General features: G+C 37.2%; 2 protein-coding genes and 1 pseudogene across 2 annotated transcripts; all 3 read left to right on the top strand.

The window, feature by feature from the left end:
• The first annotated feature begins 38,032 nt into the window (after nt 1-38,032).
• Nucleotides 38,033-46,215, top strand: REV3 (recovery protein 3). Its single transcript, XM_079069839.1, has 21 exons — nt 38,033-38,343; nt 38,776-38,858; nt 39,048-39,105; nt 39,216-39,265; nt 39,346-39,458; nt 39,698-39,740; nt 40,081-40,149; nt 40,254-40,406; nt 40,504-40,660; nt 40,744-40,835; nt 40,938-41,850; nt 41,939-42,163; nt 42,255-42,523; nt 42,595-42,737; nt 42,936-43,509; nt 43,587-43,733; nt 43,815-44,090; nt 44,184-44,291; nt 44,385-44,590; nt 44,668-45,604; nt 45,918-46,215. Exons 1-21 carry the CDS (start codon nt 38,232-38,234, stop codon nt 46,089-46,091), a joined length of 4,902 nt encoding a protein of 1,633 aa, XP_078925965.1. The 5' UTR covers nt 38,033-38,231; the 3' UTR covers nt 46,092-46,215.
• A 272-nt stretch (nt 46,216-46,487) lies between these two features.
• Nucleotides 46,488-47,624, top strand: LOC145135589 (CST complex subunit STN1-like; annotated as a pseudogene).
• An 8,382-nt stretch (nt 47,625-56,006) lies between these two features.
• On the top strand, nt 56,007-57,082 carry LOC145140381 (uncharacterized). Its single transcript, XM_079073891.1, has 3 exons — nt 56,007-56,250; nt 56,556-56,800; nt 56,867-57,082. The coding sequence occupies exons 1-3, from the start codon at nt 56,007-56,009 to the stop codon at nt 57,080-57,082; spliced, it is 705 nt and encodes a 234-aa protein (XP_078930017.1).
• The last annotated feature ends 15,007 nt before the right edge of the window (nt 57,083-72,089 follow it).

Here is a 72,089-nt window from a genome sequence, read left to right as displayed (position 1 = left end):
ACTCGTCGAGTACGATGATCTTCATGTCCATAATGGACTCAGGCTGGCTGAGTCCTTTGCCAATTCAACTCATACCCTTAACAGAAGGGTTTTGGGGCACTAAAACGGTCTGACTCGCCGAGTACCTCTATGTCCCAATCTCTTCAGACGATTTCTGAGGGTCTCAAAGCATCCAGGACCCAGATCTAACCTTCTAGGGTCGAAATAATACGTAAAGCCTCTGCCTTTGCGTCCATGTATGGCCCTTTTTGCTCAAAAGGCCATAACAACCTCTTAAACCTTGCATGGGGAGTTCTAATGGCATAAATCTTGCACTTTTATGCCTTAACCACTCTTAGGGACCCCAGATCTGAAAGGATATTTGCTTGGGACATCCTTGTCCCATAGATCAAGCTCCATGGACCAAAACTCTCATAAAGTGGACATAAATAGATCTAAGAAACTATAAGTCAATATGAAGACTTGATTACCAAAAAATGATGGAAATGAGATGGTGTTGCTGGATCTACAAGTTCCTCCCTGAACATTCAACCTCCTTTTTCTTCTTCTAGCCTCCAAGAACACCAAAATACTCAAGAATGGCTCACACTCACCAAATGATCTAGGGTTTCGTGGGTTAAGTTCTGGAAAATGGGGGCTGGGAATGGAACCAAGAGGAGGAGAATAAGATGCTTAAATTGGGCACCAAGTCCCGAAATTAGGGTTTCCCAACCCAGGCCAGACTCGTCGAGTCAGTCCCCCGACTCGCCAAATCGGCCACTTAATCCGCGACACGGAACTCGCTCCTACTCGTCGAGTTCCTCCCTGGACTCGACGAGTAGACCTCTTGACTTGGGGTTTAGCCTTCCTTTCTTGACCTTCTAAACTCGGAGTGTTACATATGGTCTTCCCAAATCTTTTGGAACAAGCTTTCCACATGAAGATGATGTTCCACAATATCATGCTTCACTTCCTCCACCTCCTCCAATTATTCTCCCTAACCCACAAGTTCGAAGACTTGAAAAGTTCAAGATCACTCAAGCCCTATTGGACAGCAAACACAAGGATGGAAAGTCTGTGTGTGCACATGTCTTGGATATGATGTCACACATTGACAGGCTAAGAATGTGGTGTGTCGAGTTCCCAAGGAAGTTGGCTATTGACTGGGTTCTTCAGTCACTTCCCGAGTCATATAGTGAGCTTGTTAAAGACTACTATGTGACAGATTTACGACATTACCCTTATTGATCTAACTTATTCGCTGATTGTTGCTGAATCAGCAATGATTTGGCGCAATGGTCAAGCAAATTTGACTGGAAGATCTACCTCTCAAGCTGACATGGGCAATGACATGGATATCCCAGAAATGATTCCTTCTCCTAAAGGAAAGGAATTGGCCATGATCAAAAGTTTTGATAATAAGGGAAAGGCCAAATCTGAGATTGTTCCATATGTCATTCCCAATGAACCTGGTTTTTTCTATTGCCAAGGAAAGGGACATTGGAATCGAAGCTGCCCTGACTACCTGAGAACTTTAGTCAAATTGTATGGTTCTGCTTCAGGTAAGTCCACTATCTAACTCTATTAAGCTCATAATTGTTGATTCTTAATACATGATGTGACAAGGTTGCATTTTAATGTTTTGTAGGATTATGCAAAAGGAAGGAAGCTTCAAAGAAGAGTATGTTGAATCTGGTCGCGAAGATGGATTTCAATCGCATGGTTCGATGATCGGTTTTTTGAGCTGCTGCTTCAGAGTTATGATAGATTGCTTAGAAATTTGTAATAACATAGTTTTCATTTGTAGTTACATTGTAAGAAAAAGTTTTTCTGGATTTTATAAATAAATAAACTTTTGGTTTTTATTTTATTATATATCCTTACAATGGCATTTGTGAAAATTGATGTTTGTATGTTTCTATGGTTAGCAATATGGATTTGATTCTATCGTTTGTGGTAGTGTCAAAATTTACCAAATAAGGAAATATTCTCATCACCCAAATTTTAGTTGGATAGAAACGTGGAATCATGCAACTTGCATTGTGTGATGAATGAGAACCTTCATCTTTGGGAAATTAAGACTAATTCCTTGTTCACATGTATATGCGAGTCAAGTGAAGGATTAGGAGATTGAGTACACTGGGTGTGCGCTGGTCAGGTCCACCACAAAGAACGATAAGATTATTCGTTATGATTTACTAAAGTTTAGTAAATATGGTTATACTTACAAGATTAATTATAATTCTGAATCGTTGAAAAGATTTCAATGTGTAGCAGAACGAATAAGAAAAATCAAATTAGGCAGAAAGATAAAAGTTTCTCCAATATGAAAAGATGGGAGAGTACTTTAGTATCGTGTTTTATGATCATCTTAATGATTATGAAAAATCAAACAATTGATCCTCTAAGGACACCTTAGTGCACTTGTATGGCTAAGAAGAGGAATCGTGAATTGTTGAAATGGTTAAATCAAAAGGTGAATCATACTTCGTTCCAAGAACAAGTCTTAGAGTCATACTCCAAGATTATTCCTTAAGTGACATTAAATTCAGAAAGGTTTATAACACTTATCAAATGTAGAGTAAAATGTTTTCTACTCTTGTACATTTGAAATTGGTAAGTTGTGATGTTTTGGATAAAACAAAGACCAACTAAGGCCAATTATGTAAAGTGTTAGTCTTGATTAGAATCCGCACTAACTCTTGAATATTTGTTTGTCAAGGAATGGTTCTTGACAAGAGAGTCTTATATGTCAAGAGGTCAGTGGGAGTCTTAAAGATCTTGAATGTTTCAAGAACTAATCAAGAGTAAACCTATTGTAAACACCAACACACGACTTGAGGTTTGTAACCTATCGTGTTGACATATTCTTGTTTCGGTGCCCATTCCAGTTAAAGTTGACTATGTATGTGAGTTCTATGAGTTCTCAATTGTTTGCATAACAACTTGGAAGCAATGGTAAGCCCTTGTGTTGCCAGGTGGCAAGAAATTAAGATTGAACAAGTTCAGTACATATGAGTTTGGATTTGTTAATACCCTTGTCTTATGATTATGGTTTGACAAATTCACATAAATAGGAACACATACACCATAAAATCTAAGTGTCATAAGATTTCTCTCCAATTCATTAAAATGATTGTGAGGAAATGCTTTCACTAAGTAGATTTTAAGGAGATAGCAATTGTGATATTTGCATTCTCAAATTTGATTATGATTACGGCATCCCTCTTCATTCGAATTGTGAGAAATGGCAAAGGTCTAAACATTTGAGACTTATTGCTATAAGTTCTAAAATTGCTAAGACACACATGTGAGTGATCTAAGGAAAGGTGTATGATTTTGAGAAGCCTAGATAAAGTCTTATCGAAGCATCTCGTATCAGAAAGCTGAACTTTGGTAATAAGTACTGATTTCTAGAAGTCCAGCTGATTTCTGGGTACATGTCAAGGCTAGTGGGAGAATAAGTGTTATGCTAGTAAGATAATAATTGTTATGCTAGTGGGAGCATAATTATTATGGTAAGTGTTGCAAGTTAGCAATGTTAATTATAGAAAACAAAAGTTTCAATTCGCAAAGTTGTGGGTTTGAAAAGTTATTTTGCTATAATTAAGGGAGAGGAAATTATACTTCATTTCAAAATCTAAAAGCTTAGATTGAGTTTTTAATCAAATTTAGTCAAATATATATGAATGTTATGTTTGAATGGTTCAACATAAGGAAATTCTATATATGGAAATGTTAATTGCGTTCTCAAAATTCAATTATGATTACGGCATCCCTCTTCTGTTTAAATGGTTCAACATAAGGAAATTCTATATATGGAAATGTTAATTGCGTTCTCAAAATTCAATTATGATTACGGCATCCCTCTTCATAATCAAAATTATGAGAACATGTCAAATTGAAATATATAGCAAAAGGATGATCAAGTATCATGTCTTTATGTTAGACATTATGAATCGCATCCCATTTGCTTCAGGTATAGGATCGATTGCATATGCTATAATATTCTCGTGTTCTAATTTTTCCAAATGCCTAGGGCATTAAGAGGGAAAAAGGAATAGAAGCGGGTGTGACTAAAGTGGTTAAACAACTGTTAAGGACAATCCAAGGTTCGCCAAAGATTGGTTGCTTATGGACAGTTGGAAGTATATTTTGAATTTTGGAAGGACCATATTGGCATAGTCTGAGAAGAGGTAACTCTTGTTCAGAATTGATAGTCAAAATGGGAATATGGAAATGTTTCCATAAGTGGAAGTTATTCTTTAAATCTGTGTCAGGTTAGAAACTTTTATGCAAAAAGGATGTTCAAAGGAATGTATTTTGAATCTGAGACTTCATTTCCATGGAATTGTCTTGTAACAATCTCCAAAGGAATATTTTGTAATATCGTTGGTCAAGTCTCTGTGACTTTTGGTACCTAGACATTACAGAAGAATCATTGCATGATAGTTTAGAATCTAACACTTCCTAGCAGTGACAAGAATTTGAAATTCTTACACTTGAAATAAAGATTTGGAATTGTGAATTGAAATTTTTTTCCAATTGATCTATTTCACAAAGTCAGGACCATAGACAAACATAATGTGCATGCTTGGAGCATGGCATAGCTATTGTTTTAATTCAAGTATTAAGTTAATAAATCGAAACATTATACAATGAATAATGAGTAATCAATATGGTACTCAAAAGTTTTGGGGCCATATAGGATTAGTATTATTCTTTTGTTTCACTTTGCATGTTTTGACTTCCCGAATAACTAGGTTATTAAAACTATCATCAGACGATCATACTTTGGAGGTAGGTATTGAGGCAAGACTGTCATGAATGGGTCTGTAGTTTGTCTAGGTGTTTTAGACATAGCTGCAGTGTTCATGAGTACTCCTGGAATAAGATTTGAGTATTGGATTCAACCCACGCTCATCTGAATCACTTCATGGGTTTTATCACAAGTGATTGTGAGATGATAATATCTTATATTCTTAAAAACCAAGACGTGTGAGTTGTAGTTGCAAGTCGGTTACACATTGACATATGCAAATGCACCAATAACTTAGTGTTATAAAACATATTGTTGTGTGTAATTTGATGAGTAAGTATAAGCAAGCATTTGAGTTGAAGTTTATCTGTTCCTTTTACCCCATGTGGATAAAAGCGATATATGTGGGCCCCTCGATGATTCAGTGATGACAAACCTAAGTGCTTGGCCAAGCCTGGACTGATTTGATTTGTTCAGTTAGTCAGTCGTCATAAATCGGAAATTGGGAAAACAACAAATGGACAAAGAGAATGATTATAATCCATGTCTCAGTCCATTAGATATCTAGAATGGAGGAATATATGATCCCTTATCTAATGGACGCGTCATTGACTAGGTCAGAGTTTGACAACGGCTTTTAAGAGCTACGATTGCTAGTCGGGTTGTGGAGTCATACTTTTAATAATAGTTATTAGACTTATCCAAGTGGGAGACTGTTGGATTAGGTGTCTAAGCCCATAACTATAATTGGTATATACTTGACCCGAGAGTAGCATGATCCATTTGGATTGCATATCACCAGGACAATTTGATAGGATGGACTTTTGAGATGAGGTTATTTATGATTTGTAATATATTATAAGTTCTAATATATTAATATGAAATCATATGATTTAATTAGTATTGATCAAGAATTAATTTGGAATTTATTTTTGTGATCAAAAGAGACTAATTAAATATATGGGGATTGATTTGGTAAATCATTCATTCTTATGGTGTGGGCTAATGATCCATGATTCTTTAGGTTGGGCTAAACCAATGTTACAACCCATTGATGATCCATGGGGGTTTAAACCCATGGAGCCTAAGGAATATGGAAGGTCATGCACATTAGGGTTTACATGGTGTAACCCTAATCTTGCCATACTATATAAGAAGCCCCTTAGCATCCAAAATGACACTAGTGATCCTTGGAGTTCCATGAGCCGATTTTGGTGCAAGAAATACTCTATCAAAACTCTCCTTTGTTCTAGGTGTGTTGTGATTCCATTTGAGGTGCAGCACTTGGGGCACTAAGTTCTTAAAGGCCAAACTCAAGAAGTTCTACAAGCTACAACAAAGAGGTAACTCTATAACTCCTTTTTATGTTGATTATATCATTTTGTGTGCTAGTTGTAGACTTAATGCTTTGGAAACAATATTGCATGTATAATTAGAGAAAACATAGATCCAAATAATTTAGGGTTGTATGTGCACCATAGGATGTTGTAGTATACTAAAACCCATCAATACATACCCATCTGATGCAAATCAATTAATAAAACAAATGAATCAACACCAAAAACTGATCTATTCAGAAAATCATCTACAATTCGAAGAAAGTGTCGGTGGTCCTTTCAAAGCGTTCAATACGGTGATCGAATAGCAGGGGTTTCCAATAAATGAAATTTTTTATGCATAGATTAGAAAAAATAGCGAAAAAACATAACGAAAGAGTTCAATCCAGAACTCTAATAATCGGAATTTCGAATAGTCTTTTGTCGATCCATATCGGCGATCAGGGTTTCCTAAAAAAAGCTAAATGGAGAGCGCGGAGCAACGAAGATCAGAGCATTGGCGTAACCACCATTCTCGGTCGTCGAAACCACCAATGTTGATGTTGTAACCACCAAACGTTGATTTCAGTAATCAATATCATCTCATATCTCTTTCATATATTTCCAAATCTTGTCGATCTGCAAGTGATGGAAGGAGATTGTTAGTTTCATAGGCAATGATAGTGATGCTTCAGTGAGGCGGTGGTGGCGGCTTCAGGGCACTGGTGGTGGTGGCTTCAAGGCGGCGACAATGACGGTTGTTCTTATTGTACAAAGATAGATATGGAGTTGAATTTACTTTTTCTGTGTTTCGTCTTTAAGGGTGGTGATTATGAACACTGGAAAGGGTAATGAAGCAGGAGAGGAGATGAGGGGGTGGTTGTCGGATTAAACAACTTAAAGTCACTGAAGCTTTCATTGGGGGATGGCGGCAATGAGGTTTGTATGTTGTACATACTGGCTGGTACGCCCAGCGTACTCCCCTGTTAAGCCCATTCTCCCATTAAGTTCTTAATACTTTAAGATAACACCCCAAAACGGAGATCTGACCTTATTGAGCTGAGAAAACACTCAAAGTTGCTAACTTTACATTCATGCAAGGCTAAACAAGGCTCTTTAGCTCAAAAAGGGAATAATACACGACTTAATGATTACCTGAGACTCTTAACTTCAGAAAGATGGCACCTTTAAGCATGAGGGGGCCATGGCAAGCCTAGATCTGAAAGGATAAGTCTTTATGGACGTCCTAGTCCACTCATCCACCCAACCATAGCTTAAAACATAAAAAAATTGACCCCGAAAGAGATCTAAGCAACTAGTATTCAAGATAAGAACTTGATACCTCAAAATCTTTGCAAAACAGGAAGAGGTTCTGGATCTCCACTATTCCACCAAGCTATGAACTTCACTTCCTTGTAGGGTTCTGCAAAGATGGGTCAAAACACACCAAATTTTACTTCAAAAGCTCAAGATTCAAGATAGGAGCCTAAAAGGGACGTTTAGGGTTTTCTGGTGGGTGAGGGGCATGAAATGAGGCCAAGTCTAAAAGTTAAGGATGAATTTATAGGGTGCAAAAACCAACATTAGGGTTTTGTAAATCCACATGTATGCCTAGCATACCATAGTGTACGCCCAGCGTACGCTTCTGAAGTCACTATCCGTTCTCTAGATAGTACGCTAAGCGAACCATATGGGTTTGCCCCACGTACTGGCTGCAAGAGTCAAAATGCACAATTCCAAAGGTTTGAGGGGGGAAAAGGGAAACTTACCAAAATCAGGGTGTTATAGTTTACATTAAATGGTGGTGCAGTAACTTAGAAGAGTTCCAAACTGGATACGGCGGTTGATTCGACATGCGAATTAGAGTACATAGCTGCAAGTGAAACATCTAAGGAAGTGGCTTGGTTGAAGAACTTCATCGGAGATGTTGGAGTTGTCTCAACCATTCAGGTGTCACACCCCCGTCTGAGGCAACGTAACATGTCGGGCTATGCGACTAAGTTCATGCATCACAGATAAACTGAATATATAGCGCAAGTACAACAATAAACAAAATAGCATTTATATTCCATCCTGATGTTTGAATACATGGTTCTTACAGATAATAATATAACATATGAATTGCCTTAAACTGGTAGGTAGACATAATAAAAAGTAGTAAACTAAATTGCCTGAGATCCCTGATTATTCGTCGTCTGAATTTGCTTGATTACTGATTTCCTTGAAATACATGTATTTTGAAAGTCAACACAAGGTTGGTGAGAGTCATAGGTTTTCTGCTTAACCGCAGTATAATACTTTTAAAAAGTTCAAAAAGTATTTTGTTTTTGTAAGTATAACCATACTCAAAAATAGTTTGAAAATAACCAAGTCCATGATTTGTGAAAAGTGAGAGTTCTTAGTTAATGTTTTTAGTGAGTCCTATAACCGAGCTACTTGACTGGATTTACCCCCTACAACGCTTCATTGGATGTTGCATTAATGATTGATAAACATTTATCACCTGCTTCGATTGATCATTCGAGACTGTAGCTAGCAGCCGCGGGTGGGGATGTCAACCCCATATAAATCTATACATGTGTATATCGCTCCGAAGATTAACGATTATAGTAGTGTGGGTATGCTAAGTGATTAAACTTAGCTAACGAACAATGTCTCACTAAAAAGTTCTTAACTATGATAGTTGAAAAATCTCTCAACCTAAGACTATTTAGGCAATATGAATTTGTATAGAAGTTAAGCATATACAACATAATGCACTTAACTAAGTATATTCCTTGAATAAATTTCAAAATAGAAGGCATATGTTATTTCAATGGTTGTATTCTCATAACATACTTGACGTCTACGAGCAATATTGTTTTACTTGTATTATATAAATGTTAAACAATACTTTTCAACTACTATATACAGACAGGGGCCAAACATGAAACACCGGAGGGCATGACCATTTTGGCATTTAAGCACTTCTAAAATCCAACAACCCTATGCGGCCCTTCAAACCAGATTCCCCGTACCGCAAGCAGTTAAAAGGTATTATAATAACATTTTGGTATAATTTATAATACTTAGTACATGTATTCTCCCCCAAAATAAGTAAATACAAAAGAGAGGTCGTAACACTCACCTTATCGAGTGGTTAACGAGTAATTCTGAAAACCGGGAAGTATTGGCATGAGGTCGTGATCTTCGGGATTAATCCGATTTCCTAGAAATATTATATATATATATATATATATATATATATATATATATATATATATATATATATATATAGGCGTGGTTTTGGACATTTTGACTAATTATAATGATTTATAAATTTTCCCAAGTTTTTATTATTTCAAATTTTATTTAAATAACCAATTTAAATAAATTTTATTTTAAAAATTAAAACTTAATTTATTAATTTCCCTAAATACTTTAAATAAAAAAGTTATTGATATTTAATTAATAACTTCAAGAAGAATTTATTTATTCTAAATCTTATTTAATAAATCAATATTTATAAAATGATTTATTTAATTTTGCATTAAAATTGGATTTGTTCTGAAAGTATTTTCCCAGCTTAGGGAAAAGGGAAACTTACCAAAATCGGGGTGTTACAGTTTACATTAAATGGTGGAGCAGTAACTTGGAAGAGTTCCAAACCGGATACGGTGGTTGATTCAACATGCGAATCAGAGTACATAGCTGCAAGTGAAGTATCTTCATCAGAGATGTTGGAGTTGTCTCAACCATTCAGGTGTAATACCCCCGGCCGAGGCGGCGGAACATGTCGGGCTGTGCGACTAAGTATATGGATCACATATAAAATGAATATATAGCACAAGTACAACAATAAACAAAATAGCATTTATATTCCATCCTGATGTTTGAATACATGGTTCTAACAGATAATAATATAATATATGAATTGCCTTAAACAGGCAGGCAAACATAATAAAAAGTAGTAAACTAAATTGCCTGAGATCCCTGATTATCCGTCGTCTGAATTTCCTTGATTATTGATTTCCTAAGAATACATGTATTTTGAAAGTCAACACAAGGTTGGTGAGAATCATAGGTTTTCTACTTAACCGCAATATATAACTTTTAAAAAGTTCAAAAAGTATTTTGTTTTTGTAAGTATAACCATACTCAAAAATAGTTTGAAAATAACCAAGTCCATGATTTGTGAAAAGTGAGAGTTTTTTAGTTAATGTTTTTAGTGAGTCCTATAACCGAGCTACTTGACTGAATTTACCCCCCTACAACGCTTCATTGGACGTTGCACTAGTGAGTGATAGACACTTATCACCTGCTTCGATTGATCAGTCGAGACTGTATCTAGCAGCCGCAGATAGGGATGTCAACCCCGTATAAATATATACATATGTATCTCGCTCCGAAGATTAACGATTATAGTAGTGTGGGTATGCAAAGTGATTAAACTTAGCTAATGAACAATGTCTCACTAAAAAGCTCTTAACTAAGATAGTTGAAAAGGCTCTCTTTGACAACCGGCTATTCTAGGTCAACAAAAGTCAAACAAGTCAACAAGAGTCAAACGAGTCAATAGAAATCAAATAGTTAGGACATAAAGCATGAATTATGCCTTGCTTTTAGGGTTTTCGGTTTTGGGACCCAAAAACCTTGAGATTTCGGTTGTGATACCGAAACCACATGCCTAGACCAAAATCACATCTAGGCCGAAATCAATCAAGACCAAATTCATTCCTGGACTGAAATTACATGTGATTTCGGTGGTCTAAAGGTGATTTCGGTGGTGCTTAGGCCGAAATCACCAATCTGATTCGGTGGTGCTTTTCCCAATCTGATGTATTACACATACCAATGCAAAACATCACATCACCCTTACCCCCTTTCTAATTATTAGGCCGAAAACTCCTCATAATTTTCATTTCCATCTTCGAAATTCTTACATTTTCTCTCAAATAAATGAGTTCAACTTAGTACATCTTCAAATCTTCATACACTTTTCCCAGAAACATCTTCAAATATTCCCAGGAAACCATTTCCTCAAGTTTGATTCTTAGGAATTGTTGTAAGTTTCCTTGTTAAAACTAGTGTTTATACAACACTTTCATGTTAGTTCATCTAATTTATACACACTATTATGTGTTAAAAAGCTTTTAGGATACGACTACCTTCAAAGTATTCTAACTTAAAGATCATCATCTTCACCCCGTATCCAGTCAAGAACACACTCAAGGTGAGTTCATACCCCTACATTTTCCGAGATTTTCTATGTTTTAGAGGGAATACAAGTAAAACACAAGAAAATTTGTGTTAAAAATATGAAATGGTTAAATACATTTTCCTACCGTTTATACAAAGGTGTTAAACTCATAAATAGTTTTGCGTCAAAACTCGTGAACTTTTCATACAACGTTTTTCTAAAAACACAAAGCCACGAAAAACGATCACAAATACGCTAGTTTATTCATATATATATATATATATATATATATATATATATATATATATATATATATATATATATATAATGGTACATACAAAGGATTCATCATTTCAGTGAAATAATTTTTATAAACTATAATAGGTATAGTTTATGGGGCATTCACACTATTTTACCCTTTCGGGACAAAGAAGTAATTATTTAGAAGTATAATTATTTTTACGCTATGTAAACACTATGGAAGGGGAATACATACGTTTACAAGAAAAAGGGTTTTCGTTACACTAGTCGTAAACCAGTTAATACAATTTTGTAAGACATTTGGCTTCACCGTACCTACCAGAGTACACACTAAAATCCTGTATTATAACCAGAGTCTCTTGTAGGGAGAGCATGGCAGTTGTGTATAGATCTATACGATACTGACAATCCCGCACCTAAACTGCTAGCTACAGTTAGACCGGCAGGTCTGGGGTGACAAAGGTCGTACCATTCCGACGCCTGAAGAACGCCGTAGCAGGCCAACTAGTCGCTAGCATGGTTATAATAACTAACATGGGGTATTAACTAATACATTTGGTTTACGAAGCTAACTTAAATTCAACCCGTTTTATTTAATAATAAAACTACATTACACTATTTTACAATACGACTGGTAGTTCCAGAAACATACATTCAAAGGGTTTTACACAGATACAACTACAATACACTATTTTCCAATATAGTACAACTTACATTTATGGAAACATACATTCAAATGGTTTTATAAATATTCAAACTACATTATACTACTTCCGAGTACAACAATACTTGTACATTTTCGGTCTTAGGGTTTGTAAGACTGCAATACACTTTACAATAAAATATTGGATTTTCTGGAATCACACTCTTTCGTCTTAGAAGGAAAAATAGTAGATTTTTCTCATACAAACGCTTATGAACTCACCAACTTAATTGTTGACACTTTTTCAAAACTACTTGTATTATCAGGAAATCAGTAAATAGGTACTCATAAGGATTTTGCAGATGGGGCATGACAGCGTCACATCACATATTTTTGTCACATGTATTTGGAAATCAAACAAACAACGATTCGAATACAATGTAAAAACTTATAATTTATCAATATGATGGTTGTAGTGCTTTGATCTCTATTATTCAATTGTTATGATACTGTACATGAAGTCAACCACCCCCAGACGTTTCCGTCGTTATCGGTTTGGGGGTGTGACAGATTGGTATCAGAGCATTGTTTATAGTGAACTAAGTATATCAAACCACGTAAGATATACATCTATAAATACAATGGCCTAAAATACTCTGACTAAGAAACATACTTTTAAAAATATAATAATATTTTTACAAAAGTATACATACATGCATACATACTAGAACAGTGTCATACCAAGAGCAATATAAAGGTAAAAATATAAGTTGAACACTCCAATTAAGCCTAGATAGTTATGTAATCATATCTAGGGTAAATATAGACTGATCAACTATATTTATGCGATATATGACTAACATGTGTTTGGGATTGGTCGTGGTGAACAATGAGTCTAAAACTTACCAACACCCTATACAAGGAAACTCTAGAACCGAACATAAAGTTTAAAATACGATAGAAGTATTTTATGATACTATAGAACCATACAACTAGACTCTTCACGTGTCTTTATACCGCTATTCTTGCGCAGTTGACATAACCAAACATATAGTTAAGACACTCTGCTTCGATAATACTCGATTCATGACCATTATCAAAGACTTATCATCATTCCACTTTTAAACTTTATGGCAGGAGTATGCCACCACACAAATCTATCAGGCGTATCAATAACACACCACCAACTCCACCACCACCGCCACCACCTCCACAGATGGACACTGCCATTTTCCAAGCTGTTGTAACAGCCGCCATGGCACAAATCAGCACAAATGGTACCAGTGGGACTGGAGGCGATACCAATAATACTAACCAGGGACACCCAAGGGAATGCTCCTATAAAGACTTCAGAAATGGCAAACCTAAATGCTTCAATGGAAGCAGATGTGTCATTACTCGGACACGATGGTTCGAAAAGACAGAATCAATGTTCGAGATTTGTGCATGCCCAGAGGGAAGCAAAGTCAAATTTGCAGCCTGCACTCTCGCTAACAGGGCCCTTTCCTGGTGGAATGACCATGTCAAATCAGTAACCCTACCGGTAGCTAACTTGATGAGTTTGGAGGACTTGAAGATCATGATGCTGGAGGAAAATTGCCCGAGGGGCGAAGTACAAAAGCTGGAACAGGAGCTTTGGAACCTCACCATGACAGGCTCTGACATTGCAGCTTATACTGCCAAATTTAGCGATCTAGCAGTACTATGCCCTGGGATGGTCACCCCATAAAGTAAAAAGGTGGAACGATACATCTGGGGACTATTCTCTCAAATTTAAGGAAATATGGTATCAGCAAACCCATCCACCTTTGACAGCGCCAAACGCCTGACACAAACGCTTGTGGATCATGGAGTTCGCCAAGGCTTTATGATGGCCACCCCCGATCAAGAAAAAGGGGGAGACAACAAAAAGAAATTTTGGAACAAGAGGAAGGACCATCCAACACAAAAGCCCACAAAGAAACAACTAACTGTGGCAGTTCAGGCTGCTACTGTTCCTGCCGCTCCAGCACCCGCCAAACAATATGTTAGAACTCTCTCAAAATGCAACAAGTGCAACTTTCATCATCATGGAGCATGCCGATAGATGCACTGCTATAATTGCAACAAGAAGTGGCATATCGCCCGTTTCTGTAAGGCACCGGCACAACAAACCACCCAAGCCGTTAATGTCGGAGTGAGCCAGGCTTGCTTCGGATGTGATGAAACGGGGCATTTCAAGAGGGAGTGTCCAAAAGCCAGGAATGACGGAAGTGTGGAAAGGGTTTTAGCAATGGGGCATGAGGAGGCCATGAATGATCCTACCGTGGTTACCGGTACGTTCCTCCTCAATTATTCATATGCATGCATACTTTTCGATAGTGGTGCGGAGAAAAGTTTCATGAGCCACAAGTTTAAAAACTTACTTAAACAAAATCCCCAATTACTAAATGACACATTCACCGTAGAAATGGAAAATGGAAAGGCAGAGAGCACTAACGATATATACATAGGATGTACCCTCACTCTAAACAACTATTCTTTCCAAATCAACCTAATGTCGGTCATAATAAAAAGTTTTGATGTTAGAATTTTCATGGATTGGTTAAGTCCTCACCATGCCGATATCTTGTGTTACGAAAAGGCCGTTCGCCTTAATCTCCCAAGTAGCGAAACCCTCCTCATTTATGGTGACAAACCTGGCACAAACCTTTGAATCATCTCTTGTATCAAGGCTCAAAAGTACCTACGCAAGGAATACCACACCTTCTTAGCCCACGTGGTGGATGAGAAACAAGAAGTGAAAGATATCAAGGATATTCCCGAAGTCTGTAACTTCCCAGACATATTTCCTGAAGACCTCCCATGAGTACCACCCGAACACCAAGTCGAGTTCAGAATCGACTTGATTACTGGAGCCACCCCCGTAGCCAAATCCCCATACCGTTTAGCACCGGCAGAAATGCAGGAATTTTCCAGTCAACTGAACGAACTGCTAAGCAAAGGATTCATCAGACAAATTATCTCACTTTGGGGAGCACCGGTCTTGTTCGTGAAGAAGAAGGATGTATCATTCATGCATGTGCATAGACTACCGGGAACTAAATAAACTCACCATCAAAAACGATATCCTTTACCTCGAATCGACGACCTCTTCGACCAACTACAAGGATCAAGTTACGTCTCAAAGATCGATCTAAGATCCTGGTACCATCAATTGCGAGTCCAGGAGGAAGGTGTTCCCAAGACCGCATTCAGAACTCACTACGAATTCGTAGCAATGCCTTTCAGATTAACAAATGAACCCGCGGTGTTCATGGACCTGATGAACCGTGTATGCCAACCTTACTTAGACAAATTTGTGATAGTATTCATCAATGACATACTAGTCTACTCACGAAGTAAGGAAGAACACAGTCAGCACCTATGACAAGTCTTGGAAACATTAAGGGCAGAGAAGTTGTATGTGAAGTTCTCGAAATGAGAATTTTGGATTTGAAAGGTGGATTTCCTAAGTCATGTGGTCAACGAGGAAGGGATACACATGGATTCCTCCAAAATCAAGGCAATCAAAAACTGGGCGACACCAAGAACACCAACTGAAATTCGTCAATTTTTAGGCCTCGCTGGCTACTACAGAAGGTTCATACAAAACTTCTCCAAGATCGCAAAGCCACTCACCACCTTGAATCAGAAGGGTGTAACCTTCAACTGGGAGGAGAAATAAGAAACTGCATTCCAAACACTAAAGCAAGCCCTATGCAATGCCCCGATCTTGTCCCTTCAAGAAGGGACAGAAGATTTTGTGGTTTACTGCGATGCATCCAAGGAAGGGCTAGGTTGTGTACTTATGCAACGAGGAAAGGTCGTTGCCTATTCCTCGAGACAGCTTAAGACTCACGAGGTCAACTACACCACACATGACCTCGAACTGGGAGCAGTAGTATTTGCTCTGAAGATCTGGAGGCACTACCTTTATGGTACAAAGTTCACAATCTTTACGGAACATAAGAGTCTCCAGCAAATCATCGACCAAAAGGAACTCAACATGAGGCAACGACGATGGGTAGAACTACTAAATGACTACGAATGCGAGATTCACTATCATCCAGGCAAGGCCAATGTAGTAGCAGATGCCCTAAGTCGAAAAGAGTACTCAGGCCACCTAGTAAAATCATTGACCATGACCATCCATTCACACCTGTCCACGCAGATCAAAGAGGCTCAACTGGAAGACTTGAAACCCGAGAATGTAGTAGGTGAAGCCTTAATAGGAATGGATAAAAACCTGGAAGTCAAGGGTGATGGAGTTCATTATCTCATGAATCGGATCTGGACACCAAAGTTTGTTGGGTACAGAGACATTGTCATGAACGAGGTGTTGGGTTTTGAGCATTCTAGCACTCCTATGGTGTACATGCAAACCTAGAAACCTTGGATCTATGTTTTCTCTATTATACATGCAAATATTGATTTTTCCAAGGTTTCATCCTATCTAGCATATCATGAAGTATATGTAATATAAAAAACTAGTAGAATGACATACCTTTTTGTTGCTTTATTCCTTAAGACCTTGTGAGCCTAGCACCCCAAGTTTGATGCCTCAAATATTTCACACAACACCAAAAACTCTTGGAATAACTTGAGAATAGAACACTTGTATGCAATTTTCGGCTAGCCCTCTCTCCTTTTGTCTAAGTGCCAATTTTGCTCCATATGAGGCTCCTTATATAGTGTCATGCAATTAGGGTTACACCATACAAACCCTAATGTGCATGACCTTTCACTTACTCCATGATCCATGGGTTTTAACCTCCATGGAGCATCCATGGAGCACCCTATGGGTTGTAGCCCAATCTTATGGACCATGGATCAAAAGCCCATTATATAAGAATGAATGATTTACACAATCAATCCTCATACATTTAAATAGTCTCCTTTTGATCACAAAATTAATTCCAAATTAATTCTTGATCAATACTAATTAAATAATATGATTTCATATATTAGAACTTATAATATATATTAATAAATCATAAGTGTCCTTTTTTCTCATTTTGTCTATCCAGTTATGATGCCATACAACCCAAATGGACCATGCCAAGTCGGGTCAAGTACTTACCAAATATAGTTATGGACTTAGACACTATATCCAACACGAGGTTCACAAGACCAGATACTCCGTTCATCCCGGTTCAGACAATATGTACCTAGACCTCAAGAAACTTTATTGGTGGCCAAATATGAAGGCATAAATCACTACCTATGTGGGCAAGTGCCTGACTTGCGCCAAGGTCAAGGTAGAATACCAGAAGCCCTCGGGTTTACTACAACAACAAGATATACCCTAGTCGAAGTGTGAGCGGATAACCATGGATTTCATAACCAAGTTGCCCAAGACGACGGGTGGTCTTGACACCATTTGGGTGATCGTTGATAGGGAACCAAACTCGACATGAGTACAACCTACCATCCTCAAACAGAGGGGCAAAGCTAGAGAACCATTCAGACGTTGGATGACATGTTGAGAGCTTGTGTGATAGACTTTGGTAAAGCTTGGGATGCCCATTTACCACTCATCGAATTCTCATACAATAACAGTTATCACACTAGCATCAATGTTGCCCCATTCGAAGCCTTCTACGGACGCAAGTGCATATCACCTCTGTGTTGGGCTGAAATGGGTGACACACAGCTAGCAAGGGGGAAAGTTCCTAACAACACTCTCACCGGCCCTGAGATCATAAGGGAGACAACATAGAAGATCGTCCAAATTTAGGAACGACTGAAAGCATCTAGGGACCGACAAAAGAGTTATGCGGATAAACGACGAAAGCCCTTCGAATTCCAGGTTGGTGACCGCGTACTGTTAAAGGTCTCACCCTGGAAGGGAATGATACGTTTTAGAAAACGTGGAAAACTAAATCCAAGGTATATCGGGCCATTCGAGATCCATGCTAGAATCGGCTCGGTGGCTTACAAACTTCAACTACCGCAGGAACTCAGTAACGTACATCCCACCTTCCATGTGTCCAGTCTGAAGAAGTGTCTGTCCGACGAGACTCTTGTAATCCCACTCGATGAAATCAAGGTAAACGAGATTCTACACTTCGTAGAGGAACCTTTGGAAATCATGGATAGGGAGATCCAGAGAATGAAACAAAGCCGCATACCTATAGTGAAGGTCCGCTGGAACGCAAAGCGAGGGCCTGAATTCACCTGGGAACAAGAAGACCAGATGAAACAAAAGTACCAACATCTCTTCCCTAGCTCATGAGTGCCCACTCTAGAACTAATTTCGGGATGAAATTCCCTATAACGGGGGGATAATGTGATAACCATCTATTCTGGGTCAAAAAGAGTCAAACGAGTCAACAGAAGTCAAATAGTTAGGACATAAAGCATGAATTATGCCTTGCTTTTAGGGTTTTCGGTTTTGGGACCCAAAAACCTTGAGATTTCGGTTGTGATACCGAAACCACATGCCAAGACCGAAATCACATTTAGGCCGAAATCAATCACGACCGAAATCACATCTAGGCCAAAATCAATCAAGACCAAATTCATTCCTAGACTGAAATTACATGTGATTTCGGTGGTCTAAAGGTGATTTCGGTGGTGCTTAGGCCGAAATCACCAATTTGATTCGGTGGTGCTTTTCCCAATGTGATATATTACACATACCAATGCAAAACATCACATCATCCTTACCCCCTTTCTAATTATTAGGTCGAAAACTCCTTACAATCTTCACTTCCATCTTCGAAATTCTTACGTTTTCTCTCAAAGAAACGAGTTCAACTTAGTACATCTTCAAATCTTCATACACTTTTCCCATAAACATCTTCAAACATTCCCAGGAAACCATTTCCTCAAGGTTGATTCTTAGGAATTGTTGTAAGTTTCCTTGTTAAAACTAGTGTTTATACAACACTTTCATGTTAGTTCATCTAATTTATACACACTATTATGTGTTAAAAATCTTTTAGGATACGACTACCTTCAAAGTATTCTAACTTAAAGATCATCATCTTCACCCCGTATCCAGTCAAGAACACACTCAAGGTGAGTTCATACCCCTACATTTTCCGAGATTTTCTATGTTTTAGGGGGAATACAAGTAAAACACAAGAAAATTTGTGTTAAAAATATGAAATGGTTAAATACATTTTCCCACCATTTATACAAAGGTGTTAAATTCATAAATAGTTTTGCGTCAAAACTCGTGAACTTTTCATACAACGTTTTGCTAAAAACACAAAGCCACGAAAAACGATCACAAATACGCTAGTTTATTCTTACAAATATATATATATATATATATATATATATATATATATATATATATATGTATATATATATATATAATGGTACATACAAAGGATTCATCATTTCAGTGAAACAATTTTTATAAACTATAATAGGTATAGTTTATGGGGCATTCACACTATTTTACCCTTTCGGGACAAAGAAGTAATTATTTAGAAGTATAATTATTTTTAGCTATGTAACACTATGGAAGGGCAATACATACATTTACAAGAAAAAGGGTTTTCATTACACTAGTCGTAAACCAGTTAATACAATTTTGTGAGACATTTGGCTTCACCGTACCTACGAGAGTACACACTAAAGTCCTGTATTATAACCAGACTCTCTTGTAGGGATAACGTGACATTTGTGTACAGATCTATACGGGACTGACAATCCCGCACCTAAACTGTTAGCTACAGTTAGACCGACATGTCTGGGGTGACAAAGGTCGTACCATTCCGACGCCTGAAGAACGTAGTAGCAGGCCAACTAGTCGCTAGCATGGTTATAATAACTAACATGGGGTATTAACTAATGTTGGTTTACGGGGCTAACTTATACATTTTCGGTCTTAGGGTTTGTAAGACTGCAATACACTTTACAATAAAATATTGGATTTTCTGGAATCACACTCTTTCGTCTTACAAGGAAAAATAGTAGATTTTTCTCATACAAACGCTTATGAACTCACCAACTTAATTGTTGACACTTTTTCAAAACTACTTGTATTCTCAGGAAATCAGTAAATAGGTACTCATAAGGATTTTGCAGATGGGGCGTGGCAGCGTCACATCACATATTTTTGTCACATGTATTTGGAAATCAAACAAACAATGATTCGAATACAGTGTAAAAACTTATAATTTATCAATATGATGGTTGTAATGCTTTGATCTCTATTATTCAATTGTTATGATACTGTACATGAAGTCATCCACCCTCAGACGTTTCCGTCGTTCTCGGTTTGGAGGTGTGACACTCTCAACCTAAGACTATTTAGGAAATATGAATTTGTATAGAAGTTAAACATGTACAACATAAGGCACTTAACTAAGTATATTCATTGAATAAATTTCAAAATAGAAGACATATGTTATTTCAATGGTTGTATTCTCATAACATATTTGAAGTCTACGAGCAATATTGTTTTACTTGTATTATATAAATGTTAAACAATACTTTTCAACTACTGTGTACAGACAATGGCCAAACATGAAACACCGGAGGATAGGACCATTTTGGCATTTAAGCACTTTTGAAATCCAACAACCCTATGCGACCCTTCAAACCAGATTCCCTGTATCGTAAGCAGTTAAAAGGTATTATAATAACATTTTTGTATAATTTATAATACTTAGTACATGTATTCTCTCTAAAATAAGTAAATACAAAAGAGGAGGCCGTAATACTCACCTTATCGAGTGGTTAACGAGTAGTTCTGAAAACCGAAAAGTATTGGCGTGAGGTCGTGATCTCTGAGATTAATCCGATTTCCTAGAAATTTTGATATATATATATATATATATAAATCTTATTTAATAAATCAATATTTATAAAATGATTTATTTAATTTTGCATTAAAATTGGATTTGTTTTGAAAGTATTTTCCCAGCTTAAGGTAATTTTTTCCATTTTTCATTGAAGTTTAAATGGTTTAGGACCATTTTTGTGAACATTTTAAAAGTCGAGTATATTGTGTTTAATTTGAATGAAAGTTTGAATAGTATGGTTCATCTTTCACGTACACAGGAGGGTATCCTCCTGTGTCTTCTTCTTCGCAAACGACAAAAAAAAATGCTGATCCTGTGATTCTTGGCCAGCATGATCGAGGATAGAAATAAAGAATGAAAGGGGATGGCAGTGGCGACTAACAGTGGCGGAGCAGCATCAGTAGAAAAAACGGTGATGGAGGTGGCTGGGAGCTACGACGGGAGGTTGACGGAGGTGGCAGTTCGATGTTGCTGCCTTCGTTTCTTCCTTCTTTCAAATGGATTTCGATGCAGGGGTGTGAAGAATCTTTTGGGGATCGAAATCAATAGCAAACCAAGCTTGGGGATGAAGTATTATGGTGGTGGAAGTAGGTGTTTGAAAGTGCCAGTGGGTGGCAGGGTGATGGTTCTTCTGGCTTATCTCAACAGAAACAGTGAGGGGAGGAGAGGGAATGTGAGGGAGGGTATTGCTTGATCAAGAAGGGGTTATAAGGGAGGTGTTTGGATGGTTAAGTGGTGGTTTAGGGTGGTGGTGTAAGGTGGTGTTGTGGTGGTCCTATGGTGGTGATTTTGTAACTGTGAGAGGGGGATTTGAGAGAGAACTGGAGTTGTGTGAAAATGGAGGTGGTGTGAGCCTTCTTTTATAATTGAAGTTCCCACACACAACACAAGTGAGCAATATCTTCCGACTCAACTTGTACTATCTTGGTGATACTTGCACACAAAGGAGAAGAGGGAAGGAAGAAATCACACGTGCATGCAAAAAGAAATCTGATCCTTGAAGTCCATCATCTCATGTGGGCCCCACATGGGGTTAAACCTCCATTATGTAACAACGTAAATTTCCAAAACAATTTTTCATTTTTAAAACATAATTTCATTCATAAGATATCATAAAAATCCATTGTACCACATGTCATCATAATAAAACAAATCCCAAGATCTCTAATACATAAATCCCATCAGTGTGTACAGATCATGCTGGCGCCTTCCCGCGATCCTCACTGGTACCTGAAACACATCACACAAACACTGTAAGCATAAATGCTTAGTGAGTTCCCCAAAATACCACATACAACACATACGCCACTCAAGGCCATAGCTCTATGGGACCTTCCGATCCATGTGTCTCAGGGGACTTTCGTCCCAATCCTGGTAGACCTTCCGGCTCTACCTGTAATGACCTTCCGGTCCTTATCATATTGACCTTCCGGTCCATACACTGTTGACCTTCCGGTCCATACCATACTACTCATAACATAACATAGCACATACATATCACATAACAACATACATCACATATTCTGCATAGCATATGAGTGTTGGATTAATGTCTAAGTCCATAACTATAATTGGTAAGACTTGACCCGACCCGGCATGGTCCATTTGGGTTGCATGTCATCATGCATTTGGATAGACTATAATGAGAGAAATAACACTTAAGGTTGGTTAATATATTATAAGTTCTAATATATTAATAAGGTTATTTAATTAGTATTGATCAAGAATTAATTTGGAATTAATTAAGTGATCAAAAGGAGACTAATTAAATATATGAGTTGATTGTGTAAATCATTCATTCTTATATATATGGGCTTGTGATCCAAGATTCCTTATGTTGGACTAAGTCCATGGGGTGACCCATGGATACTCCATGGAGGTTAAAATCCATGGAGCATAAGGAATGGGTAAAGTTATGAGTTACATGGTGTAACCCTAATAGCCACATATAAAAGAATCCCATGGCTCAAGAAATCGTGCACTAATGTGTGAGTGTGAGGGCTAGACGATTTCAAGGAGTGTTCAAGTTTCTCTCAAGTTATTCTAAGTGTATTTGGTGTTGTGTGAACCATTTGAGGTGTCACACTTGGGGCACTAGGCACTCAAGCTTCATGAAGACATTCTACATCAAAGAGGTATGTATTCTATCTTGTTATATTTATTATTTTGTATGCTAGATTAGGATAATACCTTGGATGTTCATAATTGTATGTATAATAGAGAAAACATAGATCCAAGGTATTTAGGGTTGCATGTACACTTAGGAGTGTTAGAATGCTCATAACCCAACAGTGGTATCAGAGCCTAGGCTTGTTTTCTTGTTATACTTGCAAAAGTAGCTGAAAAATCGAGTTGGATGCATATATTCGATTGTTTTGGCTGGAATTGGACTAGGAACATTACCCTAAGATGTTTTTGGACTTATAAACTTGTTTTTGATGTGGTAATGTTCATGCTAATCCAATTTCTAAGATAATTGTCATAATTTCAAGATTTGTATTAGTTTGTATGTTCATGCTAATTTCTTGAAGATTGATGATTTGAATTATCTTGTTCTTATGAGGTTCTTAGATTAATAGAAAAGTTGTGTGAAATAGTTGTTTTCAATCCATTTTAATCTAAGAGTTGATTCCAAAGTGTGTTTTTGTAACTTGTCCTCAAGTTATATGAAAAGTCACATTTAAGAATCATAAAACTCATAAAAGTTGGCAAAGGTTACAAAATGAAGAGTCTAGTTCTAATTAAATGGTTTTATGACTCCATAACTTGTCCTCAAGTTATGGAGGTTCAAGAGTCTCTTCATTAAATTAAAAAAAAAGTGTAACCTTAATTAGTTCCATAAGTTACAATAAAAAAAAAGTTATTTTTTTTATTAATTAGTTTAAAGTCTTCCATAACTTGTCCTCAAGTTATGGAACTTGAAGAGTTTTTTTTTTAATTAAAACTACTTTAAACTCATAAGTTATGGAATTAATTAGTTTTGAATAGTTTCAAAACTTGCCCTCAAGTTTTGGAATTTGAAAAGTTTTCACTTATGAATACTTTAATTCCAAGTTAGCCCTTAGAATTTTAAAAGTTAAAATTCAACCCTTATACTTTATAATATTATAAGTTAATAATATTTATATATATATGTATAAGAGTAAAGTAAGTCTTACCGTTAGTAGGCCTCATTCACGAAGCCGGTCTATTAGGGGGGTATAAGGTTACTGCCTATAAAATGGCAGTTTAATGGGTGTCCACTCTCACCCACCGCTTCCTTGACTGGTGGAGGGTCGTTAGCCGAACGGGTAGGACAAGGACTATAATTCTCCTTTCATTAAAAGTATTAATGATAAATGCTAAGTAACTAAACTCTTATTAATACCCAATCTTAGTTACTTAGGAAAATGTGAATTTGGTGCTAACCCATGAAATTACACTTTTCACTTTGCTTAAGTCGTTAGTGGAGCGTGTGTGGTTAACCGGCACACTAACCTGGACTTAACAAGGTAGGCAAAGGGTAACTTAATATTTATCATAGTATCGGTGGAGCGTGTGTGGTTAACCGGCACACTGATTAAGGGGTAAATATTAAGGGTACCAAGTATATTTGCATGGTTATTCACACCTTGTTTTGTGATCCTCGGCATCCCAGTCACAAAACCTGAAAGGCACACTCGAGATTGAAACATGCCTTTGAACAGTTCAATGAATCTCAAAGATCTAGGACTTTCAAATCCAATTAAAACCTAATAAATTATTTCATTTTTCATGGTGGAAATTGGTGAATCGTCATTCACCTACCTTCAAATATTTTATAGCTTGGATTACGGCATCCCTCTTCTAAGTTATAAAATAGTTTGTTGGGTCCTAGCCTTAATATTTCATATTGGGTGTCATATTAAGGACTTTAAATCAACTATCTTGAATATCTCCCAAAAAGATGTTTGGTCTAGACATTTATGATCTTCCCAAATCTCTTGAAACAAGCTTTCCTAAATGAAGATGATGTCCCATGGATATCATACTTCTTTCACCTCCTCCAATTATTCTCCCTAACCCACAAGTTCCTAAAAAGTTTAAGGTCACTCAAGCCCTATTGGCAAGGCAAGGTCTAGGTGTGATCACATCTTGGAGATGTAGTCACATATTGACAAGCCGGGAGAGTTGGGTGTCAAAGTCTTGAGAAAGTTGGTGGCTCAACTACTTTCTAAGTCACATAGTGAGTTCTTTTGGGAATCCTATGAAACAGACTAAGACAAGACCCTTAATGATCTTATCTATTTGCTAAGATCAACTTCCTAAAACGCTATGGACATTGACAATGATGACATTGGATATCCAGTAAAGCTCTCTCTTCCCAATGGAAAGGGATCGGCCATAGTCAACTCGATTGACCCAATGGTAAAGAGAGAGGCGAAGTCTGAGATAGTCCAATTATCAAGGGTCCATAGGTAACTATTGCCAAAGGAAGGGGCATTGGTTACGAAGCTGCCAAATTTACCTAAGGATGTTAAAGTCAATAAGTTTGGCTCTACTTCAGGTAAAGTCCATTGTCTAACTCTATTAAGTACATGCTGATTCTGATCGCGAAGATGGATTTCAATCGCATGGTTCGGTGATCAGAATTTTGGGCTATTACTTAAGAGTTATGATATTTATATTGCTTAGGAATAGATAACAACAAGGTTTTCATATGGATTGTAAGGATAAGTTTTTCCGCAAAGTTTTAAAATAAAAGAAAAAGGTTTTGATTTTATTTATCCTTATAATGGCATTTGTGAAAATTTGTTGCTTATAAGATTCCATTGATAGCAATATTGGAAAAATGGATTTGATTCTTTCGGTTGTGGTAGTGTCTAATATTACCAAATAAGGAAAGATTCTCATCACCCAAGGTTCAATTGGACCGAAACTTGGAATCATGCAAGTTGTATAGTATGATGAATGAGAACTTTCAGCTTGGAAAATTAAGACTAATTCCTTATGTGAATAAGGAAAGGACTAAGAGATCGAGTACACATTCTTGTGCACTGGTCAAGTCCACCACAAAAGATCAAGAAGACTATTCGTCATGATTTACTTAAGTTCAGTAAATATGGTTATACTTATAAGTTTAAGTATAAGTCTTTAGCATTGGAGAAGTTTCAATGTGAGACAGAACAAATAAGAATCAAAGTATAGCAGAAAGATAAAAGTTTCTCAAATCTGAAAAGATGGGAGAGTACTTTAGTATCATGTTTATGATCATCTTAATGATTAAGATACCATATCACAATTGGTCCTCTAAAGTCATCTTAGTGCATTCTTATGACTAAGAAGAGGAGTCATGAATTGTTGAAATGGTTAAATCAAAAAGATGAGTCATACTTCGTTCCAAAACAATTCTTAGAGTCATACTCCAAGATTGTAACTTGAGTGACATATCTTAAAGAGGGTTTGTTAACACTAGTCAAATGTAAGAGTAAAAGGTTATCTACTCTTGTACATTTGAAATTGGTAAGTTGTGATGTTTTGGATAAAACAGAGACCAACTTAGTCCAATTGTGTAAAGTGTTAGTCTTGATAAAGAATCCGCACTATCTCTTGAATATTTGACAAGGGAGTCTTATATGTCAAGAGGACAGTGGGAGTCTTAAAGCTCTTGAAAGTTTCAAGACTTAATCAAGAATAAAACCTAAAGTCCTTCACTAGCACACGACTTGAGGTTTATAACCTATCGTGTTGAAATTTTTGTGCCTATTCAAGTTGGCTTTGCATAGGAGTTCTGAGAGTTCTCAATTGGTTGCACAACTACTTGGAAGCAATGGCAGGCACCTGAGCTGCCAAATGGCAAGAATTTAAGATTGCACAAGTTTAATCAATATGAGTTTGGATTTGTCACTAACCTTGTCTTGTGATTATGGTTTTGACAAAATCACATGGATAAGAACATATACACTATTAAATCTAAGTGTCATAAGGTTTCTCTCCGATTCATGAAAATGATGGTGAGGAAACACTTTCACTAAGTAGATTTTAGCTAGATAGCAATTGTGATATTTGCATTCTCAAAGTCGTTAGTGGAGCGTGTGTGGTTTACCGGCACACTAACATGGACTTGTGAGAAGTGGCAAAGGTCTAAACAATTGAGACTATGATTACGACATCCCTTTTCATAGTTCTAAAATTGTTTAGACACACATGTGAGCTATCTAAGAGAGGTGTATGATTTTGATAAAGTTTTATCAAAACAATCTAGTATCAGAAATCTGAACTTTGGTAAGAAAGTCAGCTGATTTCTGAGTACATGTCAAAGCTAGTGGGAGCATAAGTGTTATGCTAATAATCATCATGTTAGTGGGAGCATGATAATTATGACAAAGGTTGCAAGTTAGCAATGTTAATTATAGAAAACAAAAGTTTCAATTCGTGAGGTTGCAGGGGTTGAAAAAGTTGTTTTGCTATAATTAAGGGAGAGGAAATTATACTTCATTTCAATTCTAAAAGCTTAGATTGAGATTTTAATCGTATTTAATCAAGGATATATATATGAATTTCATGTTGGAATGGCTCAACATAAGGAAATTCTATATATGGGTCCATTATTTGCGTTCTAAAATTCGATTATGATTACGCATCCCTTTTCATAATCTGAATTTTGAGAACTTGGCAAATTGAAATGGAAATATTATAGCAAAAGACTGGTTTAGTCTTTATGTGAGACATCATGAATCGTGTCCCATATGCTTCGGATATAGGATCGATTACATGTGCTATATTCATCCTTTCTAAAATTTTCCAAATGCCTGGGGCATTATGAAGGGAAAAGGTCTAGAATTGGATATGACTAAAATGATTAAGCAATTGTCGAGGACAATCTAAGGTTTACCAAAGATTGGTTGCTCAAGGACAGTTGGAAGTATAATGTTAATTCTGGAAGGACCATATTGACATAATCTGTAAGGAGGCAACTCTTGTTCAGAAGTGATAGTCAAAATGGAATATGGAAATGTTTCAAAGTTAGAAATTATTCAATATGTGTAAGATTAGGAAACTTAATGAAAGAAGGATGTTTCCAAGGAGCTGATCTCCTTTGGAATGCTCTGTAATGATTGTTGTCAAGTCTTTCTGACTTCGTGCATAATCATTAAGAGGATCAATGCATATAAGTTTAGAATCTAACAAATTTCAGTAAATGGCATGAATTTGGAATTCTTTCATTTGCAGTAAGGATTTGGGACTGTGAAAAGAGGATCATTGGAGTGATGTTCAATTGATCTATTTTACAAAGTAAAGATCATAGACAAACATAGTATGCATACTTGGTGTATGACATGACTAGTGTTTAGAAAACATAGTGTACATGCTTGGAGCATGGGACAACTATTGTTTTAAATTCAAGTATAAAGTTGATAAAACCGAAACAATGAATAATGAGTAATCAGTATGGTGATAAATAAAAGTGTTTATTTATATTCATAGGGTTTGATACCATATTTGATTCATTTATTCTTGTGTTTCACTTTGCATGTTTTGACTTCCAGAATAACTAAGTCGCTCTTCCTGAATGATTAAGTTATTCAAACCATCCACAGTCGGTCATATGTTGGAAGTAGATATGAATCAAGACTGTCATGGGTTGGTTTGTAGAGGTCCAAGTTGGTGGACAAAGTGGTGCTACAACACTCATGAGTGCTCATAAGTTCTGAGTATTGGATTCAACCCGCGCTCATTTGAATCACTTCATGGATTTTATCACGAGTGATCATGAGACAATAATATCTTATATTCTTCAAACCTAGAGATATGAGTTGTTACTATGAGTTGGTTATACATTGATTGCACGAAAACGCATTGGTAACTCGATGTTATAAAACGTGCCTTTGTGTATGATTCAACAAGTAGTAGAACAAGCCATATGAGTCAAACTTTATCCATTCCTTTTACCTTCGGGATAAAAGCGATACCTGTGGGCCCCTAGATGATTGAAAGATGATACATGTGAGTGCTTGGCCAAGCCAGGACTGATTTGATTTGTTCAATCAGTCAGTCATCATGAATCAGAAATCGGGAAACAACAAATGGACAGAGAGAATGATTGATAATCCATGTCTCAGTCCATATGATATCTAGAATGGAAAAATATATGATCCCTTATCTAATGGACAAGTCATTGACAAAGGTCAGAGTTCATCGACAAGGTCAGAGTTCGACAGAAGCTTTTGAGAGCTACGATTGCTGATCGGTTCCTGAAGTCATACGCAATAATAGTTTTAGACTTATCCAAGTGGGAGACTGTTGGATTAATGTCTAAGTCCATAACTATAATTGGTAAGACTTGACCCGACCCGGCATGGTCCATTTGGGTTGCATGGCATCATGCATTTGGATAGACTATAATGAGAGAAATAACACTTAAGGTTGGTTAATATATTATAAGTTCTAATATATTAATAAGGTTATTTAATTAGTATTGATCAAGAATTAATTTGGAATTAATTAAGTGATCAAAAGGAGACTAATTAAATATATGGGTTGATTGTGTAAATCATTCATTCTTATATATGTGGGCTTGTGATCCAAGATTCCTTATGTTGGACTAAGTCCATGGGGTGACCCATGGATACTCCATGGAGGTTAAAATCCATGGAGCATAAGGAATGGGTAAAGTTATGAGTTACATGGTGTAACCCTAATAGCCACCATATAAAAGAATCCCATGGCTCAAGAAATCGTGCACTAATGTGTGAGTGTGAGGGCTAGACGATTTCAAGGAGTGTTCAAGTTTCTCTCAAGTTATTCTAAGTGTATTTGGTGTTGTGTGAACCATTTGAGGTGTCACACTTGGGGCACTAGGCACTCAAGCTTCATGAAGACATTCTACATCAAAGAGGTGTGTATTCTATCTTGTTATATTTATTATTTTGTATGCTAGATTAGGATAATACCTTGGATGTTCATAATTGTATGTATAATAGAGAAAACATAGATCCAAGGTATTTAGGGTTGCATGTACACTTAGGAGTGTTAGAATGCTCATAACCCAACAATGAGATCTTCCGGTCACATATAATTACCACTACAGGTAAAGTATAGTGAGAAGACTCACCTCGTACGATGTCGGATAACCTCTCGTGCTCGATAACCCGACCTAGCCTCCTCCTATTAACATAATAACATCTCTAATCAATACTTTCTCTTGTCCTCATTTCTAAGGAGTGGGTAAAAGACCATTCTAACCCTCCCAGATCTCTCTCTAGAACCAGCTTGACCAAAACCCTAAGGTCAACTGAAGTCAACTCAAGTCAACGGTCAAACTTTGACCAGACTCGTCGAGTGCACTCGTGTGACTCGATGAATCCAGGCGTCTTCCGAATCCTCATAGATCTACACTCGACTCGTCGAGTTAACCTTTCACTCGACGGTTACCACTGGTCATGAATCGCGGGGCAACCCCGACTCGACTCGTCGAGTGCACTAATGGACTCGGCGAGTTCCTTCCATGGCAACACTCAAATGACATTCTGAGGTCAGATCTGTTTCTCTAACCTATAGATCTGACCTTACCATACCCATAAATCACGTAAAGGTCCGACCTTTACACTCATGCAACGTCCATAAAGCTTCTTTTGGTGAAATAGCCTCTAAAATGGCAACCTAGGTTCATATCTCTAATGGAATAGCATAAAGCAAGATAGATATGACTCTCTGGACCTCTTAAGGTCTAGATCTAAGAAGAACTCCACCTTGGGACCTCACATACTTCGAATCCAAGCTAAAGAGGGCGTAAGAAAACCCTAGCTTCAAGTAGATCACCAAATACACGAGATTGAGCACAGATTAATACCTCTAGCAGCCTCTTCTGATCAAATGGTGGTAGATCTGAGCTCCTCAATCTTCCTTCCTTGCCCTCCTTCCTTCTTTCTTGCAAAATCACACTTAGAATGATGAAAAAGGATTCTTCTCTCTCTCACAACGCTCTCAGGTGCTCTGGTGCTCACAAGGGTGAAGGTGGCCGCAAATGAGGGCCATAAGGTCCCTTAAATAGGGCACAAGCCCGAGGATTTAGGGTTTCCACCCACAGCGCCTACTCGGCGAGTATACTCTTGGACTCGTCGAGTAGTTCATTAAACTTACATGGCCACCCCGCTTCTACTCGACGAGTTATAGCACCAACTCGTCGAGTAGATCAATGATTCACAAAAATAAATAATCAAAATAATATACCTGGAAATCCGGGTGTTACACATTATATGCCCAAAACACACAAAACTGGGTGCCTCGGGATCCATGCATCGATAGTTTTTTTCAAAAGTACCGTTAGATAAAGTTTAATTCAAAGATTCTGGAACATCAAATAGATTAATTTTTTAAGGTACGGATCTCCGGGAAATTACGTTTGAAGTTTCGCGTCTTAATGGCTCGCGGTGTCCGTTTTCGCGACTTTTGTAAATATTTTCGTAAAAATTATTCCGAGTGTGAAATTAAATAATATTATATCCTGAGTCTAAAAACGCTCTCAGAAATCCCGTCGGCAAAGCGTAAATACCTCAACGGGTCCATTCGGTTTACGTGATTAAAGAAAACAGTGTTTTACTATCTCTTTTCTTAAAACTATCGTATCTTTTGCATACGAACTCTGTTTTTGGACATTCTTTATATTTTCAGAAACAGGGGAACATGTACTATAATATTTAATGTTTTCATTGCTCAAAGCTTCTTAATGCAAAATTTTAGTTTTTCACACGCATTAATCAGCGATGCAGTTGAGCAGTTTGATTTGGTTGTCAGTTTACACGTTTGGGTGTAAAAATATCATCTGATATTATATAATAATTGAATTGAATTCGTTTATATTTCATTAGACGCACTAAAACTGAAAAATTCCAGGATTCCCTCATCGTGAAGAGGGTCACCTCATCGTGAAGAGGGTATCATCGGAAGAGAATCCTGCAGATCCTTTGACGAAGGCTCTGAGTAGGGTCAAAAATAGTCTGCATGCTAGGAGCATTGGCCTGAGAGATAATATTAGTTTTAGTAGTTATATAGTTATTTTGAAACTTGTAACAAAATAAATGTAATTGATATTTGGTGATTAAATAATGGAGAATTATTTATAAGTTTGTTTACTACCTCTTGTCAATTGTTTATTCTTGTGTTTCGTTTTGCATATTTTACTTCCCGAATAATATGATTATTCAAATTCCACAGTTGATCTTACTTTTGGAAGCAAGTAGTGAATTAAGACCGTCATGAATTGGATTGTAGATTGTCAAATGGAGTTAGACATAACAATAATATTTATGCAATATTCATGAGCACTTAGAAATGAAGATTTAAGTATTGGATAAACCCACGCTCAGAGAATTACTTCATGGATTATATCACGATTAATTATGAAACGATAATATCTTATGATCTTGAAACTAAGATATATGAGTTGTAATTTGCAAGTCGGTTGTATGTACGTTGGTAACGCGTGAAAGCATCAGTAACTTGATGTTATAAAATGTATTGTCATGCATGATTTGATGAGTAAAGGATGCAAGAATATGAGTCAAAGTTTATTCGTTCATTTTTCCCTAACGAGAAAAGGGATATCTTTGGGCCCTCGATGATTTGGTGTTGACTTATAGTGTTGGGCCCAGCCAGGACTAAATCGATGTGTTCAATCAGAAGTCCTATGTCATCACAAATCAGAAATTGGGAAACAAAGTCTTGGAAAATGAGATTGATTCTATTCCATGTCTCATGTTTGAATGACATCTTGAAGAATTGAGGATTATATGATCACTTATCTTAGGACGCGTAGCTGACTGGGTCGGAGTTCGACAACGGCTTTTGGAAGCTAAAATTTGATGATCAATTCATAAGTTGTATTGGCAGTTATAGTTACATACTTATCCAAGTGGGAGACTGTTGGATTAAGTGTCTAAGTCCATAACTATAATTGGTATATACCTGAATTGATAGTAGCACAGTCCTTTTGGGTTGCCCTAAAACCTAACAATTGGACATGATGACTTTTAGAAAGAGAGGTTAATTTGTTACTTGATTAATAAATTGAAATAAGAAGTTTTTTAATATATTATGAAAATAATATGTTAATTAGAAAAGTTATTATTTAATTAATAATTAATCAGAGATTAATTGGAATTGATTTCGGGATTAAAAGAATTAACTAAAAGTGCATGGTCTAAAGTGCAATTGTTCAGTAGTTGAACAAAAGGCTCCAGAACCTTCCACATGGGTGGTGGACAGTTTTAAGGGGATATTCTAGGCTTTCTAAAATATCCCATGTGGATAATAAGGAAGTAGATAAATACTAAATTTGGATTATTAATTAAACATTCAAATTAGGGTTATCTAGGGTTTCCTATTCCCACTATAAAAGGACCCCCAGGCCTTTGATTTTTGGCCACTCCATTCCTTAGAGAGATAGTCTAAAATCCTACCTCCCATCCCCTCTCTATATATTCTTCCTTCTTGTGAGCTTGGGTGTGATTCCATTGGAGGCACAACATTTGTGGTGCTAACTTTCAAGAGATCTACAAGTGAAGAATCATTGTTATTTACTACAATAACAATTAAGGTATGTAATCCTAAACCCTAATTTGTGTTTTTCGAAAATTATTCTAGGGTTCTTAGGGTTTATTCTTTGATGTTCTTAGTTATAGGTTCAATAGAGAAATCATAGATCCCATTTAGGTTGCATGCAGACTTAAGGTTTTTAAGTTTATTTGTTTAAATCCTTTCAGTTACGCCCTCCGAAAGTTAGGAGGATTATGGTGTAGTCTAGTACGCTGGGGGTACCTGGAGTACGTGGAGCGTACTAGGCTAGATGATCGCGAGTGCTTAACCTAGTACATTAGGCATACTAGGAGTACGATGGGTGTACGCAATCAGGTGTCAAACCCTAATTTTGAGGTTTTGAGCCCTATTTAAGCTCCTTAACTCCCCAACCCTTTCCATTCCCAGCCTCCGCCCCTTCAACGTCCTCCTTAAAACCCTAACCATAGTTTGAGCCTTGTGAGCAAAATAAGGTGTTTTGAGTGCCTTTAAAGGAAGAAGAAGGTGGTGATTGTGCTTAGAAGCTTGAAGCAACCTTGGAGGTGCATTTCCAGGTGTATAAGAGGGTGTTAAGTCATAAAAATATGATCTTGGCCTTGTTCTTCTATTAATGCATGTGGTACGAAGCTTAGAATATTATGATAAGTTAGGGTTTTGGATTGGACCCTTTGTAGCCATGCAACATCATAAAGTTGCAAAATTTTATGATTTAGAGCATCATTTAGACTTAGATCTGAGCTCTGGACAAAAGGTCTTAAGGGATAAAGTGCTTAATGGAAATGTTGGAGCCAGCTCACGTACGTTGGGTGTAAGTTGCGTATAATGGGCGTACTAGACCTGAACCAAATACATTGGGCGTAAGTTAAGTACGCATGGTGTACTTAACCAGCCTTGGACTTTGACTTTTGTTGACTTCCGTATACCGTTGAATTTTTTTACCTAGTTTGACTTTAGGTCTAACTTGAGGGTTTTGACTGGTGATTAAAATTTTACCTGGTTCTAGTGTTAGTGGATCCGTGGGAGCAAGCAATGTAGCAGAGAGCGTATCACAATGTTTCTCGGGTTTCTTCATTTCAAGTGAGTTTTGCCTCATTGTACCCGTGGTTCGAAGGCACCAATGTCGGCCCACTAGTTTTGGTTATCTATTAGTAGAGGGATGCCTTAGGGACTGTATATAGTCATGTAGGATAGACTGATGACTCTTGATCTAGGCTTTCTTGCCTGTTCCTTTTTTGGTTGTGGCTCTAGAGTAGGATCACCTGTTCGGGTGTCTATCTCACCTCTGAGTATATATGGTTATGCATTCGTTGGGTTGTTGGTATTTAGTATGTTGTTATGCTGTAGTGATCTGTTAGATCTGTATCCTGGTATTGAGTATGTTGCTATGCTAAAGTGATCTGTTAGAATTGTATCCTGGTATTAAGTATGTTGCTATGTTGATCTGTTAGATATGTATGTCTACCTATACTTGTTGGTTATCATCTAGTGGAGTGCCCTAGGGGATATATGTAGTCATGTAGGATAGCCTGAGAACTATTGATCTAGGTTTTCTTGACTGTTCCTTGTTTGGTTGTGTCTCTAGAGTGGGATCATATGTTCATGTGGCTATCTCACCTATGGTTATTTATGGTTACGCATTTCATGGAGGTTAGCTGGTAGCGGGACAACATGCTGTGAGAGGACTAGTAGGCGGTAGTGAGTTGTATGATTGATATTTGTATGTATTATGTGCCTACTTGATCCTTGATTGTTTATATGTCGACATATGATGGTAGTGGGTTAAGGCGGTCCTGTTTTGTGCTGTAGGCCAAGATACCCCATGTGGGCCGACTGTAAGACGAAGGCATGGAGGCTCACGAGAGCGGTTAGGTTGAGGCGGTAGGCCAACAAATCCCGGGTGTTCCAGCCCGGTGGCTGATTGGACCCGTTGCATGTTGACATTCCAGTCCGATGACTGATGGGGCCTGGACAGTCCAACTGAGAGGTTGTGGGCCGTTATGCATGCTTGTGTGTTTATCGTATGGGGTATTTTGGGGGAAAGTCACTAAGTTTCGTACTTACCTAGTTGTTTTTGTTTTAAGTATCATCGGTTATCATGAGAAGGAGAAAGCGTGACTGTACACATTCATCAACAACAATGAAGATTCCACGCTTTAATATTACTCTGATTTTCAATAAATGTATTTGGAATAAATGGTTTCCTTCATAATGGATTTATAATTGGAAAGATTTACTTTAGTAAAATAAAAACGGGACGTTACAGAAAGATAGCAAAAAATGGCAAAACAACAAAGAATCTGACGAGCATATCGATAGTGGTTCAAAACACTAAAGAACATCTGAATCCGATCACACTACATCTGATGCTCGTGTTGTTTTAGACCTCAACAATGATGAACCCGTTCAAGTTTCACTACCTTCCCGACCAATAGGAAGAGACAAAAACAAAACGGAAAGACAAAGGCAAAATGTCGAATTTGGATGAGTTGAAAGTAATGGGGGCCAATATGAAGGTTATAAAAGATAGAATGAACACAATTTTGCAACTTGCTTCTGAAAGAGAGCTTCAGAAACAAATAGATAGTGACATGAGAATACTAACGATGGGCACATCGCAGATGACCGGAGAGGAGCTTGAAATTGCTTTGGCGATGAAAGTTGATCTCAAAAAACGTTATGCTAATAGGTCTTGAGATTTCTAGTTTTTTTTTTTTTTTTTTTTTTTTTTTTTTTTTTTTAAATCGGTTTATGTGTGCTTTTTTTTTTTTAAGTTTGTAGGTTTAAGTTTTCTAATTTTTTTTCCTAAGTTTTAAGGATTTTTTTTAATGTCATGTTATGTTTATTTTTTAACTAATGCAATGTAATGGTTTTTAATTTTAAATAATGAAATGTTATGATTTTATTAAAATTATAATTTTTATATAGATTAAATTGATAAAAAATAAAGTGCGACACCACTCCTCGTATCATATGTGGAATTGAATCACTTTCTCTTGTTTGTTTAAGGCTAACAATAGAGAAATAAGAGAAAATGTTAATTCTCTTTCCACCCGTTGAATTCTCTTTATTTTGTAGAGAAACTAGTTTATAACCCGTGAGAACCACGATTATAAAATTAATTAAACTTTCATATTAAAAAATCAAAATTATTAATCAATTATTTTAAATAAATTATTACTTAAGAGATATTTTTTTAGTCATATAAAATTATAAACGTTGATTCAAATAAATACGTGAAGTTATATCACTTTATAATATGTATTAATTTAATTTTATTTTTTAATATAATGTTATTAATTTAATATAATTAGAGTGAAAAAATTTGAAATGAGAATCAATTATTAATTTAATGTAATTAGAACAAAAATTTAAATTTTGAAATTGATAATTAATGGGTTGACAAGTGACATGATAGATGACATATAATATTAATGAGAAGTTCTAATAATATGACACTTGTTACTTGATTAAAAAAGGCGGAGAGATGGAAAAAAAGGAGGGGTCTTTTCTTTTCTCATATTTCACCGGTTACCTGATTACACACACACACACACACACATATATATATATATATATATATATATATATATATATATATATATATATATATATATATATATGACGATTTTAACTACTTTCTTCTCTAGTTGAAGCATCTACTATAGTTTCTTCTTTGATAAATGTAATTTTTTCTCCAATTAAAAGGTAATATCTTCCCACCTGTCGTCTCAAACCGAATTTAAAAGGAAAAAAACTTACGAAAGTGATGATACTTAAGACTTGCTATACATATTCAAGAATTCAACTATATTATGGATTTTAATCACGCTCCCACCTCTGTTGGAAATCAAAACAACAACCCAGTTGACAAAATTCTTTCAATTTTGCATCGACAATGCTAAGTTTTTACTGCAATACTACCGTTGTAGATGAAACACACAAACTGTTTGTTAAAATGCTCTAAAGAAGTTATATGTCTTGGAACACTTAAATGTACTTTAATTCATGGTGTGTCAAAATGATGTTTTCAGCTTAAATAGTTGTGACATTTGAGCAGTTGCAACTCCATATGTGAGATCCCAAGATTAACTCTTAATTTATCTTACACAACTAGACGTGGTGTTGAATCATTGCTTTAGGACGATGTGAGAAGTTTGTGATTAATACTCTATCATTTGAATTATGATATTCTTTCTGCGTTATTTGATTATAAAAGGATGATGTGAGAAGAATTTTTTTGATGAAAATAAAGGTTGTGGTTTATAGCTTTTGTAGCTTTTCACATACCTTTATGTGTTTGCACATAACAAAAATATAATCTAAAATGGTTAATTAACATTTTTCTTTGAAATGAACCTAAAATGCAATGTTGGTTATTTTTAACATATAATTTATTTTTTAATTTAAACCTATAACTAAAATGACATACTGGTAAAAAATGAGGAGAAATATAAAAATATATGACATATTCGTATGTAAATCGTGATAATATTACTGTAAAAACTGTTTGAAAAGCATAAAAATTATAAGGAAATCATTTCCATTTCATTGTTTGTTACGAGAATAGGTGGTACCATGGCCTCGTGCATTTATGAATCCTCCATAGGAGGTTTTAAATTACACCCGCCAAATAAACCCTTGTCGGTTTTCTCAGTCAAATCCCCAATTCTATGTTCAAACCCTAATCTTTCTTGTATTCTCAATCGGATGGACTGAACAACAGAGAGGATCGTGTTGTATATAATTGCCCCAATTTTCACGAAGTTCAGAGAAATCAATGGAAGACTCCCAGTCGAATTTGAAGATTTTCAGCGTTCGGATAGTATCAATTGATTACTACATGTCTCCTCCAATTCCAGGCCTTGATCTCTGTTACAGTAGCTTTCAAGGTATCTATGCTCATGAACTATATTCTATTTATCTCATCTTGAGTCATAACTTTTCTACACTCTCACAAGTGTCTCCGTTTACCATGGTACTATGCGCTATCGTTTTAGAAATGTGATGCGGCTATTTGTACTTAATCGATTCATCAACACAAAGTTTTGAAGTTTTTGAATTCCTCTAAAGAGATGCATGCACTTTGCATTTGTACCACATAAATTACTCCCAACACAACACACAAAGCCTTTATTTTAAATAACTCCAAATGAATGTTCAAGTATTAAAGCTGAAGATATGATAATTGAAATGGCTTGTTTACACCATAAAAGTACACCAACTGTACAATATAAAATAGTGAGGGTCTATCTCTGCTTCTCAAAGAAAGTTTTTTTGCAAATGTATATTTGTTTCTGTTGCTTATATTTCTCAATGGACAGGTGGGAAGGTGAATGAGATTCCTGTGATTAGAGTATATGGGTCAACTCCAGCTGGTCAGAAGACATGTTTGCATATTCATCGAGTAAGTTTCTCATATTAATCTTTTAAAAACATGGGAGTTTATGAGAAAATGCAACTTGGTAGGTACTTATGGTTGACAATGTAGAATCAAGTTACATTTTTTTATTACATAGTGCTGTTATTATTTGATTGCTATTTGTCAAATAGCTATTGAGTATGATGAGTATGAAGTATCTTGATTATGATGCAGGCTTTACCATATCTATATGTTCCTTGTTCGGATATAGTTCATCAACCAGACCAAGAAGGTATTACACATATTCTTAATGGCATTGTTGTCATCAAATTCTTTCTCAATTGCTAATAAAGGAGTTATATATAATCATCTTTTTGTTCATTGTTGGCTTATATTGATCAGGTGATGTGTGTGCACGAATGATATCTCTTGCTCTTGAGAGGGCACTGAAGGTAATTTTTTTTTCTTCCTGAAAAATGTGTATTTGCAGGATCTCATGTTAACTATAGGTATGATTCTTCAACTGTTACAGCTTAAAGCTAGTGCTGGATCAAAACGTCAACATGTGCATGATTGCAGTCTTGTTCGTGCAAGAAGGTTATATGGTTATGATGCATCAGAGCAACTATACGCCAAGCTTTACCTGTATCCAAATCGCTTTAACCTGTTGTTAAATTCACATGTGTATGATTTGTTTCATGTGGTGTTTATATGTTCTACACTGGGATATCATCATTCTCTTTGTAAATAACTAAACATCTGTCTTTACCAGTTTGCCCCAATTTTCAAAATCTGAATATTTTAATCATCTCCATTCATTTTCTGAAGTGTTTATATTTATACTACTTTGAGTTATGCTATTAGCTCCTTGACAGAGGTTACAGATATCATCCACAGGATGTCTCTCGAGCAGCAAATCTTCTTTTGGTAAATATTTGAAACTTCTATATATTTGACATTTGTTCTTCACATGAACCTTGTGTCCTATGCTCTAATTTTTGTTTGATTTTTCTTATTGATGCTTTGGTCTATTATATGTCTTACACACATATAATGTCACTCCTTAAAGATTTGGTTTCATATTTGTTGGTAAAGGGTGATTGTGATCCTTTATTATGCAAATATACCAGACTAGCAGTGTCCCACTATACTACTTTCATAGTCTGAAGCATCAAGTCTTATAATATCATTCTTGGGAAAAGATAAACATTAAATTAACTTTATGTTAATTTATTAATCAATCCACTAATGGCATCCTATTTCTCAGGGGGGTTCAGTTCTTGAAAAGAGTTTGCAGCCCATTGAATCACATATTCCATTTCTTCTCCAGTTCTTGGTAAACACACTTTTGCTATTAAATCATTAATTTTCTTGTTTGTTGTATAAAAATATAACCTCCACTAATGTTTGTTTACCTTTTTCTTAATTCACATTTTCAAGATTGATTACAACTTGCAAGGAATGGGACACCTACATTTATCAAAGATGAAATTCCGTAATCCAGTGCCACATGTTTTCACTAAAAGGAAGGCGACTTATTATCCACAACATAAACAACATGTAGATAACTCCTCTATGGCTTCTATCTCTCAGGTAATAGTTATTAAGGTGCATAAGTTAATGGCTTTTGGACATGAACATGAACATGAACATGATGGTATTTGTCTATACTTATGTGGGGACATGTCAGGCAGGTTTAAGTAGTGATGTTAGTTCAGAATCACCAATCTGGCTTTCATCCACTATTCCTGACACTTGGATTTGGCATTCTTCTACTCAAGACCTTGAAAATGATCTTGCTAAACGTCAAAGTGTCTGTGAACTTGAAGGAGATGCTGGAATTGATGGTTAGTTTGTGTTTTGGAGTCTTTTACAATGTTTTATGGATACAGGGTACTTACTGAGTTTATGTTAATTTGATATTTGACAGATATCCTTAACCAGAAAAGTAAACTGTACTCATCACTTTCACAAACCCTTTCAGATGTTAGAATGGTTCAGTCACTCATACCAATTTGGGAGGTCTTCTTCTGTTCTTCAATCTTATTGACATGCTCTTATTTCCACTAAACCATAAGTTTTTAAATTTGACTTTCTTCTTCTTCTTCTTCTTCATTGTTTTAGGAATTTGAGAGGACTGGAATGCATATGGAAACCATATCATCTGACCCTGGAAAACCTAGCCCACATGATGTTTTAAATATTCTGTCAAATAAAGTTGAGCTTGAAAACAAGCTATTGGAATTGTGTGAAGTGGAAGATTCTTTACCTTGTACTCCAGTTGAGACTGAAAGAATGAATTCACAGTGTATAAGATCTCCAGTTGCAGATGCAGAGGCTTTGAGGCTTCTAGATTGGTTAGCATCTTCTCAAGCTGCAGAAGATATAAACTCTGATGATGAACTTAGACGAGAGACAATCTTAAGTCCATTAATGCCTTCAACAACAATCAATGAGGTTATTGAAAAAGCTGATATGGAATTCACAAATGCATCCCAACAAGAGTGTCAAGATATTCTTGATTCTGTTCAAGATTCTTCTCCTCAATCACCAACAAAGAAAGAGATTCCTCAAGTGGATAATATATCTAAGATAGAGAAAAAATCCATAAAAGAACGAGTAAAAATCGATTCTTGTTCAAGCTTCAGAAGGAAAGATAGAAGAAAACGATCCTTATGGAGCACTTTGCCTTTTTCTATGCCTAAGAACACGAATGATAGTGAATTTGGTACAGAAACTTGTCCAGATTCAGAAAAAGGTTTATCAAAGGCAGGAAGTATGATTGTTGGATGCTCAGTGAGGGATTTGATGAGGAGAAAACGTTTTCATCGGGGTGAAACTTCAAAAGTTGAAAATTTTCATGATGTAAAGATTACACCAGACAACAATTCCATTTTTACCCCTGAAGAAAGGAGTAGTGATCAGCAAGAAACCGGTCCTCCTCCTAGTTCCAACTCAAGGTGTTGTTCTGATGATGATTCACAAGCTGTTCATGTGAAGGACATGAATTTTGAAGCTTCTGCTTCTCAAGAATGTGGTAAACCTTCCCTTATATCTTTTTTTTTTTTTAATATATCTTTCTCTACCAGTTTCCTCATAACTGTTTCTTGCAATTTATATTGTAGTTGAGGATACAGACATTGATGACTCACCTCCTCCACCTTCCATTAATGGGGACTATCAAGAAGCTACACATACTGAACCTAAAATAGAAGACTCCATTCCTAATAAAGAACAAGCCATGGGTGCTCCTATTCACTATCATAACAATGGTTCCTCTTTCTACATGTTGACACCTGTCTTTTCACCTCCATCAATAGATGATGTTAATACATGGTTGCTTCATGAAGGTATTGTTACACCACTACACCTACACCCAACTTTTGATGAAAATTTACAAATTGTTCAGAAAATGTACTGATCTTGGCTCTTTCATGTTAGATGTTGTTAGAAAGAATACAAATGCATTAACAGAAGAATCTTCATCACCAAAGGGTAAAGTCTCTTTAATGGATTCACAAGAGTTTTCTGCTGACATGTGTAATGACAACAAAACTAATTTGGATCATGGGAAAAATACTTCACAATCACAAGATATCTCTCAGATATCAGGTCCAGAAGGGAAAAACCTGACTCCTTTGAGTCAATCAGGCTTTAAGGATCCTGCAAGTGTTGGTGCAGGACAACAGTTGACTATGTTTAGCATTGAGGTTCTCTTGATTTCTCTTTCATATTACTGTTCTTTGGTTAAATATAAGACTAATGCAACACTTGTTAACAGGTTCAAGCTGAATCTAGGGGAGACTTGAGACCTGACCCTAGATTTGATGCTGTGAATTTCATAGTAATTGTTATTCAAGAAGACGATGAATCCTTAATCAATAGTTATGTTCTCTTACGAAGTGAGACCACATCTGTTACAAGGTGCATCATTTTTAATTTTTGTAGATTCCAATTTGCTTAGAATTAATTCCATTATCAGTAAAAAGAAAAAGAATCAATGATCAACGTTTGTTTAACATAAACGCGTTTTTTTCACTTCATAAGCATTGAAATCCATTTTGCTAGAATAATTATAAATAGACTTTTCAAATTCTGACTTAGAATTATTATACTTCACAGAAATCTAGATGCTATAACTGGTTGCAAGCTGTTGGTTTCCACCCAAGAGAAGCAATTATTCAACAATTTCATGGAAATCATAAATAATCATGATCCAGATATACTAATAGGGTGGGAGATTCAAGGTGGTTCATTAGGGTTCTTAGCTGAAAGAGCTGCATATCTTGGAATTGGATTACTTAATAAAATATCTCGCACACCATCTCATCCCATTTCAAATCCAGATAAATCAACAATGACGGATTTGCCCCCTGAAGCAATAAATTCCGACATTGACCCTCCAAATGATGCAATTATTGAGGATGAATGGGGGCGAACTCATGCAAGTGGGGTCCATGTCGGGGGTAGAATCGTCCTTAATCTTTGGCGGCTAGTCCGCAGTGAGGTTAAGCTTAATATGTACACAGCTGAAGCAGTAGCAGAAGCAGTTCTCAGAAGAAAAATTCCATTTATTTATTTCAAGACATTGACAAAATGGTTTTCTAGTGGTCCTGGAAAAGCAAGATACCGATGCATAGAATATGTTTTGGAAAGGGCAAAATTGAACTTTCAAGTCATGAATCAACTCGATATGGTATGCTTTCTTATTTTTTGAATCTAGATTCTGTTTTTAAATAGGATAAAAGTTCATACATCTTTTTTCCTATGCAGATAAACAGAACATCAGAGCTTGCTCGTGTATTTGGTATTGATTTCTTTTCTGTTCTTTCAAGAGGTTCTCAATATCGTGTTGAATCTATGTTACTTAGATTAGCACATACACAAAATTATCTTGCAATTTCTCCTGGAAGCCAACAGGTTTACTTTTATCTTAAATCTTAATTTATCAGTATCAATTTATAATTAGTTTAATTACTAAGGTAATTTGTTGTCATCTAGGTTGCAAATCAACCTGCAATGGAATGTTTGCCACTTGTTATGGAGCCAGAGTCTGGATTCTATTCAGATCCAGTTATTGTTCTAGATTTTCAGTCTCTATATCCATCAATGGTGATTGCTTATAATCTCTGCTTCTGTACATGCCTTGGTAAAGTTACACCTTCAAAGCCAAATACACTTGGTGTTACTTCATATACACCAGACCCAAATGTTCTTCGTGGATTAATGCATGAAATTCTTCTTACTCCAAATGGTGTAATGTATGTCCCCTCAAAGGTAAAAAACCATATTAAATTAACCCTAAAGATTTTGATTTAATTTTTATACAATGATATAATAGAAAGAAATAAAAATAATTTTCTATTTCAGATTCGTAAAGGCGTATTGCCTAGGTTACTTGATGAGATATTATCAACACGAATTATGGTTAAACAAGCAATGAAGAAACAATCTCCTTCAGAAAAAGTACTTCATCGGGTAAAATCGAACTATTATACTTTACTCTTTGTATTAATTAAGTTTATGAACAAAATATGATATGAAATAATGAAATCTTTTGATTGGTTTCAGATTTATAATGCAAGACAGCTGGCATTGAAGCTAATAGCAAACGTGACATACGGGTATACAGCAGCTGGTTTTAGTGGACGAATGCCTTGTGCTGAGCTGGCAGACAGTATTGTACAATGTGGCAGAAGAACACTAGAAGCTGCTATTTCACTAGTCAACACACATGACAAATGGAAAGCTAAAGTCATATATGGCGACACCGATAGGTAAAAAATAAGTTGTATTTTTTTTTGTGTTAATGTTGATAATTGATAATTGATATTTGATACATGTCTTTTTGCAGTATGTTTGTACTTGTTCCAGGGCGTTCTGTGAGTGAAGCTTTTGAAATTGGAAATGAGATTGCATCTGCTGTAACAAAGATGAACCCTAATCCAGTTGTATTGAAAATGGAGAAGGTGTATTACCCATGCTTTCTTCTTACTAAAAAGAGATATGTTGGTTACAGTTATGAGAAGCCTGATCAAGTCAAACCTTTCTTTGATGCTAAAGGAATTGAAACTGTTCGCAGAGATACATGTGAAGCTGTATCCAAAACCATGGAGTCTTCCTTAAAAAACTATTTTGAAAATCAAGATATTAGTAAAGTGAAATCATATTTGGTACGTCAATGGTCGCGTATTTTATCCGGAAGAATCTCAATCCAAGATTTCATTTTTGCAAAAGAAGTCCGATTAGGAACTTACAGCTCCTCCCGTATTTCCTCCCTTCCTCCAGCCGCCATTGTAGCCACCAAAGCCATAAAAGCCGACCCTCGAGCCGAGCCACGTTACGCGGAGCGGATCCCCTATGTGGTGGTCCACGGTGAACCCGGTGCACGATTATCCGACATGGTAGTCGACCCGTTAGATCTATTGTCACTCGATTCACCTTTCAGATTAAACGACTTGTATTACATCAACAAACAGATAATTCCAGCTTTACAGCGTGTGTTTGGGCTTATAGGCGTGGATTTAAACCAATGGTTTTTGGACATGCCACGGGTGGTTAGGGAATTTGGTGGGAAAAACCAGGGGTATAATTATAATGGTCCCAATTCTCATAGGACTAGAATTGATTATTATTATTTGTCCAAACATTGTATTATGTGTGGGGAGTTGGTTCAGGCGTCGTCTGTATCGCCTTTATGCGGTAAATGTGTAAGAAACGAAAGTGCTGTTGCGGTTGCGGTGACCGGAAGGACATCCAAGATGGAAAGAGAGATGCAACACCTTGCTGCGGTAAGTATTTGGAAATGCAACGTTTGTCTCAGATCTTGTACTGTGTTTGAACTGTATTACAGTGATTGTTTTGTCTTTGTCCCACCTAGAAAGGTGGAATAGAATAAGACAAAACATGATGTGACAAAAGTTGCAATTTTTGTCTCATCCAAAAAAGGTGGGACACGACATTAGACATGCCAGCTTTTTGTATCATTCAAAAAGTTGGGACTGGACAGGACATGATATGACAGAAAGCCTTGTAATTAGATTGGGATTCAGTGGGACAATCCAAAAAAACGGTGTGATTAATAAGTGGTTGATGTTATGTTAGATATGTCGGGAGTGTGGAGGTGGGGATTGGATTATAGAAAGTGGAGTGAAATGCACGTCACTTGCATGCTCCGTCTTTTATGAAAGGCGAAAGCTACAAAAAGAGTTGAGATCCCTCTCGAGTGTTGCCACTGAATTAGGGTTTTATCCTAAATGTGTGGCAGAGTGGTTCTAGATCCCTTTATGCCCTTGTATTTAATATTACATGTGTTAATAATTTGAATTAATAGTTTATATGTTCATAGACAATGTTGCATATTTGGATAAATAGTTAGTATATAACATGTACATTGACGGGATACTGTCTTTTATTTAGTTTTTTTTAATCTTTTTATTGTCATTGTAAAATATAAACATTATAATAGGAATATCAATTTCTGAGTACATAATTTTTTTTTTCAGTTCATGTATGTAAGACATATACGGTGATATTGATGGCAAGCTGTTTCCCATTGAGGTCCATGTATTGTAAAACTCCATTTCGTAATGGAATGAGTTATGTTCCGTTATAGTTAATATTGGTATTTGGATGTTTTTAAGACACTTATTGTTTATCTAGAGAATTTATTCAGAAGGAACAACCGAAAAATGCAAAATTCTTATTTATAAAAAAATGCTCTGACTATTCTTATTTACAAGTTCAAGAATTTCAATTCTTTTTAAAGGTCACTCTTATCGACTCACTTAATTATACTAAAACGTAGTTAATTTTATGATGCGAACACTAATTTTGATGAGCATGTTTATGAATTTAAGCTTTGTTGCTGCCAGCAAACCTGTGTCCTATCCATAAATCAAAAGTTCAGACGACAGATTGTTAGGCTTCATCGTCGAGCCCTCGCATGGAAGATCTGCACAACACTCACGTAAAGCTGCTGGCTTCGATTTCCTATCACTAACGCCGTCGTCTTCACAACCCAACGCCGTCTTCCGTAGAGGCACCCTCCTTCTTTCTCGGGCCGAAACCCTAGGCGTTGTTACTAGCCGAGAGCACAAACCCGACATATTCCTTAGATTCACCATCGATGATGGCACCGGGTGCATCCCCTGTGTTCTTTGGCTCAACCAACTCACCTCCCCCTATCATTCCCGCCGTAGCCCACCAGATGTTCGATTAATTGCTGAATCCGCTCGCAATTTCGCAACCCTAATCCAAATTGGGGTTTCAGCTCGAGTGCGAGGCAAGGTTACGATTTACAGAGGTAAACTCCAACTTACTGTTTCTGATGTTTTTGTTGAAAGAGACCCGAATGCTGAGACTCTCCATTGGTTACAATGTGATCGTTTGGCTCGAAAATGCTACGATATTGTACCCCTTTCACTACCACCCATTACAAGAAAAGCTAATGATTGAGTTTATGCCATTAACTAAATCAGAAATCCCTTGTCTTGACTCTCGAGTGTGTGATTATAGGAGGGTAATTCACTTTTAGAAACGCAATCCAAATGCTCCTTAATTTGATGGATACAGTTATTGATGACTCGCCACCTCCACCTTTCATCGATGGGGATTATTAAGAAGCTAGACATACCTGAGTTTAAAATTGAAGGGTAGATTTTTCAAAGTGTGAATGCTTTAAGAATAAAACAAAAATTATAATGTAGTAATAGATAGTATATTGCTATTTCTTGCATGTATCCGTTTTCATATATCAGGAATGTTTGCTTGTTTGCTTCAAAATAATAGTTTTTTTTTTCTTTTTTTTAATAGTGAGTCATGATAACTAATTTTTCACTCCAATATTGTTTTAGCATTTACTATCAACATCAAGGATTGTGCTACATAATTAGGGTTTTATCCTAAATGTGTAGCCGAGTGGTTCTAGATCCATTTCACCCGTATATTTAGTGTTACAACTTTTATATATATATATATATATATATATATATATATATATATATATATATATATATATATATATATATATATATATTAGGGATGAGCATTAGAACCGACGGAACCGGAACCGGACCGGAACCGAACCGGAACCGGAATTGGTAATAGGTCCGGTTACCGGTTCTCCATTTTTATGAAAACCGGTCCCGGTTCTAAAAACCGGAACCGGTTTGACAACTTTTTCATTTTTTAAAATGTGCATAACTCGTTCATATGAAGTCGAAATTATTTGATTTTTTTTCCAACATGTAATTTGGAGTTTGTAATTCATTTTTGACGGTACAAACATATGTTTTGGTTAGATATTGAATCAGACACATGCCCCGAAAGAAAGCATATCGATGTTGCGTTTTTTTTATTTCAGCATTATTTTTTGTTTTTTTGAATATGTCCCATTTTGTAAATGTGTATAACTCATTCATATGACGTCGGAATTACTTAATTTTTTTTCCAGCATGTAATTTGGTGTTTGTAGTTCATTTTAGACTATAAAAACACATATTTTGCTTAGATATTGAATCAGTTATAGACCCCGGAAGACAACATATCAATGCTGCGTTTTTTCTGTTTCAGCATTTTTTATTTTTTTGGAATCTGTCCCCGCTTTTAAAATGCGCATAACTCACTCATATGAAGTCAGAATTACTTGATTCTTTTTTCTTCATGTAATTTAGTGTTTGTACTTCAATTTAGAATGTAAAAAGTCATAATTTGGTTAAATATTGAATCATTTACAAGCTCCAGAAGATAACATATAATCTATAGTATTTCAACCGGTTCTACTTTGAAAAATAACCGAAAAACCGGGACCGGAACCGGAACCGGAACCGGCGGTCCGGTTCCCGGTTCTTATAATATAGGAATACCGGAGTAAGATTCTAGACAATTGTTCATGAATATTCATTTTTTTTATGTATAATATGTGTTTGGTGATTTTGTATAATATTTTTTTTTATAAAATCAACCGCATGAAATTTTAAAATCTACAAAAAACAATAAATTCATAAACTTAAATTTGTTTTAAATAATAGTACAATGTTCAAATGGACTTTGCCCTCGTACCCCAAAAAATTTCTGTCAGTCGTTTACGATATGACATGACCCATGGACCGTTTTTATCTTCTATAAAATACGATTTCTTGGCGATCAACATCTCTAGGAACCAACACAAAAACACCCCACAATCCCTTCTACTATCAATCTGTTGTTGTACGTTTGGAGCCTTTTTAAGGGTCATGTTGAAACTCTAAACTGGGTTGCACCCCAATAGTTGATACCCACTAGCAGTTTGTGGATGCGGGCTCGCATACCTTTAAACCAATCATCATCTTTTAAACAATAGCTGCTCTTTCAACGACTATCATATATAGCCATTTTGAATGTCTTCATATCTAAAACACCTAAAAAACTAGTGAGAACTCGGTATGTTGATTGGGATGTAAAGCTACACAAAAGGTTGGAATTAATTAATCACCAAATAACATTATATTATAAATTACTATTACTTAGGTAATGTAATCCAAACACAATTATACTGCATCACAGTCTGCCCGAGCTGGGTAAACGGATCTGCCAGCGATGTCACTCCAGTCAAATGCATCGGTGTTGAAAGCTGACAACACAACCGTCCACCGAGCATCATCTCGTCTATGCTCTATCATCAATAAGATCCACGTGTATCCCTTTGTTGCTTACAACATACCCTAGGAAGTGTACCTCTCTAATCCAAAAGTCGCATTTAGAGAATTTTGCGTACAACTTTTCCTTTCTTAGTAGTTCCAAGATCACTTTCAGATGTTGACCGTGTTCCCCCTTGGTTCGTGAATAGATTAAGATGTCGTCGATGAACACAATTACAAACTTATCTAAGTATGGTTTGCATACACGGTTCATGAGGTCCATGAATACCGCTGGAACATTGGTCAATCCGAAGGGCATAACTAGAAACTCGTAGTGGCCGTATCGAGTTCTAAATGCAGTTTTCAGAACATCTTCTTCCAGTACCTTCAGTTGATGATACTCAGATCTTAGATCTATCTTTGAGTAGTAGTTGGATCCTTGAAGTTGATCAAACAGGTCATCTATTCCGGGGAGTGGATAACGATTCTTGATTGTTAGTTTGTTCAATTACCGATAGTCGATACACATCCTGAATAACCCATCTTTATTCTTGACAAATAAGACCGACGCTCCCCAAAATGAGAAGCTTGGTCTAATAAAACCCTTGTCGAGAAGTTCATGTAGTTGATTTGAAAGCTCTTGCATTTCTGAAGGAGCCAATCTCTAGGGAGATTTCGCTACTGGAGCTGTTTCTGGAACTAAATCAATTCGGAACTCGACGTTGCGGCTCGACGGCAATCCAGGTAAATCTTCGGGAAATACATCAGTGTAGTCACATACATGGGGTATGTCCTTGATTTCTTTTGTCTTGCTCTTCTTATCTATTACATGCGCCAAAAAAGGCATAACACCTCTTGTATAGATATTTTTGAGCCTTAGTGCAAGAAATAAGCTTTAAGTTTTGACCCGATTTGTCACCGTAAATAATCATGGTCTCCCCGTTAGGTAAAGTTAGTCGTACAACCTTTTCAAAACACAAAATTTCAGCATGGTGAAGAGACAACCAATCCATACCGATGATAATATCAAAGCTTTCGATTCGCATAGGCATTATTAGATTGACCGGGAATGCATGATCGTTCAGAGTTAAGACACAGTTACGTAAGATTTAAGTGGTTCTTTCTATCTGACCGTTTGCTACTTCTACTTCATATGCTACATTTAACTTACTAGAGTCATGATCTAATAGTTGTTTAAATGATGGAGTTATGAAACTTCTATCAACACCAGAGTCAAATAGAATTGTAGCATATAAATTATTGATGAGGAACGTACTGGTAACCACCGAGGGATCTTGTATAGCATCCTTGTTTCCAATCATAAAAGCCCGACCACGAGCAATTCCAACACCTTTCCTTAGCTTTGGGCAGTTTCGCTTGTAGCCCTTTCTCTCCGCATTCATAACAAGTTCCTCCTCCACCTGACCCCGATCTGGTACCCCTATCCTGAATTGTTGCATAAAGTGTTGTGGTGCGACAAAAGTTTGCAGTATGACCTTTTTTGTTGCATGTGACATAATGGAAACATTCCCCAACGTGGTGTCGGTTGCATTTTGTACATAATGGCTTACTTCCAATGTAACTCTTTTGTGGAGTCGGAGCCAGGGCTGGTGTTATAGCACACACCTTTTCAACCTGATGCTTTTTCTGCTGACCTTGGTTTCCTTCATTGAACTTTTGCTTGTGGTGATTGTTGTTGACTTTTGGAATCTCGATTCTTGTCACCATTGATCATTGCTCGATTTCATTTTTGGTTAATTGTAGAGCTAGGCGCTTAGCACTGAGGTATGTGGTAGGTCTTGACGAAAGTACCATCCCTTTTATCTTTGGTGCTAGCCGCCACACGTAGCGCTCCACTTTCTTGCTTTCTGGGTTCACCATGCTAGGGTAGAGAAGTGCAAGATCATTAAACCTTGTGGTGTAGCCTTTGACATCGAACCCTTTCATTTTCAGGTTCCATAGTTCATGTTCCAATGCTTGTACTTCATCTCGTGGAAAATACTCTTCTATTAAGAGTGCTTTCATGTTTTCCAAGGACATTGAGTTAGCCACTGAGACGCCTAAAGTCTTCACATGATCAGTCCACCATGTCAAGGCTCCATCCATAAATGTGCATGCGACATAACGCACCTTGCTGCTGTCAGTGCAGTAGCAGATATTGAAAACAACTTCAACTTTCTCAATCCACCGAGTTAATCCCACAACACCTTCATTCCCACAGAAGTTCCTTGGCTTGCAATTTGTGAAATCCTTATAGGAACAATTTCTTCTAGGCTCCTCTGGTTGTGAATGAAGTGTGCTTCCAAGTTCATTTCCTAGTCCGTTTACCTCCACGAGTGGCCTTCCATCGTCTAAACTTCTTGCAGTTGCCATTGCGATTGTAATTCATTCCGATACTAGTTGTTCAAGTTTTGTTGTGGTTTAAGGAAGACTTGACTCGGGAGGTGGTGACATTGGAGTGCTAGAAGTTGGGGTTTTAGTTGTTGGAGTCGCTACCGTTCTTGTTGTTGGTCGGCCTCTTTGGGTTTGTCTGGTAGTGGGTCCTACTTCTGGGTGTAACCTGGTGTTTCTTTTTGGAGGCATTTTTGATCTCCTATTTAGTAATAGAGGTTAAGTTTTCGATATTTAGTAATCATTCGTAATATTAGCGTTTAAACACATTATTTATTCAATAGTTTAGACAAGTTTAAACATATAAACATATTAGGCATCATTATATTAAACAATATTTTCCAATTACAGTTCGTCCTTACGGTGTACCAAAATGTAAGGACCTATAGCTAATGGTACATATTTTTATTTTTGTTATATACCACAACAACAAAGTTAACATATGCTTACATAACCTAACATATCCGAAAGTTTGTCACCAAAATTTGCAAGTTTCGCAAAAACTTGCCCCAATACTTTAATAAAAGCTCATAAATTTAGCCAGCGTATTGGACATATCATCATACTTTCCTTGTAGAATTTCGTGTTTCTCTACTAGTGCTTCGTGACTTTCTTCTAAGATTGCATGCCTCTCTTCTACTCCGTGTGTTATTGAATGGACGATTTGATTTTGAGTCTCCATACTAGTCATTCTCGAATTGCTATTCATCCAGTTAGTGGTGGTAGTTCATCATTTGATGGAGACTTTCTTGCGAGATCTCATATTGATCTATCTGTTTTCCCATCCATGCCATTTCTCCCTTCATTTGCACTGATTGTCCTTGCATGGTGCTCAATTTGTCGCTTACGTGCCATACTTGTCCTTGCAAGTGGGTGTTCCGCTCAAAGAGGGAAGATAGATCGTCAATGTTCATGGATGGTGGGGGTGCAACTCTTGATGATTGTCCTTGTGCAGCTCCTGATGCTTGTCCCTTCTCAAATCTTCTCGCAACCTGCCTTTCAGTTGCCTATTGGTTCCCTTGATTGCTTTCCCTAGAAGGTTGGTCCATCCCTTTTTGAGTGTGGGAGGACCTCTTTTTATACTTAATGGAACAGGTTTCCAGTCTGGAACTGAAATTATAGCAGTTTTCTGGGGCGACGAAATGAAAATCCAAGGAAAGAGCGGCTGGTAGTAGGTGGAGGTGAGGCGGATGATTCTGAGTCGGTTATCATTATCACTTCATTTTCATCATCATCATCCATATCTTCTTCAGGATCTTCCTTAGGTTCCTCCTCCATTTCTTATTTTGGACCCTCTTCTGGATCCTCTTCCGGCTCGATCTCATCGTATTGCATCGGTGCATGATCAGCTGGGTGAATTGGTTGGTACCCTGCCATATATTCTTAAAAGTAAGGATCTCCAGGCAACATTGGGTACATAGGTTCCTCCAATGGTGGCTGGATCATCATCCATAGCTCATTCATCTAAAAATAAAATATTAATATTAAAATTTTTAAATATATCGACTTTATATAAATATTTTATTTTATAATTCATTCGAGTCTTATTGACTGGTTTTATTTTTCTTAAATTGGATAACAGTTAACAATTATACATTAAACAGTACAAGACTTGAATAACATTACATGTCTTCATAGAATTTGAATACACGGATTACATTTATTCAAACTTCAAAAATGCAAGTTTACAAAACATGTTCAGCAAGACATAATTTAACAAAAACAAAAAGGCATGAAAATGTTACCCAACAATAAAAGATAGGTTATTCCAACTCGCAAAGTTTATCATCCAACTTCTATTTCCCTGAGAATACACGCAAGAATACGTCAACATTAACTGTTGGTGAGTTCTATAGGTTTTGACACTGTTTGTATTGTTTAAAAGATGATTTTTGTATAAAAGTCATTCATTATCAAATTGTACAAAAATGTTACTTTTATAATTTAGAGTGGTAAAAAAACAATGAGAAGTGTCATCGTGACCTAAGTGTAAATGTACTTGTAATCTCATACAAGTATGGATGTTGATTCATTTATGAAACATAAGTTGAAGTCAACATGATTTCGTATTGTATACTTTTATGTGTTTGTTTTATTTAAATTAAAACACTACACTTAATCCTGATCTGAGAGTAAATGTTTATAAAACGTAGAATGTTTAATTGAATAATTTGTGGAAAAACATAGTCAACAATGTTACTAATATGCATTGTGTGAGACCTAATATTTGTAACCCGATACAAATATTCATGTTAATATACTTATAATGATTAAGTAAATTTGTTGGAATCCTAAGTCGAGTAGGACTTGGAGACCAAGCAATAGCAACCTAGTTTTAAGGAAACTATGTTCAAGTCGGTTTCTAGTTTCCTAATTGTGATCTAATTACAAGTCGGTAGATTAGAATATATACATCTTGTTTTAGCCGTGTAGGGTAAGAGATTGTATTCAAAAAATTGAGTTTTGAGTTATTTTCTCAATTAATCAAAGAGTTATTTTGGTTATTTGTGTTTCTTGATTTTGAATTGGTATCAGAGCCTTGAAACAAGAAGCTGTGAGATCGGATTTTACCTGTTCACGAGTCAGGTCAACATGGCTGATGCAGGGGGAGACGGAGGACCTGCTCCGGTGAGTGTGAAGGAAATTGGATCAACCTCAGTTCAATGTCCCATGCTCAATTCCACAAATTACACAGTTTGGTCCCTGCGTATGAAGGTTGTGTTAAGAATTCATAAGGCATGGAGTGTAATAGACCCATGAACAGAAGAGAATGAAGAGAAAACTACGTGGCAATGAGGCTTTTGTATCAGGCAATCCCGGAATCCTTGATTATGCAGATCGGCGATGTGGAAACTGCAAAACAACTCTGGGAAGCAATCAAAACGAGACATGTAGGTGCAGATCGTGTAAAGGAGGCAAGGTTACCAACCTTGATGGCAGAATTCGACCCATTGAGGATGACCGACTCAGAATCGATCGACTCGTTTGCAGGGAAACTAGCTGGAATCACATCTAAAGCATCATCCCTTGGTGAATCGGTTGAAGAACACAAGATTGTCAAGAAATATCTAAAATCGGTACCGAGAAACTTCATCCATATTGACGCTTCCTTGGAACAAGTACTGGACTTGAAGACAATCGGCTTCGAGGATGTTGTGGGAAGACTTAAGGCATATGAGGAGAGGATTAGGGAGGACGAGATCAGTGGTGAGGATCAGATGAGGGCTCTGTTCGTCGACCATGGTGGAAGCTTGAATCAAAAGAATCATGGAGCGATGAAGGGCAAATGGAAAGGGGCTGGTGGATCGGGTGGGTATAATCAAAGAGACGGATCCGGATCTGGGTCAGCTGGATCAAAAAGTTCAAATGGGCCAAAATCCAATCACAACCCACACGGAAATAAATCCAATAATTCAACATAAGCCCAAGGTGGGGAGCCCAATTCTAATTCTGATCCGAACCGCAAGCCAAAAAAAGACCGGTCAAAAATTATTTGTTACCGGTACGATAAAACGGGCCACTTCGCGTCTTAATGGCCGGACCGAATTAAAAAATTACAAGAAAGTAATTTTGCCGAATATGACGATACCGATGAGACCGTATTTTTAAACGAAGAAAAGGTGATACCGTCTCGATACGACTCACAAGACAACAATGTGTGGTACTTGGATAACGGGGCAAGCAATCACATGACGGGAAATCGGTCATTTTTCTCCGAACTTGATGAGGGCATAACCGGGAGGGTTAAATTTGGAGATAATTCGTGTGTAAAAATCAAGGCAAGAGGGGTCAACAAAGGCTTATGACGGAGATTTACTACATACCAGATCTCAAGAACAATATTATTAGTCTCGGACAAGCAACCGAAGCCGGGTGTGATATTCGAATGAAAGACAACTACTTGACCATGCACGATGCCGATAATTGCTTATTAATGAAAGTACAAAGAACTCCAAATCGCCTTTATAAAATAAAATTACAAATTGGAGTTCCTATTTGCCTTCATTCAAGACTAAGTGAAGATACACGGCGATGACATGCGAGACTTGGGCACATCAATTTCGAGTCAATGAAAAGGATGTCCAAGAAAGGTTTAGTCAAAGGGTTACCAAAATTTGATCACGAGAATCAATTGTGTGAGTCTTGCTTGGTGGGCAAGCAAACAAGAAAGTCATTCCCGACTATGACAACATACAAAGCAAAACGACCATTAGAACTAGTTCACGGTGATTTATGCGGTCCGATCACGCCGGTAACCAAGGGTCAAAATCGGTATATTTTTACACTAATTGATGATTTTTCACGATTTATGTGGATTTATCTCATGAAAGAAAAGAGTGAGGCGTTTACACACTTCAAAAAATTCAAAGCTTTGGTGGAGAATGAAATTGGAAAGCCTTTGAAAGTGTTTAGAAGTGATCGAGGAGGTGAGTTTACTTCTCTCGAGTTTAATTCTTTTTGTGATCAAAACAGAGTCAAACGCCACCTTACCACCCCATACTCTCCACAACAAAACGAAATTGTGGAACGAAGAAATCGAACACTAATGGACATGACACGAAGTATAATGAAGGCAATGCATGTTCCAAACTACTTATGGGGAGAAGCGGTAAATCACTCTACAAATCTAATCAACCGCGTTTACACAAGAGTCCTTGGTGATACAACTGCATACGAAAAGTTGTACAAAAAAAACCGAATTTAGAAAATGTTCGTATATTTGGGTGTCTAGCACATGCAAAAGTTGAACCGGTTAATCTAAAGAAGTTGGATGCAAGATCAAGACCACTAGTGCATGTTGGTTTCGAACTGGGTACGAAAGCTTATCAGTTATTTAACCCGGTAACACAAAAAATAATCGTAAGCCGAGACGTTATTTTTGATGAAACCAAAGGGTGGGATTTGATTAAAGAAGCAGGAACCAACAATGAAGAACCGGGCGCATTCATAATACCATGGGACTATCCGAGAGACGAGGTGAACAATAACTGAGGAAACAATGTAAACAATGATCCAATTGAACTGACTGAATTGGATCATGAGATTGGAGACGGAGCTGAAGTACCAGACAATGAACAACCAATTCCGATAAATAATAATGTTCAACAAGGAGCTGCAATCCAAAGGCCCTCGAGAACAAGAGTACCTCCAAGACGATTTCAAGACTATGAGCTTGATCTTGATAATCTCGAAGAACTTTTTCTTACAACCAATGACGAGCCGGTATCTGTTGAAGAAGCGAAGAAAGAACCAGAGTGAGTCAAAGCCATGGATGCGGAAATTAATTCGATAAACAAAAATAATACTTGGACTCTCGTGAACAAACCTATAGGGGTGAAGCCAATTGGACTCAAGTGGGTGTTCAAATTGAACAAAAATGCAGATGACACCATTAATAAATACAAGGCAAGGTTGGTTGCTAAAGGTTACGTGCAACAACCCGGTATTGATTTTCAAGAAGTATTTGCCCCGGTAGCTCGAATCGAAACCATCCGATTTCTTATAGCCTTAGCTGTTACTCATGGGTGGGAGCTTCACCACTTAGATGTTAAAACGGCATTCTTACATGGAGAATTAAAGGAAACCGTTTACGTATCGCAACCAGAAGGCTATGTAAAGAAAGGCAACGAGCATAAAGTATATCGCCTTACGAAAGCACTATATGGTCTAAGACAAGCACCTCGAGCATGGAACACGAAGCTTGACAGGATTTTGAAGAGTATGAAATTTCAAAAATGCATGAAAGAACCATCGGTGTACCGGAAAAATGAAGGATCTAACTTGCTAATTTTAGCAATTTATGTTGATGATTTATTTGTCACAGGTACAAATTTGAGCATGATCAATAGGTTCAAATTAGAGATGTCCAAGAACTTTGAAATGTCGGATCTTGGAAGATTGACTTATTATCTTGGCATTGAAGTTAAGCAAGAAGAATCGGGGATTACTATAAACCAAGAAGCATATGCTCAACGCATTCTAAAAGAAGTTGGTTACATGATTGCAATCCGACCCACATTCCAATGGAACCGGGAATTAAGTTGTCAAAGACCGAAGATGAACCCGAAATTGACCCGACACAATATCGAAAGGTGGTAGGATGTCTTAGATATCTCTTGCAAACAAGACCCGATATGACATATGCGGTTGGAGTTGTTAGCCGATACGTGCAAAATCCAAGAGAATCACATGGTGGTGCAATCAAGCACATTCTAAGGTACTTACGAGGAACAACGGGATACAGAATCAAGTACGAAAGGATGTGACAAAGGCGACTTATTGGTTATAGTGATAGTAGTCACCATGTTGACCCAGATGACGGAACAAGCACAACCGGTCACATTTTATACTACGGTTATCTCCGATAACATGGTGTTCGCAAAAGCAATACACCATTGCTTTATCATCTTGCGAGGCGCAGTTCATGGCAGCCACGACGACCGCATGTCAAGCAATATGGATTTAAGATTTGCTCGGAGAAATCATGAACAAAGCGCAAGAGAAAGTGGTTCTTAGAATTGATAACAAGTCGGCTATTGAACTAACGAAGAATCTCGTTTTTCATGGAAGGAGTAAACACATTCACACGAGGTTTCACTTCATTCGTAATTGTGTTGAAAACAATCAAGTGGAGGTGGAATACATTCCCGGTGAAGAACAAAGGGCGAATATTCTTACAAAACCACTAGGTCGAACCAAGTTCAAGGATATGAGGAGCTTGATCGGGGTTGAAGAATTCTCTAGAAGGACTTAGAGATTCGGGGGTGATTGTTGGAATCCTAAGTCGAGTAGGACTTGGAGACCAAGCAATAACAACCTAGTTTTAAGGAAACTATGTTCAAGTCGGTTTCTAGTTTCCTAATTGTGATCTAATTACAAGTCGGTAGATTAGAATATATACATCTTGTTTTAGCCGTGTAGGGTAAGAGGGTGTATTCACAAAATTGAGTTTTGAGTTATTTTCTCAATTAATCAAAGAGTTATTTTGGTTATTTGTGTTTCTTGATCTTGAAAATTTAACATATTTTGTGAAGTGAAATATTAAGTGTTTTTTATATAAATAAACACTAACAATCTGTTTAGCGATTTACACATGAAACCTTATACTACATACAATCTTATCCTAGTTTGTATTAGTATTTTGTATCCGAGATTTTTGTGAAACAATAACCGAGCTATACGACTTGATCCTGCCTCCGTGAAGCACAATAATAGGTTGATGAAGTGTTTACTAATACTAGGTTTACTAATCCTCTTTTAAACAATAACCGAGCTATACGACTTAATCCTGCCTCCGTGAAGCACAATAATAGGTTGATGAAGCGTCGTTAGGACAACAAGCACCAACCTATTATTGTGCTTCACGGAGGCAGGATCAAGTTGTATAGCCAGGTTATTGTTTCACAACAATCCCGGATAAAAAAATACTAATACAAACTAGGATAAGATTGTATGTAGTATAAGGTTTCATATGTAAATCGTTAAAAGATTGTTAGTGTTTATTTATATAAAAAAACATAATATTTCACTTCACAAAATATGTTAATTTTACTTAATCATTATAAGTATATTAACATGAATACTTGTATCTTAACATGAATACTTGTATCGGATTACAAGTATCAGGTCTCACACAACACATATTAGTAACATTGTTGACTATGTTTTTTCACAAATTATTCAATTAAACATTCTACGTTTTAAAAACATTTACTCTCAGATCAGGATTAAGTGTAGTGTTTTATTTAAATAAAATAAACACTTAAGAGTATACAATACGAAATCATGTCGACTTCAACTTATATTTCATAAGTGAATCAACATCCATACTTGTATGAGATTACAAGTACATTTACACTTAGGTCAGGATGACATTTCTCATTGTTTTTTTTACCAATCTGAATTATAAAAGTAACATTTTTGTACAATCTGATAATGGTTGACTTTTATACAAAAATCATCTTTTAAACAATACAAACAGAGTCAAAACCTATAGAACTCACCAACAATTAATGTTGACGTATTCTTACGTGTATTCTCAGGGAAATAGAAGTTGGATGATAAACTTCGCGAGTTGGAATAACCTATCTTTTACTGTTGGGTAACATGTTCATGCCTTTTTGTTTTTGTTAAATTATGCCTTAATGAACTTGTTTTGTAAACTTGCGTTTTTGAAGTTTGAATAAATGTAATCCTTGTATTCAAATGCTATGAAGACATGTAATGTTATTCAAGTCTTGTACTGTTTAATGTATAATTGTTAACTATGATCCAATTTAAGAAAAATAAAACCAGTCAATAAGACTCGAATGAATTATAAAATAAAATATTTATATAAAGTCGAATATATTTTAAAAATTTTAATATTAATGTTTTTTGTTTAGATGGATGAGCTATGGATGATGATTCAACCACCAGTGGACGAACCTATGTACCTAGTGTTGGCTGGAGATCCTTACTTTCCAGAATATCCGGCAGGGTACCAACCAATTCACCCAACTGATCATGCACCGATGCAATACCATGAGATCGAGCCGGAAGAGGATCCAAAAGAAGAAATGGAGGAGGAACCTGAGGAAGATCCAGAAGAAGAAATGGAGGAGGAACCTTAGGAAGATCCTGAAGAAGATATGGATGAGGATGATGAAAATGAAGTGACAATGATAAACGACTCAGAATCATCCGCCTCACCCCACCTACTCCCAGCCGCTCTTTCCTCGGTTTTTAATTTCGCCGCCCCAAAAAAACTTCTAGAATTTCAGTTCCAGATTGGAAACCTGTTTCCATGAAATATAAAAAGAGGTACTCCCATACTCAAAAGGGGATGGACCAACCTTCTGGGGAAAACAACTAAGGGAACCAATGGGCAAACAAAATGCAGGCTGTGGGAACATTTGAGAAGGAACAAACATCGGGAGCTGCACCCCACCATCCATGAACATTGACGATCTATATTCCCTCTTTGAGCAGAACACCCACTTGCAGGGACAAGTATGGCACATAAGCGACGAATTGAGCACCATGCAAGGACAACCAGTGCAAATGAAGGGAGAAATGGCACGGATGGGAAAACAAATAGATCAATATGAGATCTCGCAAGAAAATATCCATCAAAGGATGAACTACCACCACAGTAATTGGAGGAATAACAATTCGAGAATGACTAGTATTGAGACTTAAAATCAAATCGCCCATTCAATAGCACACAAAGTAGAAGAGAGGCATGCAATCTTAGAAGAAAGTCACGAAGCACTAGTAGAGAAACACGAAATTCTACAAGGAAAGTATAATGATATGTCCAATACGCTGGCTAAATTTATGAGCTTTTATTAAAGTATTGGGGTAAGTTTTTGCGAAACTTGCAAATTTTTGTGACAAACTTTCGAATATGTTAGGTTATGTAAGCAGATGTTAACTTTGTTGTTGTGGTATATAACAAAAATAAAAATCTGTACCACTAGCAATAGGTCCTTACATTTTGGTACACCGTAAGGACGAACTGTAATTGGAAAATATTGTTTAATATAATGATGCCTAATATGTTTTTTTCTTTAACCTTGTCTAAACTATTGAATAAATAATGTGTTTAAATGCTAATATTACGAATGATTACTAAATATCGAAAAATTAACCTCTATTAATAAATAGGAGATCAAAAATGCCTCCAAAAAGAAACACCAGGTTACACCCAGAAGTAGCACCCACTCCCAGACAAACCCAAAGAGGCCGACCAGCAACAAGAACGGTAGTGACTCCGGCAACTGAAACCCCAACTTCTAGCACTCCAATGCCACCACCTCCCGAGTCCAGTCTTCCTCAAACCACAACAAAACTTGAACAACTAATATCAGAACGAACTACAATTACAATGGCAACTGCAAGAAGTTTAAACGATGGAAGGCCACTCGTGGAGGTAAACCAACTAGGAAATGAACTTGGAAGCACACTTCATTCACAACCAGAGGAGCCTAGAAGAAATTGTTTCTAAAAGGATTTCACAAATTGCAAACCAAGGAACATCTATGGGAATGAAGGTGTTGGGATTAACTCGGTGGCTTGAGAAAGTTGAAGCTGTTTTCGATATCTGCTACTGCACTGACAACAGCAAGGTGCGTTATGCCGCATGCACATTTATGGATGGAGCCTTGACATGGTGGACTGATCATGTGAAGACTTTAGGCATCTCAGTGGTTAACTCAATGTCCTGGGAAAACATGAAAGCACTTTTAATAGAAGAGTATTGTCCACGAGATGAAGTACAAGCATTGGAACATGAACTATGGAACCTGAAAATGAAAGGGTTCGATGTCAAAGGCTACACCACAAGGTTTAATGATCTTGCACTTCTCTGCCCTAGCATGGTGAACCCAGAAAGCAAGAAAGTGGAGCGCTACGTGTGGCGGCTAGCACCAAAGATAAAAGGGATGACACTTTCGTCAAGACTTACTACATACCTCAGTACTAAGCGCCTAGCTCTACAATTAAACAAAAATGAAATCGAGCAAGGATCAATGGTGACAAGAGTCGAGATTCCAAAAGTCAACAACAATCACCACAAGCGAAAGTTCAATGGAGCAAACCAAGGTCAGCAAAAAAAGCATCAGGTTGAAAAGGTGTATGCTATAACACCAGCCCCGACTCCGACTCCACAAAAGAGTTATATTGGAAGTAAACCATAATGCACAAAAGACAACCGACACCACGTTGGGGAAAGTTTTCATTGTGCCACATGCAACAAGAAAGGTCATACTTCAAACTTTTGTCGGACCACAACACTTGCTGCAACAATTCAGGACAGGGGTACCAGATCGGGGTCAGGTGGAGGGGGACTTGTTATGAATGCAGAGAGAAAGGGCACTACAAGCGAAATTGTCCAAAGCTGAGGAAAGGTGTTGGAATTGCTCGTGGTCGGGTTTTGTGATTGGAAACAAGGATGCTATACAAGATCCCTCGGTGGTTACCTGTATGTTCGTCATCAATAATTTATATGCTACAATTCTATTTGACTCTGGTGATGATAGAAGTTTCATAACTCCATCATTTAAACCACTATCAAAGAGTATGCATGCATAAAAGTTATCGAGAAGGAACGTACCCGTGAATATGGTGGGATCCGCTACTGCCTCCTCCTGACCCATTGTTATCACTCTTCCTGTGTTGCTACCATTTCTTGCTTTCGGGCAATCCCTCTTGTAGTGCCCCGTTTCACCAGAGCCATAGCAGGCTTGACCTACTCCAGCTCCGGGGGTCTGGGTATTAGGCTGTGTCGGTGTCTTACAGAAACGGGTTGTATGCCCCTTCCCGTTGTAGTTGGTGCATTGAATTTCCCGACAATGTCCGTGGTGGTGGAAGTTGCATTTGTTGCACTTCGGTAGGTTACCAACATATCGACTGGGAGGTGCTGGAGCAGTAGGAACAATAGCAGGAATGGTAGCAGCGTGGACTGCCACTGTTTGCTGTTTCTTTGAGGGCTCTTGCGAAGATTGACCATTTCTTTTGTTCCAGAATTTCTTTTTGTTGCCACTCTCTTTGGGCTGTTCAGGAATGGCTGTTACGGAGTCTTGGCGATCTCCATGATCCACTAGTGTCTGTGCCAGACGCTTGGCACTGTCAAAAGTAAGTGGATTGGCAGCTAGAACATTTCCTTGAGTCAGGGGAGTTAATCCCCATATATACCTTTCCACCTTCTTACTCTCCGGGGTGACCATCCCGTGACACAGAAGGGCCAAGTCACTGAACCTAGCAGTGTAAGCAGTGAAATCAGAGTCCTTCAGCTTCAGACTCCATAGCTCATGCTCTTGTTTTTGCATCTCGCCCCTCGGGCAGTATTCTGCTAGCATTAGTTCTTTCAAATCATCCCAACTCATAGCATTGGCTATTGGGAGAGTCACTGACTTGACTTGGCTGTTCCACCAAGTGAGAGCTTTGTCTGTGAAAGTGCATGCTGCAAATTTCACTTTGCTAGACTCGGGGCACGCACAGATTTCGAATATTGATTTGGTTTTCTCGAACCAACGGGATAAAGCAATAACACCTCCGGTGCCATCGAAGGATTTGAGTTTAGCGTTCGTGAAGTCCTTATAGGAGCACTATCTTGGGTGCCCGTGACTATCTCCGTGGTTAGAAGGGTTGGCACCACTACCCGCCCCGCTAGTGCCACTTGCATTGATGTGCGTCATGACGATTGTCACGGCGGTGGTTACTGCTGCTTGGAAGACAGCAGGGTCATAATGTGGAGGTGTTGGCGGTGGTGGATTCGTTGGAGGGTTGTTTTTCTTCCTGTCAGACTTCTTTGGAGGCATCTTTCTCTATACTATATTAAGAGAAAATGATGATAAGTCCTCTATAGTGGTCAGGAGTCAGGTGTCTTTGAAATGGAAAACTTGTCTTTGTTCTTTGAAAATGTTATTGTGTATTTCCAGAAAATCCAATATTTTCTTTACTGAATGAAATGCAGTCTTAGGACTTAAGACCAAAATGTATGTTTGTTATTGTACTCTGAAATAGTAGTCGTAGTCTTATTAAAAAAAATAAAACTATATCATGTATGTTCTTGAAATTGTATGCTGTACTAGTGTACTCTGTACTAGAAAAGGAGTGTACTGTAGTAGTGTCTGTAGTAGTGTTTGTAGTAGTGGTTGTATGAAAACCTTCTTGTATGAATGCCTGGAATCCACCAGCTGTAATGTAAAATAGTGTACTGTAGTTTTATTACTTAAAATTAAACCTTTGAAGTAGTGTTAATCCCGTAAACAAATGTTTTAGTTGATACTATTGTGAGTTTCATATAACCATGCTTGATATGACCTAGTGGCCTCTACGACGTTTTTCAGGCGTCAGAATGTTATGACACTTGTCACCCCAGGCCTGCCGGCCTAGCTGTTGCAAGCAGCTCAGGTGCGGGATTGTCAGTCCCGTATAGATCTATACACAAATTCACGCTCTCCCTCTAGGAGACTCTGATTATAATTTATAGGACTTGAACCAGTACCCTGATGGGTACCCCGAAGTAGTGCCTCACAACCCTGTATTAACTAGTTTACGTGTAGAGTAGTGGTGTTCTCTTGTACTTGAAACTGTATGTATTACCTTTTAGTAGTGTACTTTGTAATGTAAAATAATTATACTTAAATAATTATTTTAGTAGTTTATCTTTGAATTAGTGAAATAGAGTAGTGTTCCATAAACTATACCTATTATAGTTTATATACTTGTTTCTGTATAGTGTTCCCTGAGCTTGTAAAATAGTGCAGTGTTTCCCAAACTATACCTATTATAGTTTAAATGTATGTTCTTGTATCGTTTATTGAACTTAGCAAATAGTGTAGCGTTCCCCAAACTATACTTATTATAGTTTGTATGTATGTTCTGTAATGAACTGAAAACCCTTGCAATTTAATAGTGTGTATTAATCGGAAATACAAGATTTGTGAAATCATCCTTTTGCTCAACATGTTACAAAAGAGTTAATAATATAATAAAATATATTTTGATACTATGCAGTAGTTAAAACGGGTTTGAAGTAATTGCAAGTGATTTGAAATCGTTTAAATGCTAACACAAAATTCCTTGTGTTTTACTTGTATTCCCGCCCTAAAAACATTGAAAAATAGTGAAGACGTAGGGGTATGAACTCACCTCTAGTGCGTGTTCGTGTTCAGGTAGCGAAATTGCAGAGATGATCCTCGACCTAGCGTACGTGGAAATAACGGTATCCTAATATTATTTAAACACGTAATCGTATTTAAATTAGCGAAATAATTAATTAAAGTGTTAAACAACACTTAATTTATGTAAGAAATAATTACCGAGAATTATTTGGAGTGATGATAAGGGTTTTCGGTCTAGCCTTCACCGAAATCCTTGATTTCGGTCTTAAAACCTCAACTGAGAACCAGGTTCTCGGTCTTAAGGTGTTCTCGGTCAGGAACGAGTTCTCGGTCCAAGGTGTTTTCGGTCAGCTTGAAGATTTGAAGATTGTTCTTAGCGTTCTTGGTGTTCTTGGTCAAAATTATGAAGATTTGAAGGATTTTGTTTGAAGGTTTGAAGATTCTTTGATGATACTTGAGAGCAAAATGGGTGTGTTTTCGATTGAAAGAGTGAGAAATGACTTATTTTTCGGGGAAAAATATATATATTGAGAGGGTTTTCGGCCGGAAAGGCGTTTTCGGTCGGAGGGTTTGCGGTCGAAGGGTTTTCGGCCGAGAAGGGGTTTTCGGTCCGAGGAGTTGGACCCTTCGCACGTTCTCGGTTCCTATTTTGGCCCCTAAAATTGTGTTTTGGTCTAAATGTTTTTATCCCAAACATTAAAGTACTTATATAAAAACATCATTTATATAATTTAAATCATATTTAACCCTTATGATCTTAACAAGATAAATAAAATCAATAAAATTCGAGTTTTTTTATTTAAAGGGTTTGAGTTTTATTGACTTGAAAAATGACGGGTTGTTACACCCCATGTATGTGACTACCCTGATGTATTTCTTGAAGATTTGCTTGGATAACCGTAGAGTCGAGTTACAAATTAATTTAATTCCAGGAGCAGCTCCAGTAGCGAAATCTCCCTACATATTAGCTCCCTCAGAAATGCAAGAACTTTCAAGTCAACTACACGAACTTCTCGAAAAGGGTTTTATTAGACCAAGCTTCTCACCTTGGGGAGCGCCGATATTATTTATCAAGAAGAAAGATGGGTCATTTAGGATGTGTATCGACAATCGGGAATTGAACAAACTAACAATAAAGAATCGTTATCCACTCTCCAGAGTAGACGACCTGTTTGATCAGCTTCAAGGATCCAACTACTACTCTAAGATAGATCTAAGATCTGGGTATCATCAACTGAAGGTACTAGAAAAAGATATTCTGAAAACTGCATATAGAACTCGATACGGCCACTACGGGTTTCTAGCTATGCCCTTCAGATTGACTAATTCTCACGCGGTATTCATGAACCGTGTATGCAAACCATACTTAGATAAGTTCGTAATTGTGTTCGTCGACGACATCTTAATCTATTCAAGAACCACGGGGGAACACAGTCAACATCTGAAAGTGATCTTGGAACTACCAAGAAAGGAAAAGTTGTACGCAAAATTCTCCAGATGCGAATTTTGGATTAGAGAGGTACACTTCCTATGGCATGTCGTCAGCAACAAATGGATACACGTGGATCGTATGAAGATCAAAGCGGTTAAGAATTGGGTTGCACCCAGGACGCCAATGGAAGTGCGCCAATTCTTAGGCCTTGCCAGCTACTACAGGAGATTCATAGAGAATTTTTCCAAGATATCCAAGCTTCCCACTGCATTAACACAAAAAGAAACAAAGTTCGACTGGGGAGATAAACAGGAAACTGCATTCCAAAAGTTAAAGCTAATGCTGTGTAGCGAACCAATCCTATCCTTACTTAAAGGAACCGAAGACTTTTTCGTATACTGCGATGCGTCAATTCAAGGATTGGGGTGCGTATTAATGCAGAGGGAGAAAGTTATTACGTATGCCTCTCGACAACTCAAAACCCATGTGTTGGGTCTAAGTGTTGCGTCTTTGGGCTCGGTTATTAGTCCATTTTTGTTTACCCGGTTTGGTCCTGTCCAACCGTGGATAATTATTAGGGTTAGTATATATATTGCATGCATGTATAGCTTTCAAGAGTCGATAGATAATTATTAGCTTTTGCATTGTAACCCTAGCACACCTCTACAGTCGAAGTTCTTCATCGAGCTCTTCTGAGGTGTGAGTTATTAATCATTCGACACCATTGATCCATTCTTGTGTTCATTACTTTAGTTTTCTGTTTAGAATCTATAGATCTGTCGTGCAATATTCTCAACAATTGGTATCAAAGCAGGAGACTGTGTAATACATACGCATCTCTTCTGTTTGAAGAATCCTTTAGGGTTTCCGCTTTTATCAAAATATAGAAGCTGTCCTCTTCTTGTCGACGGTATTTCTTGTGTTTGATAAAACCCTAAGTTCTACTTTACAAGTCTGATTCTAACAGAAAAAGTTCATCATGTCTCACGATGACTCTCAAATCAATCCGATCAACATCTCCAACAGTATAGGATCCATTAGAAGGATTCCCATTCTCTACACTCAAGACTATGAAGTGTGGGCGCATCACTTCGAAGACTATGTAGTTGGATCTGAAGACAATGGCTACTTAATATGGGAAGCAATAACATTGGGTATGTTTGTTCACTCTGGAACACACCGAACGGTCAAGACTCAAAAAGAGTATAACCAACTCTTGGCTGACGTAGATAAGATCCCTCAAGACGAAAAAAACAAGGTATTATGCAACGTTAAAGCCATGAGGATGATCCGATTCGCATTGCAATCCGATACTTTTCGTCTGGTGAGTACATGCACAACAGCTAAAGAAATATGGGATAGGTTGAAAGAATTATATTCAACCGATGAAGATTTAGAGCACTCGATCCAAACCCATTTGCTCTCTGAGTTCGGTGCTTTCGAACAAAAACCTGAAGAGAAGCTTGTTCAGACATTCGATCGCTTCAACCATCTGCTCAGTAAGATGATGAAGCATAGCATTGAAAGGAAGGTGATTGAACAGAAGGTTACCTTCATGAATGGATTAAGGCCCGAATGGATGACGGTGGTTTCGACTGTGAAGGCTCATGAGCAATTTAAATCATATTCACCGGCGAAACTGATGGGTATACTCAAATCTCATGAAAGCGAAGTGACAAAGGAAGCGAAGATAGTTTCGGGTGTGAGTTCACTGGCCCTTGTTTCTAAAGGCAAGAATGTAGCAGACGAAGAGGAGGAATCTGATATGTCAGAGTGTGATCTGTCCAACGAAGAATATGTTATGATGGTCACAAACCCAAAGAAGTTTGCTCGCAGAAAGTTCCCGGTCAACAAGAACCGAAACTGGCAGGGAAGCTATAGTTCTGAAAAGGTGAAGGAAGAACAAAAGAACATCACTTAAAAGGACGATGAAAAGAAGTAGAGTAAGCTTGTGGGAGACTCTGGGTACGATTACAACTACTGTCATGGCAAGAACCACTTTGCCAAGGATTGCATGCTAAGGAAGATGGCTGAGAAGAAGGAGGGTGAAGATGACGAAGCTTACTACATGAGAAAGCTAGAGGAGATAAAGAAGAAGAAAGCTTCTAACGTTTCCATGAATGCTTTTATTGTGCAGGAAAACGTTGTTGATGATGAGTTCGGTGGAGTGGAAGTTTGGTCTACAGATTCTGAGGATGAAGAGGTACACAGACCCTTGCATGGAAGAGCATATGTGGCGAGAGAAGGAGTTGCTGAGTCGGCTGGGAGATGCTTAATGGTAACAACCGAAAGTAAGCATGAGGAAGCGAAGGTCATGGAAGACAAATGCTTCGCTGCCAAGCCCATGAGTGAAAAGATCAGCGACTGCGATCAGTTGATCAAGAAGGTACTAACTATCCTAGAATCTCATAAAGTACCAATAACAAACTACGAAAATGACTTAAATGAATTAAAATTCAAGTTTTCTAACTTAAGTGGAAGTCTTATGCAAAGTCGCCTAGCTAATTCTAACCTAACTGACCAACTCAGCAGGGAGTCTTCCAAGAGTGAGGAGAGAAGGATGTGGATTCAGCAGAAGGAGTTAGAGTTAAGTAGGGCTAGGGATGAACTCATTTATGTGCAAAGAGACAATTTGAAATTTTTGAAACAAATAAATGTTTTCTATTTGATTGCTAAATGCCTATATACTAACATCACTCAGTTACATTTAGATTGTGAGATAGGTAAACAGATTCATAAAATGATTTTTCCTTTCCTTGAATTTAAGGAGGACGAAGTCATTGCTGAATGTGAATCTATAATGTCCTCGGATGAAATTTCAGTCACCTACAAATATGGACTGGACAAAATTGAATCTTTCATTGAATCTAAAGAACATAAATGTATGCTTAAGAATTTATTGGACGAAAACGATAAATTAAAAATAAAGACCGAGACTATACAAAAGTTTGACTCATCCAACGCCAAATTGAGTTCAGAAAATAAAATCAATTTAGAAACCACTTCTGAATTTGATGAGGACAGTGGGATGAGCGAGATCTCTGTAGAAGAAGTGGTCGATTGTTCAGAATTTCTTAAGAGCGAACCCGAACCAACAAAACCCCTTATATCTGAAAATTCGGTTGAATACGCTCGGGTGTCAAAGGACAAGTCAAAGAAACTCAAAGAAAAAGCCGTTGTCTATCAGAAGGTACAAACTACACCAAACCAAGTGTATGCAGTCACTGGGGTAACTAAGAAGCAAACGGCGGAGTTGACATCAATGGTTGACAAAGATAATGCTGAAGGGTGTGATAACTTCTTCTGGTCTGCTCCCATCGATAATGCAGATGAAACAGTTGGTCTGTCAGAGCAAACCTCATGGAGAATTAAGGGACGATATATTCCTGAACCACTCAATAATCCCTCAGGCTTTGATAAACCCAGTACAAGTGGTACAAAAGACTTACCAAACGAACCACTGAAAGCTACCAACAACTCATCAACAACAACCAGTGCTCATGAGAAGAAAGCGAAACCTAAGGCCAACATTCACTTGACTCAAGAGCAACTTGCTGAACAGAAACGACAGAGGAACAAAAGATACATGAAAAATCTCAATGAGAGAAAGCAGTTTTGGCAATCCCAAAACCCCTCTTATGTTCGCTCTGAAAAAGCATCTACTCTCAAAAAGGAAGCACATGCCAAGTCTCATTCTAGCAATCACTGCCAGTCATGCAGTCAGGAAAACCGAACGACCCGTTTCGGTTCTAATTCTGGAAGTCACAAGAACCGAAAGTCAAGTTTCGGTCCTAACTCTTACTACGCCAAGAACCGAATGTCCTGTTTCGGTTCCAACACAAGAGCTCAGAACCAAAAATCAAGTTTCGCTCCAAAATCCCATCCTCCTCACTCACAACCTGAATCCAACCCCGTGAAGGATGTCAAAGGAAAGGGAAAGCTGCACTTAGATTCTAAAGTCCAAAATAACAAAAAGTCAGCTAACCCTAGGATTCCAAAGAAAACTTCAACTGTGAAACCAATTAACAAAAACTCACTCCAGTTCAAACAAGATAAAAATAAAATCAGAGTTTACACCATCAAACGAAAAGATGAAACCACATTAATAAAAAGAATATATATGGTTGATCTTTCTGTTGCAATTCCCTATTCTGTAAAAGACTCACCAGGGCCCAAGAAACTTTGGGTTCCTAAATCTGCTTAATTCTTGCAGGTTATCAGTGACGAGCAGTTTGACAAAGAATGGTATATTGACAGTGGCTGCTCTCATCACATGACAGGAAGAAGGGAAGAGTTAAGGGAGTTTCGGTCCCTTAAGGATGGTGGGTGTGTGAAATATGGAAACAACTCTTACGGCACGATCAAAGGGTATGGGATGATCACCAACGGAGAGTTCTCAATACGAAAAGTGGCCTACGTGGAAGGATTGTAGCACAACCTCATCAGTGTTTCTCAATTAGTTGTGGGAACCGGTTTGAAAGTCTCGTTTGACGATGAGGGCTCAGAGATAATTGAAAAAAAAACGAAGAAAGTTCTGTTGAAATCTGAGCGAAAAGGGGAGATGTTTCCTCTAAATCTCAATCCAATAAAAGGAAAGCCAGCAATATGTTTGCTATCGAAGGCGAACTCAGATGATAGTTGGTTGTGGCACCGAAGGCTATCCCATCTGAACTTCAAAGATATTAATAAGCTGGTGCTTGGTGATCACGTGTGTGGACTTCCTGTTCTTAAATTCGACAAAGAACACCTGTGCGCAGCGTGCGAGATGGGCAAGCAAAGCCGAAAGAGTCACCCCACTCGTATCAATACAAAGATCATCGAACCTCTTGAACTACTGCACATCGACTTATGTGGTCCTTCGGCTATTGAAAGTTATGGTGGTAGTAAGTTTATACTTGTAATTGTAGATTATTTTTCACGTTTCACCTGGGTTTTCTTTCTTAAACAGAAATCAGAGGCGACTCCCAAGCTAAAGATTTTTATCAAGCAAGTGGAATTGCAGCTGCGAAAGGTGGTACGAAATATAAGAAGCGACAATGGTCTTGAGTTCAAGAATAAAGATTTTGAAGATTTTCTGGCTGAAAAGGGAGTAACTCACAATTTCTCTGCTCCCTATACTCCACAGCAAAATGGTATCGTTGAAAGGCGAAACCGTTCTTTATGTGAAGTAGCCCGAACCATGCTGAGCTTCGCTTCTCTACCACTATACTTCTGGGCTGATGCA

Source organism: Lactuca virosa, chromosome 9, assembly GCF_052849685.1.
Source record: "Lactuca virosa cultivar CGN04683 chromosome 9, Lactuca_virosa_CGN04683_v6, whole genome shotgun sequence".
NCBI classification, from domain to species: Eukaryota; Viridiplantae; Streptophyta; class Magnoliopsida; order Asterales; family Asteraceae; genus Lactuca; species Lactuca virosa.
The sequence above is the reverse complement of the archived record's forward strand: the minus strand, read 5'-3'. Positions and strand labels throughout refer to the sequence as shown.

Excerpts from the sequence above, each read along its gene's own strand:
- REV3 (XM_079069839.1), top strand. The coding sequence starts at position 38,232 with ATGGAAGACTCCCAGTCGAATTTGAAGATTTTCAGCGTTCGGATAGTA. Across the intron at positions 44,091-44,183 it reads TAATGTATGTCCCCTCAAAG|ATTCGTAAAGGCGTATTGCC; the intron begins GTAAAAAACCAT and ends TTTCTATTTCAG. Across the intron at positions 44,591-44,667 it reads ATATATGGCGACACCGATAG|TATGTTTGTACTTGTTCCAG; the intron begins GTAAAAAATAAG and ends GTCTTTTTGCAG.
- LOC145140381 (XM_079073891.1), top strand. The coding sequence starts at position 56,007 with ATGACAACATACAAAGCAAAACGACCATTAGAACTAGTTCACGGTGAT. Across the intron at positions 56,251-56,555 it reads GTTTAGAAGTGATCGAGGAG|CACATGCAAAAGTTGAACCG; the intron begins GTGAGTTTACTT and ends TTGGGTGTCTAG. Across the intron at positions 56,801-56,866 it reads GGGACTATCCGAGAGACGAG|ATTGGAGACGGAGCTGAAGT; the intron begins GTGAACAATAAC and ends TTGGATCATGAG.